Consider the following 72,089-nt stretch of genomic DNA (forward strand, 5'->3'; position numbering starts at 1 on the left):
GAAGGCTAAGTCTGTAAGCTGTGAATCTGTAAAGAAAGAATTGAGCTCCATAAAATCAAAAACTAAACCCATTTTTATCTCAAGAGTAAGGCAGTGAAAAGCAAAAGTTCATAGTATTGACAATGATGTGTTAGAAAACCAAATGCATTCAACAATACTCCCATTTTCCCTATTTACTTTCTCAGTAATTTTATGTGGAAAAAAACATCTGCCTCRTAGCTGAGACATTCAGCTCCTCAGAAAAAATATCCTGAGCCTGATTAAAACACAGTTGAACAGGATGGAAAGATGACTTCCATGGACTGTTATTCAGGTGCATAGAAAATGTTAATGGATGGTTAAAAAAGCAGCTGACATTCAGAGGAAGACAGACTCCTTAAAAGCATATCAGGACATCAGGTGCAGCAAAATTCCCAGAAGTGTGTAACCATTGTCGCATCCCACTTCCCAGTGCCCCAGMCTGAGTTTGCATTTTAACAGGAAGGTCATGGAAACTCTAAAAAAAAAAAAAAATCTTCTCTTATAATTCCATATGGAACAAAAGCACATTCAAGATATGCTTCAAGGTGCCTGCTTCCAATTTCAAATACCAAAGACTGTTTGCTCTGTTTCGTGTGTTGCAGACAAACTGTCAAGGCACAGAAAGATTGCTGAAGCCAGCTCTGAAATATCACTTTGYCCAGGTAAGGCAAACATCCCTTGTTTTCCAAAGTGAGGTTGATGAAATCATTTTGAAATCACAGGTCAGAGTGGCCAGTGCTATACATGAGTGTAGTTTCAGCCCTTGACATTGCAGGTGTGGCTTTGCCCCACAACAGAATTCACAGCTCAAGGAGTGGGTCACTTTTCAACCACAAAGACACTTTTTTTTGATACAGAGAATTTACCAAAAAATGTTTCCCCCTGCCAGGTGTTAAGACACTTGCTCCAAATTTGGACAAGGTATACTRAAGCCTGTACCTCAGCTCTCCTCCTATCATTCACACAACACAGGTGTTTATATGAAATGGATCATCACTTAATCTGTTAGCAAWGCTTTCAACAGCGAGAGAAAAGTGYGTRGGGACCTCACCATAAATTTCTTACGTGTAAATTGAAAAAAATGCATGGAGTAAAGTCATACACATCAACTCTTCAAGTGAAGCAAWTCTGTAATTGTTAATCTTCCATATAAATATAGGCCAGTATAACTGAATCTAACTGAAAGAGAAGGATCAATTGAAAGAACATTTTTTAAGGTGTTTTGCTCCCAAGGAAAAAGGATTCTCCCAGTAAACGGTGCTTCCCTCTGAAATATTTTTTCCCTGAATTGAACATTGCACTTAGAAAAAAAATCAAAATGAGATATCTAGCAGGAATTTTTACCTTCTCATCATGGGAGTTCCTAGATACACAATTTAAGACAGAACCATACTCCTCATGTAGAGGCATCTTTTCAGAAACAAGAACAACTTTCATATGGCCAATTCTCACTGGCTGTTCTGGTTCAAAACTCCTCCACTGTGGAAAGCCCCATCAGCAGACACCTGTTCTGATGGCTTTCACAATAGGGGGGGAAATTTGCTTTTTCACTAGAAATAACCCATATCCATAGCTTTCACTCTGCTTTTYATTGCATCAATACTAAAGAATGACTCAAAGGAGACATGTGGCTATGTGCAACAGCTGAGTATCTCTGGTGAGCAGCCCCAAAACTACAGGATGAGTCTGATGTCGAGACTGCTCACACTTTARAATCTGTGATTTTATGTAATCAAACCCCTAGCAGAGCAATTTTTTTTTTTTTTTCTGAACCACTTGAACCACAGACACTGTTGCTTCTTCCAGATACTGTTCAATCCATTAAGTTTTATGTGTTCTGCCTGATACTCCCAGGCTTTTCCTTTCCTACTGGCACTACTACATTCCTTAACCACCAGCATGTATGGAAGGACTCAATCATGCAGGTTTTGGTATTTACCCTGTCACCACAAAATGGTGCTGAGGTAGAGTTTTAGCATTAGTTTTATTCACCATCAATACTGYCTACATGAATTCCTTTTCCATGAGCAATATATCTTCTGTAAGTTCCCATTCAGCACATTATCCTGARAGTCATAAAACAGAAGGAAACGAATCAATAGCATTTAATCTGAATGTAGCTCAGGTCTGTGCTTTTGGTTAAAGGAAAATTAACYAATTACCATCAAGTTTTAGATACAGTACCAAACATTGTCAAATACAGTTTATCTTTCAGTACAGTAGTCCAAATCCAATATTTAAAAATACGATGGCAAAAAAAAAAATTAAAAATCCACTCATTAACTTCTATGGTCTAATTTGAAAATAAAGTAGTTCTGCAGATAATTGCCAAATTTCCATATTTATAAGAAGATGGCACATATGGGGATAATAGCAAAAATGGAAGTACCACTTTTCTATTAATATGGAAATCCAGAAATTATTGGAGCTATCTGTTGTAAATCAACTTTCCCATTTTTTGCTGATGGAAATGCCGTTTATGCACTACAATAAATTCCAGAACTACTAATGCAACTCCCCTTTCACTCTGATAAATCAGTGTAATGGTTGTCACGCTTATCCTCAAATTTGGCAGGAGTTCTGCTCTTAGATTAAAATGGGTCAAGCCAACACTCAGTGCAATACCACTACAGGTTTAGAAGTTAGAGCAAGGAGGGATTTGCTCACACAACCTTATGATTTGCTCAGTGCAGCTGCCCCAAACAAATGCTGCACAGCCACAAGGTAACTGCATTATTCCCTTAATCTGGTCAAAGCCAGCTGTGGGATTTCAAGGCAGTAATTCATGGGCTTGCATTGAGGGAATGACTTAGTGGAAACTCCCAAGAACAACAGATTTTTCAAGGATTTGGGTTTTATATCAATAATTGCATGTTATTTGATATCAGGGTGATGCTAGCCTATCATCTTGCATAAAGGAGGGCAGCAGTGGATGCCTTTTTGTGGAGCAAAAGTCATCTGTCATTATCTAGAAACCAGTCAGTTCCTGAAATTTCAATATTTGTTGAAAAGACATTGACATTGTTCCTCTTTCCCCAAAGTGGTTTCACAGCTCTCTAACACCTCTAGAAGGTGTGACAGTTGATGTGAGATAACAGCTTGTACCAGGGTATAACATGGGGTCCTTCTCCCTCTTAATGCAAAAGGTTCTATAGAACCAAAAGGGTAATCACTGACATTTAGTATTGTTCCCCAAGTTCCTTCATGTAAAGAGCTTTTCCTTTCTCAAAATGAACATCACAACCTGTGTTAGTCGTTTGCTGCTCTAAATTGAGGTGGGTGTTCAGCCTGTTGATGTTTTGTCTCCACAAGGTGAACCACAAACAGCGCAACGAAAAGCTCAAGAGTTCCCAGGCTTTGCAGTGGGATTTCATATACGTGAAATGACATCTCCCAAAATGATGCTACTTTAATAAAACCTTGAAAAATAATCAGGTCTTTTAAGGGAGCACCTGCTTGCTGCACAGCCTGTAAGGCAGTTGGCTGGACCAGCATTGCACAGGCACTGCACTGTTGGAAGCAGCAGTAACCAAATGTGAGCAGTAACACCCTTCCCTATTTTTCCATAGCACTAATTCACACATTAAAAAGGGGAAATGCTGAAGCTGCATCCATCACCAYCAGCTTCACAAAACTGGCTCTACAGGGGACTTTTTCAAGCTGAAAATGTCAAACAGTGGGCTGAATCACTACTACAGTAGGGTCACTGCAAGCCTGAGTGAGGAAAGATGGTTCTCACCTGCTAGGAGAATGAAATTATTACACATAGGGAAACATCTAGAAGAAAATTTGACTTTTATCCCATGTGTTATTAAGTTCTAATTGCATCCCAAGATCTTCACAGGGTCCTCAGTCTATCTGTTCAGAATTAAAAAGGCTCTTCCATCAATATTTCTATGCCCTGGCATAGCCCAAACAGCACAGAGGGGTAGCCGGGACAGAAGCCAGGGCTGGATAGATAACATTCTCCCAGCTAATCCAGTTCCACAGGCAAGGCTGCAAACAGCACCAAAGCCAACCAGTCACACACCTGTCACCACTCCAAACCTGGGGTCAATAARCCCATGAGTATCCTTCACACTCTTCCTTGTCACTATGGATGTGTTTTAACTGCGTGGCTTCCAGCTCAAGTGACCTTCTCCCAAAGTCATTTCCAATGGTTTTAAAGCAGTTTTATGTTCATGTTTGCAGAATGGAAGATTCAGAAATATCACTCATGCACAGGTTAATGAGGAGCTGTGTGTCCTGCTGGTACCTCCTGCCCACTGGGCTGCTCTGTGTTGTGGGAATCCACAGAAAACCCTCTGCCACAATCACCGTGGCTTCCCCTGCTACCACAGAGCTCTACACCCAAAGCATTATCCTGAGTTTAAAGGTCAAACAGAAAAAAACTGCAGGATGATGACATGAATAATTTGTTTCAGTAATTTAGCAGCATTGGTTTGTTGTGATTATTGCTACAAACTCCTTTCGTATTTACAACTGCGATCTTTTTAACATCTGAATAATTTATAGTTAGTGATCAGTGATGCGTGTGTCAGAGGATCAGGAAAATTAGCTCCTCTAGTGCTCCCTGACTCTAAGAGAATATATTTTCCCATCCAATTATATTGTTTCTCTGTGGTTTGCATTTTGAATAAAGAGAAGCACCATGCCAGGAGATTCTGAATGGGAGCCACAAGATGATCTGCACACAAGATGTGGCCATACAGACTCACCTGTTAAACACGCAAATAAATTTCTCCTTCCCTATAGAATCCAGAAAGTGTCAAGAAGATGGGAAGATTTGTATTTTTCACCAACTCACACTGTGCTGCTATGTAAAATCAAAACCAAACAACAGAAACTAACAAGCCCAAAGTAGGCACTGCTCTCCCCAGGACATTATGGAATAAACTGAACAAAGAGAAGGAGCTGAGGAAGAAAAAAATTCCACATTGTGATACTCACTGTAACTGAATGCAGCCCTTATGGGCAACAGGGATCCTATAGGACATTGAGGAAAATCCTGTAACTTCAAAGACCCAGAATAAGAGGTGTTCTATAAATACTGAAGTCAAACCAGGAGACAGGTGGGAGACTGGTAGCACTAAAACTGAAAAAAAAAGCTAGAAAATGTGGGAGGGAAACTTTTATAAAGAGGCTTTAAAGCCTGGGGCAGGTAACTTGCATTGGCCATCCCGTAGCCTGACATTCTCCTAGAAACCCTCTTGGGCAGGAATAAGTGTGCCCAATACTGCCAAGGAACAGCAATCAAGAAAAGCAATACAGATAAGACAACTTATAATAATAAAAATWAGTGATTTTGGTTTAACATGGGGCATGCCTGACAGACTCACTTTTGCACAGGAAAGGTGATTTACCAAAAGAGGGGCTGATGGAATCGARGAGCAGTCATGGCAAGTGAGCCTGGACAGGAACTTTCCTTGAGAAATGGCAATATGTAGAACAAGTGTGACAGTGACACACTCCAGGGACTCATCAAATATCCATTCCTGCCTAGAGCTGCAGTGCCAAGGCTTCCACCAAACAGCTCAAACACTGAGTGTGCACTGCRTTATAGTTCAGCTCCAGCAAGGTCAAGATAAGTGCAGAGACAGCCTGGCCTTCAGGAGACTCTTGCAGGCACAGTACMTCAAAGTATAATTCTCCAAGATACATCAAGGTGCTTAAAAAAAGAAGAAAAAAAAACAATTAAAAATCCCAGGTGTGCTTCCCTGTCTACCAACACCAAACATAAGCATAAAATTTATGAATCCCACCTCAGGAAATCACCACCTCAGCAAAAAGGTTGCACAGTATTTCCCACTCCCAACCAAGTGACMGGTGTGAGCCAGTGCTAATCCCTCCTTCCAGGAAAGGCAGAGACAGACAAAACAGCTGCACTGGCTGGGACCAGGCTTCACTCAAAAACGAGAGGAAGCATAAAACTGCCTTTTGACTTGGCCCTCACAGCTACTCCTAGAGTATCTTCCTCCCCAGTAGGCTTAGGTCAAAGCCCAGTTGTAGATTCTAGAAGTCACTTGCCCAGTTAACACTGGGTTGCTCTGGAACAGCAGTGCATAATGGAGAGGCCAGACTAGTTTCCCATAAGCACAGTTTCCAGAGACTAAAATGCTGGAGAAGGTGCTCTTAGAAATTTCTTATACAGAGATATTCTAGGAAGTATTAAGGTATGAGCCTGCTACATTTGCAAAGCAGGAGAGATTTAGCACATTGAAAAAAAAATGAAAAGCAGATTAAGATGCTTATGTTTAACAGATGAAAATAAGGAAAAAATACGCTGATTGTACACATTTTCCAATATAGCAAATAGAAGAGCAAAATACAAGATGTGTGGCCTAACAGCTGCAGTACTTTGAGCTGCCAGAGCCAAAACTTATAGAATATTCCTTTGGCTGATTGAAATCTGTAAGACACTTCAACATCTGTTAGAACAAGATGTTTGTTTACCACATTCCCCTACAAAATGGAATGATGTTTCTTACCTAATGTACTGAAGAATTTTTAGATGAAAGAGGGATGTTTATGAGATCCATGCAGGGTATAATTGAAAGAATATTTCYGGATAAAAATACCATATGTTTTGTATTTCCATCGAACCTATAAATATCTCTCTAACAGTTTGGGCCCATAAATACCAYGATTGGGAAGAGTTTTATGCATTTGCTTAAGGCTTTTATTACTTTCAATTATCAGTTTGCTAACTGCATCTCGTTTTCCTCCCGCTACATAGCWGTATTCCCAAGAATAAATTCTGAGATATCAATAAGATCACTGCAATGAGCAGGGAACTGAGCAGTGCTGGGACACAGGGAACAATCTGCCTTCCACRGGGCACAGATAGCAATTCCTCCCCCACCACAAATGCCATGTGCTCTCTACAGTATTTGTGACCTGCAAGATTTATTTGCTGCCTTGGTTGCAGGGTATGATGGGGAAAAGCTTAAAAATGCAAACCTCCAGGAAGTCCCAGCTGCACAGGAGAGCTATGTAATGTAATTCTTCCAGCACAGCACATTAGCARGAATGGTGGAATGTGAGCATAGAAAAAGAAATCTAAGCTCCTAGAGAGACAGAAATTACAATTACTTACTACTGACCACGTAAGAAATTCTTACTGTCTATTAAAAAAAAWAAAWAWATAAAAAYRTCWGTGTTTTSCAAATTCTACCATTGAAAAAATCCTTTCCCCCATATGAACAGGGGAAACTGCCAGCATTTTAGGGAAAGATGCCATTTTCACTATTTTTTTTTCACTGCGTTATGGTAGTACAAGAGCACTGTTTGTCCTTTTTTAAAGAAAAACTATTTTAGTAACAGTCTTGTTAAAATCTGATTTGTGCTCTACTTTTCCATTCCCTCAGAAAGATGCACTCCTAAGAAAAATTAACCTTTGCTTATTTCTTTTTCAGCTTAATTTACACAATGGTTTTATTCTTCTGATATTTCATGTAATAAAAAAATAGAGAATGTCTCTGTACAGTTTCTACAAGCCTTGCAATTCCATGTGCACTGTTCTGTGCTGCCAGTAATGTTATTCAGATGCATGAACATTTAAACAGAGTTTAAAAGTTCAAGAATTCAACAACATGCATCCACCAGTACAGAAGCTATTGAAGTCACCTGGAAGAATACACAGTTGCTGCACTGAAATGTTTCTAATATCACTGTAATTCGAAGTGYTTGAAGTTGTGTGGATCTCTCCATTTTGCACTCAAATCACCCTGTGCCCCTTTACCAGGGAAAGCCAAAGTCATTCTGTGGCACTCCATGAGCTGGGGGCTTGGAGGGATATCTGCCTCCACCAGTCAGGAAAACAATGTGTTGTTCCCAAACACTTCCATGATCAGACTTTCACAACTTTCTTTAAGCCATAAAGAAGAAAAAGAGGTAGGAAAAATATTACCTCTGGAATTGGAGCCCAAATTCAAATTCCTCAGCCAAATTCAATGGCAAGTGAGGAATTTAAATAGGACTCATAGTTGAATAATGATTTTTTCCATGCCTCACAATACCAGTTTAAGTCATCAGAAACTCAACAACTGAATATACAAGTTCATTTCCCAGACAGTGCCAAACTAAGTGCAAATTTTTTTTTCCCAAAACTGCATTTATTTCAGGTCAACAAGAGGGGTAACACAATTTATACATGTGTGCATTCCTGATATGACGGTTATTCAACAACTACTTGTTAAAGAAAAATGTTACCACCATTGCTCAGGCAAAACAGCAACTTGTAAGTAGTTCTTAATTTCCTACTGCTCAAAACACCTACTGATCATGAGGAACATCCTATTCCACCTCACCATTTTAATTATATATTTATCAAGTGTTTAGGCTCCATTGGAACAGAGCTCCCATCCAATGGGAGTTTTGCAGGGTGACGATGCCACTGACAAGCCACAATCAGTATCCTGGACTGGGCTGTCCATCTTTGTGGAGTCCACAGGACCTATCAAATCAGACAAATGTCAGAAGACTGTTTTGAAAAGCACACTCCAAGGGAGAAATAATATAGGGCAGAATAATTTAGGACAGACTTCTCACTGATTTACAAGAGATYTACAATTACTGCAGGAAAAGCCCTTTGGAATAGTGATTTTCCATGATAGTCAAARCTTCCTAGAAAAACAAACAAACAGATTAAACTGACCTAATGGTAGTGCATTAGAATTCAGCCAAGAGCTCCGTGTGCCTTGTGACTCACAGCTTCCCAGGGATGAGGAGATGCACAAGGTCTAGAAAACASTGCCATTATCAGAGCAGTGTGAGATCACCCCCCAGCAGAGCAGAGCCTGCAGCTTTCAGTGAGCCAGGAGCCTCGAAGCTCCAGGAGCCCAAATCACAATCATCTGTGTAAACCAGCACCTGCAGCACAGAGCCAGGGAGCTCAGTCATGTAAGGGTGAGGGACAGAGGCCAGAAGTGCAAATGGGCTGTGCTTTGTTGTGTAAGATGCAAACTGTGGTGCCACAGGCCATGTATCCACATGGATACATGCACAGGATTGATGTAATGTGAAAACTTCAAGAGACTGAAGTCAACACAGATGGCTGGACATCAGGCTCTCCACAGACCTTGGGCTCAGATGTGCTGTTCCTCCTGGACTCTTTCCACAGTCTGAAGACACTCCTGGAACTGCCTGCAAAGTTCCAAAAAAAAGCAGCAGCAAAGCAATGGGCTTTTCCCATTTTCTGACTGTTCACTTCTTGTGCCTACTACAGCAAAACCACCTGGACACTGTTTGCTCTCACAGGAATGAATGACTTCAACACRGAGACCCACACAAGCCCTCCCTAAATGAGGTGTTTGAGACATTTTCCCAGTGGTCTGGACAAAACTGCAGAGTTATRAGCACCACAAATGACAGCCCCAAATGCATTTCAGGGGACTGGAAACCACCAACACCAGCTAGATAATTCTGGACATGTGTGCAGCAGCTGTCCTGGCTAAATATCATTCCACTCAACACTCCCTGCACAAGCTTGCATACAGGCTAGAACTAGCAGGATGTCTTCAATTTACAGACAATTATGAAGAGACAACAAGTCCCCTGGACACCTACAACCAGGCAGAGCTCACACAAAGGGCAAAGTCTAAGGCAGCTCTCAGCCACTGATCTGATTTCCTGCATTTTGGTCTCTCACACATAACATTAAAGAACAGTTTTTATACTCTGTCRTATAAAGCCCCCTCAAGGAATTACTCTTTTGAAGTAAGCTCTTTCAGTGCAGTATTTTAGAACATTTTGTCTCAATGTTAGATCTACTTTATGTTACTCATCTGCCATATTTTCTTTGGGCATATTTTCGAAGCGCTTTCCCATCAGTTGTTATAAGCCACTGTTTTAGGACAGTTTGGGCTTTGGGGCAGCTCTGTTAGCTTACTCTGACTAGYTAGCACTAGTATTCTACTCAGAAATCTAGGGTTGAAGATAAATTGTATTCAAATATTAACTTGGAAAAGTAGTTGGAAGGAGGAGGACTCACTGGGAAGGCTGCAGATTACCAACCAACTCTGAGATTTGGAAYTCAGAACAAGGAATTTCAATATACAGCTACCACTGAGGAAAGTGCTCCAGTGCTGTTTGCCAGGATGGTGGATAGAACAGTTTACATGCCTTGTTTTAATCAGAAGATTGATTTACTGAGAATGCTTTGGTATTGTGTGGTTACAGTCTATTGGAATAATTACCCCTTCGTCTTAACTGACTCCCTCACATCCRTCCTTAGAAATAACACTGGAGAGAAGCCAAACAGGAAATAGCATTTCTAGATCTGCCAAAATATCATTTGATTAGATTGGATATTGAGTAAAACCACGAGTGTTGTTTTTCTTGCTTGAAGTTACAACAGCTCATGCACAAACACTTTTATACCCTTTGAAATAGGTGCAGAACTGCCAGCAACAGAAGAATGGCTGTTTCCAGACACATTYTTTGTGCTAAATCCAAAGTGCACACATTTTTCACAATATTATTGTTATTCATCACCTTGCAAAACTTGGCACTGTAACAACTCAGTATTGCAATTGCCTTGGTGTGATGTGGCCCAGGGTCCATTATTGTRTGCTGATCCCTCATGCCAGGTTAATAATCTGGAAGAAGCTTGTTCAGGTTAAAACATCAGGATAAAGATCCAACYCYAATGGTTATTTGTTGGAGTTAGACCACTGATGAAGAACGCCTGGAAAATTCTGAGGCCTGAGGTAGAAAAGAGGGTTTGAGAATTGTTTTGAATAGATGYTGGACAGCAATTTCGGCTGCAATGAGCTTCAGAAAGTTCTCCTTTCTGCACAGTGTTTCTGGAAGTTAAAAAAAGCACCAATCTAACAGTTCAGCTTCTAAGTACATCTCTGATCCYCTTGCAAGAGTTTTGCACAATTCATTTACTGTGGAAAAGAGCTTGATGAAATGACTCTTAATAGGTGAAAAAATGAGCTTAAAACTTAAGGCTCAAATATTAAATTTGGAATTTCTGTTTCTCTGCTTTCTTSTATGGATCATGATGCTTCATGAAAGCAGAGAGGATTTTTTAGCAGAATTTATTTGCCTTCCAACTGCTATCCTGAAATGACAATCAGTTGTACACTATGTCATGGTAATTACAGTGAGAGTACAATGGCCAATAGGTGGTCAGGATGGTAAAAGAGCTAGTAGAAGTTCTATAACTGTTTGAAAAAAAATTGCTTTCCATAATTACAGTGCTGTAAATAAAAAAGGAAGATCATCTACTCCCATTTAAATCAGGGGCTCCTCATACAACCTTTTCTAGTGCAGTATAATATTACTTTTTAATGGCCAATACATCTTACTGCCTCTGGTGAAGATCCTGTTCCAGAACTGAATATAAATTTAGGATGGTACTTGAGGGATARTACCCAGCTCAACTTATGCTCTAAAAATTTGGATCAACTGGTATGTGAAACTTCCCTTTGACCCGTTTTTTTCCAGATATTTTCTCAGTGCTCAGAGAAGAGACAAGTGGAAATTCCACCCTGAAAATARAATGCAGCCACAAAGAAGCACTGAGCAAGGARATGAGTGAGGGTTTGATTGCCTGTYCTTACAATAGCTCTGMAATCCTCTATGAAAGGTGGTAACAAAACTGAGCACAACCACATCATGTTCTTCACTTTCAGGGTCCAAGCCAATTCCTAGAGAAATCCTAGACAAGCACTAGGAAGAAAAACTACCAAGTACATTCTAAATGACATTTTTTACAGGTTTCCAATTGCATGAAAGCAATTTGCTAGAATTTTTTTGCAGCTTATTTGGTATTTAAGGTGAAACCAAGAAATGGCTAYAAATGTAAATATTCTTACTCTGGAGACAGAAAGATACCTTCATGTGCTTCAAACTCAGAAACAACAGAAGAATATCACTAAATGTGGGGGTTTCTCACATCAACATGAAAAACTCAGCACTTTAGGACGAAAATGACCAACTGCCAAATGCTGGGAAAGATGGTAAGAGCAGCCATGCCTTAGATGACATTGTGCATGACTGGCCTTAACGGATTTGCTTTGTTGATGCTGAAGGAAAGACCAGAACAGCATCTTCTCAACAACTGGAGGTCACCAACAGCTGGGGATTCAGCACTGAGTGAARAACATGCAAGCTGAAGAGTTTTTATTGGGTTAAGCAGAAGTTTAAATGATTGCTGGATAAATTGCAACCACAGCWCCATCTGTCATGTGTGTGTTGCAGGGCAGTGAAGCCCGGTATAAACACTGYGGTGATTAATGGAATTGAACATGAAGAGCTGAGGATGTTTGCCTTGCTTTGCAACACACYTCTGCATCTGAAAGTGCTGTTTAACCTGCTAAGCAGCTGCCTTGGGTGCAAAGGAGAAGAGTTTCTCTGTTCTTGGATGACACTCTACCTCCCACATCAGTGATTCATTCCTCTTAGCCTTGAGAGRAGCAGCCTTCTTGCCTGGCTTGTAAACACATTTGGGAAGAATCTGGCAATGCTGGTGATCTCTGCTCAGAATTCCTTCCCTTATCCTGYTTCCTCCTCAATTCAAGCAGGCCCTTAAAAATTCCAGCAAACATAAATATTTTTATTATTGTTTACGATTTCCTTAGAGAAAAAAAAAAAATTCGACCTTTAAAGGGTTTGGGAAGAGGTCACACATTTAAACTGCATCTACTCAAGAGMTAAATATGTTTCCTGTGTTTTCCACATTAACTGCCAGTCCAGGAATTCACTGGTACAAACATCTCACTAATGCCCATAAAAAAAACTCAGTCACAAGATTTTCCCCACAAATTATAGGAAAGTAGGATTTTAAGCACTATTTCTGGAAATTCAAATGCTAGACTGAAAGTGTTTCTTAATGGCATATTTACATGCTTGATACTAAAATCAGAACTAGCCCAAATGTCTAGAATTTTAATGCAAAAACATGACTGACCCAGTTTTTAATCACACAATCTGGTCAAAACTGTCATGTTTTTCAAAGAACATTGTGCTTTCTAAACTTATTTATAYAAATTTACATTCCATTTGGTTTGTTATTTTTTCTCTCCTTTTCTGAAGTCTTTCTTTACACTGTTTTCCTTTACCAGGGAGTAGTTGATGTGATAAATGCAAACACCCAAACAAAATTTCAACCTGAAATTCACTTCAAAGGTTTATCAAAAWTTTTGAACTAGATTTTTTATAACTAGTTTTAAAAGTTAATTTAAAAATTTTCTTCACCATATATTTATATACATAAAAAGACACTATACACAGTAAAGAACATGTGGTTGAAGGTACCTCATTGCTCCCTCTGTAATACCATCTTCACAGCTTCACTAGATCACTGACTCTGACACTATTCCAAGTGTCAGAGACATCAGTGCTCCCTTGGCCAGTCCTTCCATGTAATAATAAAGCTACTCTCATTCTGACGATCTGAATAAGTGGAAAATTTCCACTTTTAAATAAACAAAATTGAGAAAATTGTATCAGTTCATTTGCTCTAAAGGAAGTTTTTAATTTTAAAGAGCTTGGCAGAGATGAGTCAAGCTTCTACTTTGTTTGGATGACGCTCTTACCTTTCTCTGCAAAAAGAAGCACAACACCAACGAGAGGAATACAAATGGCACAGGTTCTTCCTTGAATCATATTAAGGGAGTATCTGGAGACACTGATATAGGCACAGATTGCACTATCAGGGACAAGACTTSTGCTGCTTTAAGAGCCCTCATTTCTGCTTTCTTTGTAAGAAGCAATATTTATCAAATGTTAAAGCCTCTTTTGACAGCTTCAGCTTTGCCACAGGTTGGTTGGTAGTCACAGCATTTTCAGCTGGTAAAAAGGAAACAAAGCTGGGAGCTGATCCAGAGTACAGGTTCTATAAAGATTGACTGAAATTGCCTCAAACTGATTTCATCAGGCAGGACACTAAAACATCACAACTGAAAGACAAAAAAAAACAGAAACAGGGACAGCAGAAAACAACAAGWTAGTTTTCCTAGGAAAGCAGTTTCAACAAGGGATTATAATTCCTGAGAGATGGGAATTGTAAAGTATCGATGTCTTTGCAGGTCTTCCAGGACAAACAGCATGATCACAAAGAACAGTCCCTCTGTAATGATAGATTACATTCTSATCTTAGTGACTGTCAACATTAAGATAAGTGAGTTTTGCTTCCAAGTCAACATCCAAGCTGCTGAAATGACAGRCCCTGTGCAGCCCTAATCAAACACAGCTCCAGCCCTCACCTTTGTGAGGTGGGAATGCTCTGCTCTCTGTTGAACCTCCCTCTATGTTTAGACCCATACAGAAACAGGCAAGTACCACAAGTCTGCTGTTCTGAGAAAAAAAGCATCTAAATAGGAGAGTGTAAACCTTCCTCAAGTGGCATCTATAGTCAACCCTTACACACATACAACACGTGGGGAGGCAAACACTTTAATATAAATACGAGATTCAAATGAGCTGAAGTGCCAGGTCCAGCCCTTGGGTCACAACAAGCCTTGGCAAAAATACAGGCTGGGGGCAGAGTGGTTTTCCAACCTAAACAATTCCAAAATTGTCCTTCCTTCATCTTGAATATTTTTCAGYTACTGGGGAAGCTGTAGAACCAAAGATGTGCAACGGCATGATCTGACCCTGATGTGCTAAATTTAAAAATACAAATACATTCAGACTATTTGCTGCAATCATTAAGGATGTTCCTGTTCTGACAGATGCTTGTTATGATTCAAATTGACCTCTCTTCTATCTTCTGTTGTTCTGGGGGTTGCAGAGCTTTTTTTACTGTATGTCATGGAGCCAAAATCCACAGAAAGCAGTCTCAGCTTTTGCCACCTTTGCACAGGYAGTGTTTAAGGGTATCACGCAATGGGGTTTGCTGGGATAGATTGACACACACKAAAGGATTGGTTGAATTGGGCATGCAGCTTAACAATGAATGAAAATCAAAACAGTCACAGCTGGATTTCAGTTCATGCTTCATTCAACACTAGTCAAGCACAAACTGCAGTAGGTTTTTATGCAGGCTATAAAAAATTCAAATTGTTTTTGTACTGTGACTTCATCATACTGAATTTTTAATACGTATAGACAGACTTTAGGTAAACAATCATAGAAGACACCTAAATCATCTATGACTGTTCAAGAACAGGAGAGGTTCTTACCAAAGCACCAGTATGTTTCTGAAAAATTAATCAAGCTGTTTGTAGCTAAACTAACCCTGAATTGAACCTATTTATCAATATTATTTTTGCAAGATGGAAATGGGCTTAATTTGAAATACTAAAAGCTGAATYATTTGGGTTGAAAAATCTGAAATATAGTATATTGCTTTTTCAGTTTGCAGCTTTTTATTTCCCTTTGCCTTTATACTCTAAAAAAGCAGAGACTCTTCTGACATTCTACAAAGGCTACTGACTGTGATCAAACATAACAAGAAAATAAAATGTAGATCTTATTTTAAATATTTGTCTGAATCTTTCTGACTTCCAAGATCCAGAAAGATGGATACCTTCACTGGCCTGGATATACTATACCTAATTTAATGGCTTCTCCATGGTAAAGCCATAGAATCTCCCAAGGACACAGGGTTTCCACATGTACTGGAAATATCAGTGCTGCAATATTTTTGCATTCAACAGATTGTAAATTTCTGAAGATTAACGACTGGCACTCATAATAAACTTTGTTATCAGTGTATGACAAATTAGACTTATAAATTAAATGTTGAAYCAACTCAAGTTTTGCTGCAGAACAGAGTAAGCTGTTTGGATATTTAAGTGTCCCTAGAGYTCCCCTCCATGCAGTTTTGTCTCTTGGTACTGGACAATGCAGACACATCTTTTGGATAGGCAGGTTTCTGGAATATAAAGAAGTTCTGCACTGCCCATTCAACAGGAGGCTGCATTAATAAGAAGCTCTTTTTAAATCCACATCAATCAGAAAAAGTAGCTGKCTCAGACTGTAATTATTCCCATGCATGTTCAAGAAAAAAAATATGAAAAGCTGCTCCAAACTCTCAGTTTGTATCTATCTCTCCCTCAGACCATCTGGGATGGCAGAGGGTGCCTGATGCAAAGCTCCAATCAGGTTATCTGTGTTGATTTGAGCTGGCTTTGAATCCTGCTCTAAAGGAGGGGATGGTACTTGCCTTTGAGGAGCACTCAGTCACAATACCTTGCAAAGATATTTAAGTGGCAGCCTAAGAACTGCAAGGAGGACTGGCTGTCAGCTCTCACAAAACATGCCAAAAACACCCCAGGTTTTGTTGTAAAGAGAGTAAGGATTAGTTTCTAGATCYTAAATTATGCTTGTCTTGTAAGTAAATAACAACAGGCTGCTAGTACACAAACAGCTGGGGAACTCATCAGCTCTTCAGGAGTTCTGACCTGCAAGGTGCAAGCACCCAGTTGGGAACTTGATGCTTGGTTTAAATCCCAAAATGATCTCCTACTGTAGTAAACATTTACTTCCTTCTGAGTGTTCTACTGAAGGTTTAATTTAGAGCACACTTTACCTGAGAAATTCAGGTTGCAGGCACCTCMCCTGAGTCTCCTTTTATATTGATGATGCAAGTTTGCCTTGAATATAYTGCTATTAAATCTACACTTGTTGCTATAACCTAAAAAAACCTGAATTTAATGGAGCACCTCATATCATGCTAGGCTAGGCCAGGGACCAGAACTTTGAAGCATGCAGCTTATTTCAGCCACTCAGCACCATTTAGACATTGGTCCTTCAGCTCATTCTCAGCCTCTTCTTGGCAGAGTCTGCTGTGAGTGGTGCCCAATATTATCCTCCACCCATAACCAGCATTTTGCTTTATTGGCTGTTATGGGTCTTGATTGCTGCACTGGACAGATCTGCCACAGGCCAAGCAAAGTGTGCTGCAAGTGTTCATGAGTTTTATAGACACTGGCCTTGTACAAGTCTGCAAAAATAAATTTCTCCTGAAGTCCTTTCAAGCTGCTCAGGCCCTCCTTGTTTGTTGCTTAGCRTGAGATCTTTCTGTCCCTAAAACACTTTGGCCACAGTATGTGAACACAGCATCTGAATTAAAGTACAGGTYCCTTTACATATCCTAACCTTGTCCTGGCAAAAATTAGCCCCTGCTAGGCCATCCCATGCAGTCTTCTCTGGACAATAAATTTACTTTAATTCAGTCATATTAATGAAAATAAATATTAAWATTAATGCCTGTTTGGATTGTCCTTTAGCTGCCTCCAAAGATAGGCTGTGACAAGGCCTCTATCAGATCACAGATGACTGAAAACACAGAATTGTTTGTGGTAGTTGTCTTATTAAAAAAATCAGCATTCACAGTTTGCACGACAATTTCATTAAGCATCATTTCATTAAGCAGGGTGATGAAGTTCAAGCTGTACAAAAGAAAGGAGCATCCTTCCTTGTGAAAGGGCTTTGTTGGCATCCTAGACTCTGATTCACATATTAGGTATTTAAAACAAAGTACCTTAAAATTACTTTTGGCACAGTGTCATGCAGCCCTGTGGGATCTGTAAACCTGAGAAGCAGAACGAAGAGTTATTTGCAGCTTGCAAGAACTTGCAATCTGATCACCAGTTTGAATTTTTCCTGTCCATTGTCCCGAAGACAGACAGTGACCTGGAGCACTCACAGCTGAGAACTCTGTTGTTGACAGCCTTGCCTAGAAGRTCTCTCAAAGGAAGCACCATTATAATAAGAGATCAGCTAAAAAAAGGTTAAAAAAAMCCCACTTGCTTTAAAATATTCTAAAATCTCCCTATACAGGTGAATGCTCATAAAACACTTCAATTTTAGTAGGTGGTTATAGCTGTTTAAGGCTGAAATCAAAAGTTCAGTTTTGCTTGAACATTATCCAGAGAAGTCATTGKCTCTTTAGCAAGATTTCAATGTACTTGAGAAAACAAAAGATTCAGCCTTAAATAGCTAATCCCTGTTCTTGCTATTTTATTTTGTGGTRTTATTTTCATACCAGTCACATTATTACAAGCACTGAAACACAAATGAATTTCTGCACACCAGGTCTGCATTGTTTGTGGGGGTGGTGGGAAGTTCTCAGGCCATCAGATGAGCTTGATATTAATCACMGTACATGCCACAAAGCTGTGTGACACGGACTTCAAACACGCTGACAAAGTACTCATTTTTGTAATTAACCACAGTCTTGGTGCCCTCTTGCTTCAAGGCTGAAAACTTGAGTAAGTCAAAATTGTTTCATTACATTGAACATGCTACAGCTCTTCCAATCTCCTGCACGACTATCAATTACTTCAATCACCGATTTGCCAYGTGTGATATTTGATGCCTGAGGCAGGCAAGGTAAATTACATGCACAGCACATCCTTTTTTTATGCTTGGGSTTTAAAGCCCTACATACAGCATGCACAGTAGAAGGYTCTGAAATGTTCTGCTTGCCCCTACAGAAAACCAGAGAAGCAGGAGTAGGTTGCTTTRCAAGGCAGAAGTTTATGTAACCACMATGGGATAAYCAAGCTGGAAGAGTCTAGAAGGGCTACTACACATCCCTTAATGGGGATACCCTCAGAAAGTAGGTAAATTAACCACTGYGCCAAACACGTAACTGTTTACATGTAAGCCAAGGGATTCAGTCTTAATTCCTACATTTTCTTTTCCAGAAAGCCRTTTTCAACTGGCATTATGGGGTGATCATGTGCTAGCTAAGTTTGAGACCAAGAGTAGACAGGTGGCTCTTGCAAATCCCCTGATCTGGCACCTCCAGCATACAAAGCCAACATCTGACAGCACATCTGCTCCACAGCCACACTGTGCTCTAAGAGYCACCCAGCTTCAGGTCAAATGGGCTGGAACTCCTGGTGTTTTATGCACTTGAGGCAGTTTCCAAGCCAGGATGAAAGCTCGCTCACATTAGAATGCCTTAGCAAAAGCTACCTTGGATTTAGTTCTATAGGAAGGAGTTACTCATGGCACTAATATCTTAATCTTTTCAGGTATAACACTATGTCCCTACATTTGCACCTACTTTTTCTGCTTAGKTATGCCAGAAGCCCTGGAAACCAGACCTTTACTGGAGCAGATAATTCCCTTGCATAATCTAGTATCCATCCCACTTCACACTCGTCAAGGCTGCTGTTCCACATCACAACTGTGCTCGGCAATCAGCTGAGGAGAAAGACAGCCRATGAATAATGGATGGCTGTTAGAGCTTCCGAATAACAGGACTGCTTAARGGAGATAATAAAAGATAAATGTGCACTCCTGCACATCCTTTCCGTATGTTTAGCACTTTGTTCCATGCAGTTTTCTTAGCCCATAAATAGGTATTTAGGGAGAATGCATGGAATGGCAGTGGAGTGGGGTCATTCAGTCTGACAAAGTCACTTAATGTATGTAGAAGTCATTTGAGGAGTCACCTTCAAAGAAACAAACTAAAGCCCTTTCTTGCATTCAAAAAGGAACATCTTCCCACATGAGAAGTAGTTGTAAGCCAGTGAGGAGCTCAGGCTCCTGAACTATTTTCAGAATGATAAATAGTTTCCCTATTCAAGGATCCAATCAACAGGTCTCCTTTAATCTTTTAGCTTATTTAGAATATGCTTAAAGTGAATTTTAATAGACTGTTTGATATGGGTCGGTTTTGATATGTGGCAACCTCAATAATTTGCAGTTTTTTGAACATCAGATACATGCTACTTCTAAGGCTTGGAAAGTAACTGCTGTCCAGACCTGAAATCTCCCCTTATCTCCAGGAACTCTTCTTTATAGTTCACCTTGTCCATTATTCCTCTAAACCCACTTACATACTGCAAATCTCAATTTCCTATCTGTTCCTAACTGCCAATTTTCCCTGCRATGTATGCATTTCTTTCTTCCCTGCAACTGTCCTTATCTCTTATCCCCCCCCACCAAGGGATGTTAAGTTCTCCCTAATCTTCTATCATTACTCTCAGCTGCATATTCATTCTTTTCCCAAAACTCCTTCCAGTGAAAGTGATATAATGGAGATCTATCTTCACATTGCTCCTCTGAAGCACATCTGTTCCTGTTTTGCTCTAATGATGTGTTTTCTACTAACTGGTTTTACATAGATTTGAAGGGGAATGGCACACTTGCCAGAAATACACTGATTTCTCTGAACAGTCAAATAAAATAAATCATCAAATAACTTCTTAGAAAAAGTATTATTAGTCACAAGAGTGTATAGCTGTTTTTAGGCATTGAAAAAATAAGTGGACAATTAAGGTCCCACAACATGATTTTTGTCTTGAAACGTGTTCTCCCTTGAATGCAACCATTTGTTCTCACAAATCAGCACTTGTGGACATAAATTTGGGTTCCATCCCAACACGTATTTGTACAGATTGTACTTGAAGCCCTTATTAACACAAACTTTTAACACTAAATTGGGATCATGCAGTTGGATCTGAGCAGCTAATTAGAGTACACTTTTTGAGGGAATATGACCTGGCAATAGAATGTAGAAGATGAAATCCAAGGCAAAGCTACTGCTGTTGAGAAACGTATCAAATCTCACTGTCTGTGAAGCTATTCTAGTTCAGAGTTTTTCTTTTTAAAATCCTGTTTGGGTCTTGAGTATTTATTTGGCTTCATGCACACCCATACTTAAGAAAATCCAATCTCAGACTGTTCTGCTGCTTCTTTTGGTTTTAATCAGGAAATGCTAGGCTCAGGTGACTCCATCATTCCAACAGCACTCCATGAATTGCTGTGTATTTACAAAGGCTGGCAAAGAACACTGCACAGTCAAAGGGATCCAACGGCAGTGACAGAAAGAGCACTCAAGTTCAGATTTTGAGAAACTTGCCTCACTTGCTGAAAAAGGTGTTGCCCTCCATTTGCAAGTATCTTCCATATATATCTACTTATAATTTTGATTACAGACCCAGATATTCTAATATTTCATTTTCCAAGTTCACCTTAGCTCAYTGTTCAAACGAGCCTCCTGTCTCCCTTCCAGGCTGCATGCTCCCCACCTCATGGCTTTATAAGCCAGAGTTATCAAGGGAATGTTACAGGTTCAGTCTTACTGTGTTTGCTGCCCACAGATGATTTTCTTCACCCTGCACAGCCGCTGAGGAGGTCAGTTCAGGCTCTGCCAGGCTCTTGTAAGATTTAAAATGGAGCCAGGCAATTGAACAGATGCTGGCCTGAGACTTTGGATGYTACAGCATGCTGATTCGCTTACGCAAAAACTATCACCATTCCCTCACCTCCCTGGCTTGGCTAAAGAGGATTTGCTAGTGCTCCTACTTGAGGGGAAAGAATACAGTGGGGAAAATGTGCCCTTTGTAGAGCCCAAGGGCAGGGATTTTTTTAGTTCGAGGCTTTGGAAATTACTTCCCAATTTCATTATTTGAAAATACAGCATTTTTTTTGAGAGGTATTGTTTTCTTTTCCCTATAAGACTACATAGGATAGTTGAAGGATAAAGTTTATTTCAGTGGCCCCGAAGCTGTTACATGACTGTGGACACAAGGATCYATGTCTTGACCATAGTCTCTGGTAAGCTTAAGCATCTCACTTAAGCTCCTAAGCTTAAACCCATGACTGAACACTCATTTGGGGCATTTCAATCTTGGTTCCTACATAATGAACTGAGCTTGCTGGGTGGTTTTCCCAATGCCAGCTTGTGGAGGGCAACGCTGACAGAGCAGGTTTGAGACTGTRCCCTAGTAATGGTTATGTGAGATCCATGAGTTTCAAACTGGCAATCCTGAAGCTGAAACCAGACCAGGRACACTGCTAAAATTGAGAGGACCAAGCCATTTTAGTAATTCCTGCCTTATGCAATATTGCTTTGCTAAAGCTGTGAGGATTTTTCAGAGCCAGAAAAATGGACTGAAATGGATGGCACACTGGATAAAAGAAGCCATCATGAACAGTACAGGACTGGACCCAAATGGCTATAGACCAATCTTCCTTTGATGTGACTAGAGCTGTGTAAATTCACACCTACAGAGAAGAGTTGTAGTCTAGTTTATACCACAAAMAGGCCTCATCAGGATGGCAGCACCRTGGTAACAGGACCTAGGTCCTTAGGACTGACCKTCCTGACCATGCAGCACAGGAATTTTCGCTTTATAGACATCTGTTGCATCCTGTCAACTAGAACTCATGAGCACTGGCAGCCTCAGCTGCCCTCTCTAGCCTCTCTAGACTTCAGATTCTTCTTATGACATCCAGCCTAGACTTTAATCCCTATCTGCTAAAGCAAAACAAACAGTAATCTTGGTTAATCTAAGCAATCTAAACAAGCAATTCTTGTTTCTGAATTGCTCAAGTTTCCTCTGTCTTTAAGGTATCYCCTCTAAGTGTGTTTTAAGACAGGTCCCTTATTCAGAATTATCTCTCCAACACAGGGATAATTTATACTATTCAATAAGCTTAAATATTCAGACTCAGAAAATCTGAATTGTTACTTTTCTTTTTAGTTTCCTGATTTKGGGAAATTGTCCTTCTCTTTCTTGCCATCAGATCAACTAATTTCTTCTTTTTCTTCTCAATAGCTGCTTTTTAATTTGTCCTTTCTTTTTGCAGCTATGTTTTGGCTTAGTTATATGCTATCGCTTAACAATAAAACCTCTTTTTTCTGTACTATTTCAGCTCCAAACCACATTTTTTTTTGTTTTTGCAGAAAATGAGAATATGAATGACAGGTAATAGTAATAGATTCTAGAACAGCCAGGACAAAGCCAACTAAACACAGCTGTAAATGACTCCTATTTGCTTCTCATACACGTTGCAAAAACAACTCTGTTCCTATTTCCAATTCCATATTAACTTCCACTTGCAAACAATAAAGGSAACAGGTATTGCTTGGCCCTACTACATCATACAAACAAACAGAAAAACTGAACACTAAAAACCCAGAAAATCAGAAAATTGAAAAGTTTCCACCAAAGAAACAAATTACATTGGAAAAGATTCAACCAATCYAATGTTTACCTTTCTCAAGACACACAAATCTGAGTTCTATGAATAGATTATGCAGCAGTTTTCCACATTCATTACCAGCCATGCAAAGCCATCTAGCCAGGCCCCACAGATAACTGCCAAAGCAAAGGGCCACTACAAACGGCCCCAAATGAGAAATCTGATCTTTGCCATATTAGCACCCACAGAGCTGCACCAYGAGGGCTATCAGCAGCTCACAGCATCCAGCCTGAAGGTTTCCAGGTGACAGCTGAACAATCTGCTAAACACACATTCCATGTAAYTGAACATTTACAGATAACCTAGAGCCTCCCACCCAGTGGGGTCTAAAAGCCATTAAAGCCAGCCTCTTATGAAGTATGGCCAGAACATATTTTACATGCAAATCTGCATCTAAGCTCCCTGTAACCAYTATGCATGCAAAATGACTCAGAGTTTTGCTTTCTGAAATACTTCTTTTTCTGATTTTTGTATCTACACAGCCATATACTGTATGTGAAACAGAATGATGTGCAATATTCTCTGCCTTTGGACATCCTACACACAGTGAGGTGCTTGCACCATGCACTGCCAACATTCCCATGTCATCTGYTCAACTCCAGGCACAGCATTCAGCATGAAAACATGGCACATGTACAAAGTTCAGCATTACAAGTATAACAATTTAAATAGAAATAATATCTTATACACAAAAAGAAGTWCTAGAGATGACATTTAAAATACCAGGTAAGCTGACTTCAAGGWATCAGGTCATAATTTAAAAATGCCTTTATGAGTAGCTTATTACATTCCAATAAAATGGAAAGCAGCTTTAAGCATATTATAAACCCAGGTAGCAGAGGTTAGAGGTGGTAGGCAGAGCAGGACTAAGAGATTACAAGGCRTGATTAAACTACTCTCTTTAAAAAAGCTGTTTTAAATGTAAGTAATAAGCACATTTTTTAATCCATTCTCATTAGCCATTACCATCAGTGTCCATAAATCWTAAAATGTGTCTTGTTGGGTGATGTGGACACGGATTAGCACAGTTCAGGTGGTGGGCATCACCACTCTGCAATGCCAGGCAGGGAAACTGGTTCCCCAAGGGTGCTATATATATATATTGCTGTGATTTCAGTGACATGTCCCATGACTGGTTGTGCTACAGCAATGGATTCTCACTCTGGAAAAATGAGAATGGAGTAATGAACTTCTCTTTTGAGCATATAAATAGACTRCAGAACTGAAAAAGACTGATCATTTGAGCTACAGAACGGATCTGTAAGGATCCTTTACATTTCCCAACAAAAGGACCACACCTAAGTCAGCAAGGTTTCGATTTACTGCATCCCTAATTCCTCAGGTTCAAGGGTAGCACCTCCCATAACTTCAGTCTGTAAAGATACAGAGAGCAATTCACRCATCAGGAGCACATTTCTGGCTGCAGACAGCTTGAGCAGGATGGCTGCAGCTCTACTACACTCTCACAGCCTGGAGCTAGGAGTATTGGTGTTAAAGTAAACGGAGACTAATGGATTTCTGATTACAGCAACAGAGGCTTAGAAAGACTCTGGTTATGCTTGAGCTGGTCCCTGGGATGTAGAAAGTGTTACTTTGATTCTTGGGACAGTGTATTTGCTTTTCAGCCAGGGCCTCACTGCAGTCAGACCTTTSACATCTCCCAAGAGCCAGCAGCTCCTGGAGGAGGAATGTGAGAAGCTTCAGGACTCATTAGCAAAGTTTCATGCCTGCTCATGGGAGGGCCTCGGCAGCAACAGTGCAGCCTTAGGGAACGTCTGCTGCAGTCACACATAAGGGTAATATGAAGATATCAAAGGTAAATTTAGATCCCAGTTGATWCCAGGTTACTCAGTTTAGCCACAAGAGCACCAGGCTCAGCACAAGCTGACTCGCCTGGCAGGCCTGTGGGTTAGGCTTTTATTAGCAGCTCTGAAGCTCTCCTCAAATACACTTCCTCAATTCTTCCAGTGTGGGAAGAATATTCCTCACAGTAACTCAACCCTTAAGTGGATTTGTATGCATTCCTCCCACACAAGTTGAACATTCAGGGGATTTCTCACCACACCCTGTCCTACATACACACATRGATCTTGCTGCATTACCTCAATCACTGGTTCAGAGTTTCCTCTTTCTCTGAGGCTCTACTAAATTAGGGTTACACAGTGCTGTCCCMTCASCCCCTACATTGACCAAGAAAGGGGWATTGATTCAGTGCTGGTATCRTGAGAAATCCAATACTAAAACAGTGGCTTTGAAATCCTCCACAAGTCAGAAAGGTTAAATGACACAAAGTATGCTGTAAAGCAACTGGAATACTCAAGCCATGGGAAAATAACTTAAATGTCACCAGGGCAGACCAGCTAGGATCAACTGAATTCCCCATCTACTGTGGCTCATGCACCTGTGAAAATGGATTTCTTGAGACACACTATTAAAGGGTAGACAGTCAGTCATTCTTTTGTTCTTTATTTATAARCAATGCATTTATTTAGCAAACTAATTTACATGATTAGATAGTAGATTTGAAGGTTTTCTCGATTTGCAGCTTACTGTTRCAGTTCTGGATCCTTGTTTTTCATAGCTTGTATGCTGCCAATACACATCTGGCATATAAACTGCAGATGAACATTCACAGATGGCAGAAAATACCTCAGCAAATGGTTTGCCCAGATATATATGTGGATGAAATTACTCTGAGTGCATTGCTGGCAAAGTTTTGCAAGTTATGTGAAGCTGTACATGAAATTTCTSTGCAAATAACTGTGAGGCTAAATGCCTATACCCAGTGCTTAAAGAAACCTGGCTAGATTAAATCTGGATGGCTTTAAATTTCATAATGATCTAAATATTAGCTGTTCAAAGACAGACTCCTGAAGGAAGTGCCCATGACTTAAGTGCTTTTTCTTGCTGTTACRCGTGTATTTACCATAATTACAGGGACAGAGTGACCAATTCTGTGCAGATGCCCAAAGGTGGCTCTGCATTTCACTACTGTACACAAATTGTAMACCCATTAGAATGCAGTTTTGAACAGTGTGCCGCAAGTGTTTTACCACACTTAAAACTAAGGCWATAGGTTAACACTAATTAAATATTTTCACTGTGCTAACATGTGAAATGGATGAGGAAAGCTGAAAGCAYGTGACTGAAACTGAATGTAAACATCACTACCTTTATCAAAAAATAATGTTTTGAGTTTACTATTCACCATATGCTAGATGCCCTTGATTTCTTCTGTGTCTTCTTTTCTTACAAGAATGAAAGAATTTTATCCCTCCTTTTAAATTAACTTTTTACTCTGCAGTGTCTCTAATCAAAATAGAGTGACACTCAACAAAACCCCAAAAAACAAAAATAACAAACAAAAAAAAACCCAAGCAAACAACAAAAACCCAAACGAAAACCATACAAATAAAAACCCCCCACCAAGCACAGTGGGAGAGCTGTGCCTGAGGTTCCAGGATTTTGTCCTTAATGAAAAGCTTTACTCAAAGGGTGGTTCGTTCTTCAGGAGAAATGGCATCACTCCCATCTGGTTGCCATGCTGCAGCAATTTGGCAGAAGGGATAACAGATGCTGAGACTCCAAACTGCTCCCACACTCTTTTCCCTSTCTCTAAAGGGAGTTGCACAGAGCCATCACTGAGCTGTTAATGGGTGCAAGATGTGTATTTCTGCAACACTGAAGATGGTGAGTGTGTGCAGGAAGTGAGGGGTGGTGAGGCTTTTACAGCTAAAGGAACCACTTAAAACTCTGTTAGTAGTCAACTAATGTGTATTTTCCTCCCTTCTCTCACTAGTAAGGCATCTGCCTTCCCTCTCATCCTCTCAATGYGGCCATGAAATGGCTTGAAACTCAAAACAGACTAGCAAGGCCTGTGGAGTGAACCATAATTGTTCCTGTACACTACTGGTCCCCTGGGAAAGRCTCCCAACAAAATATCCCAGCAAAACCAGCTAAATCACAGCTCAGAGCAATGCAGCAGCTTCATCACACAGGAACAGAAGAGTGTGTGTGAGCTGGGACACAAGTGTGTGGATTTCTCAGCCAACCAGATCTTCATTAGCTCTTCACCATAATCAAAGTTGGATCTCCTTCACAGCACCCTCTCATTGTTCCCAGCCCTGAGCTAAGGCTCACATTGAGGACACACACTGACATCTGCACAGAGAGCTCATGGACTTCCAGCACCAGGGTAAAAGATGCAGAAATAATGGGGGAAGAGCACAGCAGGTCTTAATATCTGCCTGCCAGGGAACAATTGGAACTCTTGGGTTATAAAAGGTATTGTTATCTGGATTTATGCAGGCAAAACAATTTAAAATCATTAATCCACCTATCCACAAAGAACATTCAGAAGTTACTCCACGAATTAATGTCCAATTGTGTTTTGCAAGAAAGAAAACCATTCAGATATCATTTCAGATATGAGATTTGGCAGATCTCATACAATTAAGAATTGCATCCAGCTTGAAACTAACGATTTTAAGGAGATCTGAAAAGACATCTAAAAAACAAATTAATTTCAGGGTGGAGGGAGACTTACTGGAGTCCTTCAAAGTGTAGACTAAGCTTAAATTCACCTGGCACAAAATGGTTTACTATGCAGAGCAATCCCATGTGAACGTTCCATACATTTTGGGTTTAAGGACTACACCAAATAGAAGCAGTTCACTGAGACATTTGTAAACTTTTGCTTCCAGTAATAATGACTTCTCCAAATCAAACTCTGTAGGTCCTAGGATAAAGCTATCCATAACACTTTCTCCAAGTAGYATTAAAAATCCCAGTAAACTTAGCTGTTATTTCTGGGTACAAGAAGAAAAACCCTCAGCTGTTTAGACACAGAAGAGAATAATCACATGAGTATGGGAAATTTTAGCGTTAATCTGGTTCATTCCCTGAAAGAAAATTAGAAATTAGTATTGGATAGAAAAAAACYTTTTCGCTCATTTTGCCAAATGTTCTGCAAAAGCTCATGTAAGGTACAAGTTGGTTCAACCATATAAAGCATCTTTTGGACTAACTTGACCTATATAGTTGCTTCCCTCTGGGTGGGGAAAGCCAAGAATAAATGTAGTATTGTGCTGAAAATAGTGATGAGCTGTATTCAAACTCAGCTCCCTTTGGTGATAAAATTAATGGTGGATTTCCTCTATTTTTCCCGGGGTTGTCTGTGATGCTACTAGAGTTAGAACAGGAAAAAGAGAGTTCTTGCAGAAGTGATCTCAACTTGAGTCATGCCTAAAATAACCTTGTGCACCTAAGGGTTCCTCAAGCTGCACACAGGGAATGACACAGTTAAAGCACTTCACAGTTCATGTCATACAGTTGCTCACCCGTGCTTCCTCCTCCCCGACGTGACAGCGTGGTGCATAATTCAGGCTCTACTGTGTGTTCTCAGCAAACAGATGGTGGTAAAGAATCCTGYAGGATTTGGTGCTATTTCAGTCTGGGGAATTGCATTTTTATTCCATGAACTCGACTTTCTTGGCTCCAGCCAGACAGTTCTGGCTCTTACTTGCTTTCCAGTGTAGAGCACTTTGCATGACCCCCTTGAAACCTGTGCTGCCTTACTGAGCCCCATCTGCTGGGAGGGGCTTTTCTCAGTAGAGTCTATGCTGGGATAAACCAAATCCACTGATTCTGTGATGCCATTTTTGTGGAGAACAGGAAGATGGTCAGTCTTCCTCAGGCACTGCCTCATCAAGAAAGAAAGCTCTGCTCATCCCAGGAACCACTTCAGTGTCACAGTTCAGCCACTGCTATGAGTGTCCTGAGAGGTCAGCTCTGGAAAAAGACTCAGCATTTAACAGGGACRTGGTGCAGCTTCTCTGCCAAAATGCCTCTTGCCATTCTCCAGCACCATTTCTAACAACGCAATGCTCTTCTGCAGACACCATTCAGTCACCAACATTTTCAATAAGTGTGATATTTCAGCCAAACCTACCACATTAATGATTTTCTGCATTTCTGCCAGCACATGTTCATCTAATAAGGCTCCAATGATTAGTAGAAGAACAAGAATTTTGTGTGTGAAGAAATGAAGATGAACATTCATCCTCTGGGACGTGAGACAACCATAGCAGATTTCTACYGTGCAACTAACTTGTCTCAATTTTTGCATTACAAGCTGATTATAAAGCCAGGACTTCAACAGGTGAGAAACACCGTTCCAAACCAGCAGACATCATCTTTTCAGACAGAAGTCCATCTTGAGATTTTTAAGCTTTTACTGAATTACTGGAAAACTCTTCATATACATGCACAGTAATATTTCCCAATGCCTTCATGCTTCTAGCACACTTTGAACTTAAGGAACACTTAGCATATAAAGAAGAAATCCAGTCCTATTCCCCAGCTATCCTAGTTGTCTGAAARTCTTAGTCACAGAAAAGGCTTTCTGTCCGGGAGTGAATGACGTATTGCATTTCTTTGAAAGTAGCACATAATCACATTCTCCTCAGCAGCTGCAAATCCATTTCTGCTGAAACAACCAACTTTCCCTCTAGATTTTTTCACTATAAATTTCCCAGGAGAAGAGTAGATCACTGATACTCTGACTCTTTGTAAAACAGCAGGAAAAATTTGACCAATTAATTACATTGGCTGCTCTGTACTGCTGGAATCTATTCCAAATGAAGAGATGCAGTCAGATTTCCCAGGAGTCAGAAGTATCCATGTTCAGGTTAATTCCTCATAATCCTCCAAGTATTACTCTCTGGCTTGCCCAAGTTCTTCCACCAAAAGCATAGAAGCTGGAAAATTCTGTCCACTACCTCCATCAAATCATCAGATTGATTCACTGACATCTGCCAGTAATGTGCTTTAAGTGCTGCTGCTTAATTCCCTACTGCTCCAAACATTAAGCCTGAAATGAATAAACTTTACAAAAAGGTGTTAATGGACATTGCAAAGGAATTTATCCCATTAGGTCACTTCTTCCATTGCTATATTCCTGCAAAAGAGCATTTAGAAATTTAATCCCAGAGAATTCCTTCAACACTGAAGAAACCCTGCAAGAAATACTGTGTAATACAATGCATGGAAAAAACGTCCTGTTGGGACACTGGGAAAGACAAGTCTGGTGATGTGACTTGGCACTGGTTTTGGAACAATAATTAACAGTGAGAACTGAGATGGAGTCAAAACAGTCCTTCCCAGCTTTCACCAGGAATGTTTTCGTCCAGGAGGCACAAAGGAGTCCCTGAGGAGTTCCCTCAGTGTGATCCAGAGGGCAGGGTGGAGGTTTCCACAGGGATTGCAGGGACTCACATTTGGGCTGGTTGGGAAAAGTGAGTTTTACAGTGATCTCCTTCTCATGGAAATGCAGGGAAGACAACTAAAACCACTGGTAAAAGATAGAGATTCCTGAAGTGTTCTGCAGTCCGGGGCATTTTCAATGGAGCTAAACATTATCGTCTCTCCATGCTAATGTGATCTTCTCACTAAGGGAGAGGAGCCACGTTGAACCATACATGCCATATATGAACACATATCTACACAGAGTCCAAAAACCCCAATATATTTTGTACACAAAGCTTTCCAGCACTGTTGGTGTATTTACATGTATAAATTAAAAATAACACATTTGGAACACTCAAAATTAAGGTTTTAAATCCTGACATACTTGTTTTGCAGGTAAGATTCCAGTGTCTTAGCAACTTACACTAGCTGCAGTTTATTGACTGCACCTTTTCTTCCCCATTCCTGAAAATCTGTATCATTATGGGTTTTCATTACACTATGAATCCTATTTCCTGAACCTGTAGGTTTTGCCATGAAATAGTTCCTATCAATCTTCCAACCTCTTCATTACAGCACCATTTCAAAAAACAAAGTTAGGAGTAGGAACATAGGTCTACTCAATTTTATTTTTGGAATGCAAAAAAAATGAGTGTTTGGAAAACATGAAGGGAGGCAAGCAGATGGAGAAAAATGAAAAATGAGCTCCAAAGAATGCATCATTTTCCAAAGTAGWTCTTATATTGGTTCCACGAAAATTATAGATCTATCTTGGGGTTTGCCTTATGTGCCTTGTTACGTTACTTTATCACCAAGAGCACTCACATCCCTTTTCTGAAATATTCAGGGAAAATCATTACTGCAGTCTACAACTGGAAGCTCCAAAATTTCTTAATGCAACAAGGAATATTGCAGTCATCTCAATAATTGTAACCTCAATTAGCATGTTAATACAGCTAACTGTATTAACAAAACGAGTCCAGGTTGAGGGAACCGTGAGCAATTTGGCTCTACTAGCAGAAGTGCTGCAGTGCAGCCTGAAGGTCATGCAGCAGGGAAGAGCTACAGAATTGTGGAGCACCGCAACTTCTTCCAGCTCTGTTGTGAAAATGCTGTACCAAACGATTGCTGCTTACAGTTGTATTTGTTTTGTTTGCTTCCTGTCTTAATAGCTGTTGTCACCATATTAATTTTCAGCCCAGAACTCCAGGAAACATCTCCAAGTTCACATGTTTTCACAGAAATAATGTCCTCTAGAATTACCACTCTTTTGTGCAAAAAGTTGTGTGGTATCAGTGCTGAAGATCTTAGACTATAAGAAATCTCTAAAAGCAAATGAGCTCCAAATACATAAGACCTTTGAACTCAGCTACTAATTGAAAAAAAGTGTGAATGCAGACTTCACTTTTTGCTTTTCACAAATTTTGACATGTGGCTAAGCTGGTTTAGCAAGTGCTCCTCAATATYCTGAATTTAGATTACAAGGACAAGATGCAGAAGTTAATGACATCACCCACAGCAAGTGCAATCTTCCCACCTGAATCTTCCCATGCTGCCAGCTGGCTCCATAGGARGTTGGATGGAAGGATCTCTTGGATTCAGAGCTATCACAATGTATTTTTACTCCTGAGGATAACCAAGTTTAACAGGGCTCTGTCTTTTCTTTCACTGYTTCATCTKAGTGCACACAGSTTTCAGCTCAGTGATGAAACACTTWTAAAATTACTGCARTGGCTGAATTTTGCCCACAAAAACCTTTAGTCTAGRTCAGCAAGGCAGAATAAACACCTGACCCTTGCAACTGGTGCATGAAAGCTTTAACACCGTATCAACCAACATTTTGTAAAACTCCCCTTAGTGCCAGTTTTAAAAAGGAAGCTGATGCTGCTAATTTTGGGAAGGGCAYGCAGAAAGATCCAGCAGTTGTAGAAATCAAGCCACGACCACCTGTATCTCAGTTYCCTGCCTTCACCTCAACACTGCAATAAGATTTCTGGACAGGACTCCAGCTGTGTGCAGCACATYGAGGAACAATGGATAAATGTGTACCAAGTGACATTGCCAGCCAGCAAGGCTTTGGCACTCAGTGATACCTTGGCTTTGTCAACAGCCCTGCTCATTTCAGCACTGAACCAGTAAAATAAGAGAATAAGCACAGGATTCACCATCTGGCCCTCTGTGTGGWTATCCAAAAAGCCATAAAGCTTCTGTTCCTGAGGAAAATTTTTTTATGACTTGTTAAGACATCAGATCTCAAACTTACCATTTGCACTAACGCTCATTAAATTTAATAYTTTACCTGGCTGGCTAGTGGTAATGCCACTACCTTTTTTTGTCAGAAATGAATCCAATCCCCTTTGTAGATTGCCCAGTCCCCATCCCCTGAGCTAAACAGTCTTACTAACAGACATTATTACCTTAGAGGAGAGCAAGCATGAACCTGGCTGTGGAAATATGTTTCAGATAAGAGCCCTACAAAAACCATGAGGGGAGCAGCTTTAATGCAAGGGGCCAGGGAGGCAGTGAACTTTCTGTATAAAAATCTGATAAAAGGGTTTGCAAGTTCAATACCTGCAGCATAGCTGGAGTTTAACCTCACTTCAGCTGACTAGACAATTAAGAACCAGAAAACACCTTTATAGAGGTGGCTGAAAGGCCAACAAAGCTTTTTGAATGGCTGTATATCCCACATCTCCTTTTTAATTACCTATCCCTTAGAGGCTGGTAATTAATTGTTGGTTTCATCGATCCAGTCTCTGCTGGCCACCCTGCCTGACAGGCTGCTATAGCAATGCCAGCATTCCCTGTGTTCCCAGTGATACTCCCTTGCCCAATTTCCATTCTGAATGGGCTAGTCTGCAACTACCACATTCATTTGCTGCTTCAATTTCCACTGAAAAGGGATGACTAAGCCAGGAAGATGCTGCCTTTACAGTTGGGCTTTTTCCTTCTTGTACCTGTCCTTTGAACACAGTTCTATTATCTTCAGCTATAAAAGTCATTGTGTTTATCTGCACCAGGAGCGTTGTGCCAGACCCCCTTTTTGAAGCAAATGGATGACTGTTTCCCTGCTACATGAAACCTCAAGAAAGCACAGGGTAAAAGTTTTCTCAGGGAAATAACCTGCTAATAATTTTCATTATTCATTTACTAATTTCCATTTAATAGGAGCTCTTTCAAAACTGAGTACAAATGCAACAGGGGCTTTCCCATCTCTCACTRCAGTTGGCACACACAAGTGTACAGYCAAGTTTTAGATAARCCTCAGCAGAAGMAGCTAATTCCTTGATCCTTCCAAGGACAGGCATGATCCCGTGGGATCTGAACCTAAATAAACTTTCAACCAATTTCCATGTCCTTTGAACTGGAGGCAAAAAAAAAACCCCATATTGTCACATGATTTTCCAGCTCCAAGAGCTCTACTCAACTTTCCCTTAACTTGCTTTCAAGTCAGTCAATCTGCCACAGCATTCTGCTGTCTGGCTTAGTAAAAGTAAGAAATTAATACCTCTCATTGGGTTTTCTAAGCACTTGGTCTTCACTGAATCTTTAGCAGTCAGTGATTATGAATGGCTCAATAAGGTTATCTTGATCTAGCCTAGATTTCAAAGTGAGTCCATGAGAAGGGAAACATCAGAAAATCAAGGTATCAACTTCAATTTCATCACATCACCAATTTGTCCCTATCACCATAGGCATACCAAGAACAAGAGCATTACATTATTTGGCAAGGGTAMTGTGGAAACAATCAGCAAGGTTGAACCCCATAAATACCTCAAGAAAACAAAAGAAATTAACTTCATTACTACACTTACACATCATTACTAGACTTATTACATCATACATCTTCAACAGCTCAAAAATTGCTATYTACCAGTAGTCAGTGAGATTGTTCTTAAGAATATTTTCAGTGTCTGAGGAGAAAAGGCTAGTGACAGCACAAGGAATGTCTGAGTGTGTAATGTTCATTGTGAAGTTTTGCCTAGGGTGTTACAGTCTAAAAAATGAAAGACCCAAAGGCCAGACTCCTTCACAATTTATTTTTAAAACTCAGTTTCTGCCCCAGTCCTTCAGCTTCCTCTGCACAAAAGGAGTCATTAAAAAATGAATCATTTGAGCAATTCCCACAGGAATATTAGAAATACTGAAATTTGTTCCCTCTGTTTGACATGAACATGCACCAGAGCTGTGACCTAACCTAGCCTTCTTGCTTCAGTAAGTGCAAACAGACTAAAGAACACAAACTTTTCTCTCCATCATATTCTCCCAGAGAGCACAGTCCATTGGAGAGGGTAAGTTAATTTTGTTAGGTCTTCATGACAATAGAGTGAAGGTCATTTCATCCTGCACAGATGCTGCAGAAAATGCTTGGCCRTCCATGATTTCTGACATTTGAAGCAGCACTCTGATTCTTCTAATGTGAACAGTTGTACTGCATTTTTGCCAAGGCCTGAATTTGGCTCTGCATGGACAAAGAACCAGCAGCCAGCATGGGAGATACAGCAGTAGAGCTCCTTTCATCTCCTGACATCTGCCTTGCCCACTCTTAGCAGCCCTTCCACACCTGATCCTTTGCCTGGAAACATTCTCCAGTTGTTCAACACATCATCTGTTAAAGCACCACCCCACTCCTTGAGAATTTTCTGGCAGAGCTGAGCCAAGGAAAGGCCACATGAGCCAAAACCAAGTCCCTCCTTTTACTCTGCTCCCCCCTGCAAGCCACTGGTACTGAATTCCGAGTCACTTCATTTAGATCAACTTATTTATATCAGCCTTTAACTAACTCTACATTAAACTTATACAAAAAAATCCATCCATATCCCACAGGTCATTACATGTAAAAGCAAAGGATGGTTTACAATTCACAGACTATGAACTATATTCAGCATTGGGCATCATGTTTTACTATAGGGTGGCAACTGAAGTCTTGTTTCAAATGCTGAGTTTTCCTTTAGTAAGAATACAGCCAGTGAAGAAAGGTTATTATGATTTCATCCTGTCAGCAGCAGAAATCTTTATATTCAACTGATGGCAGTTACACACAAGAAGGTAAAAATTATGTCTATACTAGTAACACAGGGGAATCACTTTTTTGCCAATATGCCTAAGTCTACCCAAGAGATTTTAATTTCTAGTTGCAACTTGATGGTAAGCTCACAYCTGATTTTAAATATATCTGATTTTAAGAAGTAAAAGCACTCAAATGAAGCCTGAAGTCAAGAAATGCTGCATTTTAAACCTTCAGTACCACAAAAAAACATACAACACCAGCTTTCATTCCAGTAAATGCCAATTTGTAGCTCCCCTTTCTTCTTCCATCAACTGGAAACAATCTCAGAGAAAAAAAGACTATTTAAAAGATATGAAATACTATTTTTGTAAGTGTTTTCATGGAGACATGGTGACATAGAAAGGCTGTAGAGAAACCCCTGTTTTCAGAACAGGGAAGTAAGAAAACTACACACTGCGTATTTTGATAGTTATCCATTTCAAATTGCTAAGTCAGTAAGCAACATTTGACTGAAGCAAACCCCTCTAAAGGAATTTTTTTTTTCTGTAGAATAACATTCATCTCTTAAAACTTAGTCCTCATACTCAACAACACAAACAAATGTCCCCTAACAACACAAATGTCCCCTACTCTCATTCCAATGTACCTAACTCCAAAGGCAGCCTATGACAACCTGTCAGCTTCCTTTACAGAAAAGAAGKATCATCCCTATTTCACTGTTCTTCAATGCTGATTGAGCAAGAACATAAAATTCCACTTGCACATAAGCTTGTATTAAGTGTCCTTCTGGTTTCCATGCCTGGATATTATCAAAATGCAGTTCAGGGCAACGTAATTAATTATACTCTAATACAAAGAAGAAAAAAAAAAAAAAAAAAAAAGGAAGGTAGGAAGAGACGTGGTTTCATTTTATCAGTCAACCAGGCATGCTGAAAGACATAATGCATTCTGTGTCTAAAAACCACTTCTCTCTCTGGGTGGCCTCTGCCCTAAGGWATAAAGGGACATTGACTCTGTGTAATAGTTTGCACAGGTACACTATCAAATCCAAGAATGGACATTAAACGGTTCCCTTAGCAACGACCCTTATCAGCATTCCTTGAATATAAAGAGAAGAGTTTTTTATCCTCCAGAAATTTCTTTTCTGCTTAACAACAGCAGACAGAATAATGTTTTGAAATCCCTGCTTTACATAGWGTTCTTTTTTTTTTTTTTTGTTCCAGGCTACATATTGGGAAAGTAATGGTACAGTTTAAGTCCTCTGAAAGCAAAGAGAGAAACTCAGCTACAGGTTACCAGACMCTTGGTGCACTCCTGTACCCACCTGTGGGGATGTCTCAGGCCACAGCATTTCACTCACCACTGTCCAGCACAAACTCACAACAGCCTGCTGGGGTCACCCACACAGATAAAGAACAGAAGAGCAGAGGCAGGAATGACTTTGTGGAAAGGAGGGAACCTTTCATGGCTGGCTTGTTGTTGAGACATTACAATGTCAAACTTAATTGGTTCTGCCTGGTGAAGAAAAGCTTTGCATTGGACAAAGCCTAGAATTCACATCAAACAAAAATGTAGATTTTAAATCAAGACAACATGCATACTTTCAGCATCAACCATATCTTTAAAAAATATGGGTTCTTCCCAAATGATACTGCACAGGTGCCATTCATCTTTAAATTCTTGGCACATTCCATCCTTGGKTAGGATTTGATCAAATAGCTCTCATCAGCAAGCCACTGAAGTGCCTTGTAATTATACCTACTTCTATTTCTAGAACTTAACTGTAATTGTGTCTTTTAGTTCCTAATGCACCACAGCCAAGCRTATGGACATGTCCTTTAAGCAGCTGGGTTAATGTTGTTTTCACATCTGTTTCACGCTTCTAAAACATCTCCCATTTTGAACTTATGGAAATGCACCAAGATGCTCTCTGAACACAAAGCCCCATTCAAAGTTCACTACCTAATGTTGTATTGCTAAGTAGAAACTATTTGTGATAAAATAGTCTCTGAACTCCTCCTGAACGCTAGGCCTCATGCTGGGCAGAAACACTCTGTGCATCTGTCAGCATGGGTRCTTCTGGCACATTTTCATTCCAGAGCACTTCAGGTGCAAACCAGGCTCACAACTTCCCTGTCTCAGTGCACAGAGCCCCCAGGCCAGAGGTCACACCTGAAGCTGGGAGAGTGAACAAACCCATCCCCTGGCATCAGCACATCATTGCTGTGCCTCCCTCTGGAGACATTTGCTCCTTTCTCTCTCATAAAGGATGACAACTGCTGCAAAGACTGGAAACAGCATTCTCCTGGACAGGTAGACAAGAAGCYTGTTGTCTGACACTGGGAAATACTTTTTCCTCTTACATTTAGTAGTTTTGCTGCTGACAAGAATAAAATGTACTGGCAGAATAGAGTAGGAKCTGTATGAACTCATCATTGCCCAGAAACCAAAATACAGCTGGCAGGTCTAATTACAGTCCACCAGCCCTGACAGTGTCCTGTTAAACCACCCAACTCTTGTGCCAAGGAAAGTAATGCAGAAAGGGCTTTTGCTAGAATCTGGTAAGAGTTTTATATTGGAATAAAAAAGGATGTAAAATGGCAGAAAGTTGGTTAAGYAGCTGGGGCTAACCTTGACAGTGTTTAGTTACCAAATACATAAACTTTTCTTGACTAGCTGGCCCCCACCCATGAGAGTGTTCACAGACCCTTTGTTTCTACTGTGGGACACTGGAAGTGAGATTTCCCTTCAAGACTCATTCATGAACTTTAGCATACAGCTACAATACATAGCACACTTCTTTAAAGCCTTACTCCAGTATCGTAGCTACACAGAAAAACAGGACAGAAAACTGAATGTACAAATTAAGAGTAGTGCCCAACTTCCTGTTTGATCCTTTGACACGAATTGTTTCAATTCCCCWCTACACATGTGCAGGACAGCAATCGGGCACAGAGATCCAGAGCTCAGAAAGCAGTACCAGTCTCCTAACTGTATAAAAAGGCTGGTTTTGGCAAAAGGCATGAAAAAGAGGGTCTTGTATTACAACAGAGTTCCTCAGAAATGGGAACACGCGCAAGTACCAGAGGAATTTTTTTCTACCAGCTCAAACAGAATTAAGTGCACATAAACAAGGGCAGCCAGTCCTTTCATTCCATCACATAACCACTAGAATCAGGACATTCCTCATGGTCTAACTTGTCCTCAAAAACACCCGTGATAGATCCTACAGCTTTCTTGAGCAAGAGACTTTCTTGTGTCTTTCTTCTAGCATGAGGGATCATCTTCCATAAAGTTTTAAGCTCCCCATAAATTAATCCTGTACAGGACAACYATTTGACCTATCTACCACAGATTAATTCTTCATAAATTTGGTAGCATATATCTATGCTAATAATAATTAATAATTAAGCTAGCTTCAGAACCTGGGCTTTCCCACATTAAAAAGAGGTCTGAGTTACATGATTAAACAAATCTGAAAATACACTCACTGCAAACATGACCAAGAGAAACATCCCTAACTTCCCAACCTCAGCTACTTCCAAGACCACARGCATGGCCAATTATTGTCTCTTTCAACTGATGTAAWATAAACACATTCAGTTAGGGCTTGYTTGATTATTGTATTTGCATACAAATCTAATGGATTTTAGGGAAGTCTGTATTATATTTATCATCAAGAAAAAAAATCTTAGAGTACAGTCTGATTTTAAGAAAAATTCCTTGCAGWGTAGTGTATAAGATGCATTATTGGTGTTTATCAAGTTTGCATTGAAGTTCAATTAGAATAGTGWGGATAAACATGTCTACTCACCAACTGTTCGTCTATGGGCAAAACTAATGCAATTATAAAATAGTGAATCCTTTTCCTTTTTATRGCAGTCTAATCCAACATATCTGCTTTAAGAATTATATTTTTCATTAGGAAAACMTAACACTAAAAAAGATGTTATTTCTGCACAGGCATGTAAACAAGACAAAATTCCCTGTAAAACTTGGTGCTTCTTTATATATATTGATTTTATTAGACCCATTGGCTTTAGGAAAAATGCATCAGTAGGAATTAAATTTGCTTCACTTTTAGTATAATTGATTTTAGGAAGCTATTGAATTTTGTTTGATATGCTCTGGCTTGTAGATATATCAGTTCAGACTTCCAAAAAATGTGTAAAACACCACTCTGGCAGTAGTGGGGGCTCAACAAAACACAGCGGCAGGTCAATACAGAATTGCACTACTTAAATGAAAATCAAAACCCATGAAGCCCTATTTCCTTCAGATCTCAGCAGAGCAGATTTCTTTATAAATTAGATAYATCATCCTACATCCAGGTTGAAGAGTTTCTCACCCTGGCCAAACATATTGATTCTAAAGCTGTCGGTAAGTGACTTGAACAAAGGGAACCTTGTTTTCTCAGGGTGAAATGCACAGAATAAGTGCCTTTAGGAAACCTGTTCATTTGTTTCACTGTGAAGGGTAATATCACTGTATGTGGGCACCTCAAAAGTGAAGCTACACAAGTAGTGTGTCTTGTACATTCTTGCACCTTCTACATATATTTTAATTGCCTCTTAATTTGCTCCAAATATTAAAGGCTGGTAACTTACTGTAAAAAAAAATTACTGCATATACAAGATTTCAACTCTAATTTGCCCAATAATTTAATAGCAATTGGAAACAGAAATTAAAATTTTAAATTTGCTATAGTAGTTCAGTTGTAATATACAACTGCACAAGAAAAACCACTCAGATTTCCATAACTRCTTGCCAATGTTCCAGTCAGTAATATCATATTCCAATGAATGGGAGCTACAAAACCTCCATAAGCGAGCTTCAGATGCATGCAGCATGCCATGTCCTATAGGCTGATATTTAATTTCTTTAGTGTGAAATTTGGAACCCACAACTAATAGTGGCTGTCATTCAGTGATCACTTCTTAAACAAAAAATGCATCCCATTCAGTCCCACAAACCTCAGAYYTTCAAGTTATCTTTAAAACTAAGCACTTTTCTAATTTCTAATAAAAGTCTCCCAGCACAACCCCTGCATTTCTCAATTTCTGTGAAACATTAAAAAAAAAAAAAATGATTAACCTACTGTGCTGCTTGCCATCAGCTAATTGTTTTCTATTTATTTTTAATTGTTTTCATTCAAGACCTGCAACCCAGAGAAATTTCTTTTTCAGTTTATATAATATGCCAAACAAATAATTCTTGTTTTTTTATATACTCAATTTTCAATCAAAATTGACCTGGTAGAACTATTTCAGTTAATCAGTTCTTAGCATGGACTAAAAATGAAATTTTAACCGAATTTTTCTTTACCTAAGGCATTTTTTACCATATGTTGTTGCAGAAAATCCTGAGATACATAACAGTCTTGCCCACATGCAAAAAGCATACTTAGGCTTAAATTAGTAGTTATTCTAAAGAATCAAAAAGTTGTCACCCCATCAGAGGTTTGAAGTGTAAATTCTTTAATTTAGGGTCAGTAAGCCTAAACCTCGTTTGAGATACAGAAGCATCAATGTGCTTTCCTGGAAAGCACTACACTATGAATTTATTTGCATATACATGAAATCACTTCAGAATTTAGGAAAAAAAAAAAAAAAAAAAAAAAAAGCCACATACCAAAACATTCGTTCCCCCACGCCCAACACTTAGAGATGGGATCTCTGTTTTCCTTACTTTCACAGAATAATTGCATTATTAGCTCTATCCTCATGAAGGGACACCACAGGACAGGTGGCCTGGCAGCCTGTGCCTCTGAGAGCTCACAGGAGGGGAGGTACCACGTCAACAACTCTGCTCCAACACTGCTTTTACAAAGAATTGATCACAGGGAGTTTACAGCATTAATTCTAATGCCCTCTGGTTAGCAGCAGAAGGACATCCCAGCTATCATGCCTATTCTGTTTCTCCAAATATTTCACTCTCCCAGWGATATTTATGCATTGGAAAACAATCACTTCATTGAGTAAACTCCATTACTGTTGCAAGCAATATGCAGTGTGTTCCAACCATCACATTTATATGGAAATGAGACTCAGTTTCAGAAAAGCATGTTTCCATAAACTCCAGTCACTGTCCACTGAACCTAGGCACTTCCCTTCAAATCAATGCATTTAAATTTGAGATCATATTTTTGGCTTTTGTTTTCCCTCACAAGTTGTTTTACAAAAACCAGGGCTGGTTAGTGGTTACAGACTGACCTTTTCTCTTCAAGCAAATTGAAGCAAATGCAGGATTCTTCAATTTTACACCRGACAACATTCTGCAATGACAGAAGCTGATCAGAGCACGAGTGAGAGTTTTACAGGCAGCTGCCTGGCAGAGACTCTTAGCCAAGTGTCTCAGTAGGTGTGAGCATAAACTATTGCTCTGGTCAACAGCTTCCTGCTTTTGGGACCTATAGCACCATGTAGGGAATGTTCTGACAGATGTAGGAAGTATTCTGATATTCACTACAGAAATGAAAAAACAATGAATCACTTMTATTAACAGTGTTTTACTATTACAAAATACTTTGTGTGTCACATTGAGGGAAATTTTAATGTTCAAGTAGGAATTATATTGTGCTTTGAGCCTCACTGAAACAAATTCCAGGATTCCTGCCATCTTYGTCATCCCTTTCACAATGTCCCAGTGTGTCAGCATTTTCTATATTCAYGGAGCCACCACCCATACTGGAGACAAACTCATTTTTTAAATTGAGTTTAAAATTTCAATTAATTTGCTACATTTTCCAACATGCTAAACCTCACAGCACATATCCTGGACATGGCAGGGCTACCTGACTCGTATACCAATACATGACATAAAACTTGCCTCAATGCATATGCAAATTACAATAATGACATTGATGTRCTTAGGTTGGAGAGGAACAATGGGAGAACATTATCACAGACATTTACAAACAGATTTAAATTATACCAAGACACACAAGCACATGCAGCAGTAATAAAGGCTCTTAAGCAATGGGACAGCCCTTCCCAATGGAGAGCCATAACTTCCATTTCAGTGATTCCCTATGCAGCAAGAATCTCCAGAAAAGGAGATTGTGCTCACTCAGTAAAATGGAAATCAAAGGGAAGGACAAAAATCAAAGGAATCRGAATTTAGAGATGTGCACCCAACAGACAGAGCTGAAGTCAACTGCAAGAATGGCTCTGGCAGGAGAGCATGACAAGATACTCAAGGTGAAACCAGAAAAAAAAACTGACTTCTTCTAGAAAAAGCTAAAAAGGTAGGGAAAACCTAGGACAAAGCCAAAGAAACTGTTGAGTGGGGCTGAGAGCAGATATATAGACTCAGGATGGAGCMTAAGGCAGGAGACTAGGTTAACACTCAAAACAAAAGGGAAGAGGTAGCACTGACTGCAAAAATAAAGGCTTAGGCCCTGACCTGACTGAAATAGGAGTTAAACCTGAAATACATCACCACAGCTCAGTGGTAGCTGTTCCAAAATTCTGCTTATCCACCAAGGAAAGTTTAGCCATCACACACAACTAATCCTCATGTGTGGAYATTACGCAGCCAGTCTGAAAACAACAGGTTCATCTCCTGTAATTTTCAACCACTGACTTCTTGTGAAAACAGGGGGGAATGAGCAGCAGGGAGAGAAATCAATGAACGCTTTTTCTTGTGATAATACATGAGTCTTCCGTGTCTTCAGTGTAGTGCAGCTACTACCTGAGTTTCTGGCTTTGTTAAACTACTCAGATTCCATACAMCTAATTTGCATCAAAATACCCCAAAATCTGGATGTTATGAAGGGCTGCATAAAATCTAGCTAAAGCAAACTTGTTAAGACTWGGGAGATTGTTTCTGTTGTCAGGTCAGTGCCATTAGGCTGCTGGTTTTAACAAGAAAACACACTACAAATCATAAGCAAAACATCAGAGAATAATCAAATGGTGGGGAACACACTTTATACTTCTTTCATATGCTTTTCATTATGCCTAAGTACTTTTTGTAACTTCAAGTGACCTTTCCTGAAGACAGCAGCTACTGGCCAGTGACCCAACACTATCAAGCACATAAATACTAATAAATATGAACATTCAGATAATTCTACCTAGCAAGAAGACACCTTATCTTTTTAGAAGCAGAAAGCTCATAACTGCCAGAACATAAACCCTTCAAGATACATTATTCTAGCAACTGATGCTTCATTTTGGTAGATTTGTTTAGTGCTTTAATCCTTTAAAAAATATTTTATTAAAGGGTAAAGTATGCATATGATAGTTTTAAACACTTCAACAATCCTAATCCATAGGATAGAAACAATAAATTTATCTTCAAGGTGACTCAGGCTTTTAAGAGAAAGATATGAATCTTACTTKTGTCCTTATCAGAGCATGGCTGGCCAATCACCCGTGTCCAGGTATGTGCATTTGGCACTCTCTGACACACAAGAYCTCACTGCCCCTGCAGCCCTCCACTGGTGCAGTTTTGTTTCCCACACCCCAAAATGAGACACTTTAAAGCAGTAACTTTTGGAAATGCCTTCCTCCTAGCAGGGCATGATGACACCTCTCCTCATGTCAAGCTTCTCCTTAGATATTTAGAGCTAAATTTGCAGGTKGGTTCTGCTATTGCAGAGCTCAGTATTTTTATACATTACACAAGCCCTCAGGCTAGTTTCTCAGCCTGTTTTGCTGAAACCTGTGCCCTCTTAGACTCAAAGAAAAATACTTTCTTTAAGCTAAGAGTAAATGCATACTTCTTAACTTTTCTGCTCTTTGGCAATAGCAGCAGTAAACAGTGAAGTCTTTGAAGAAGTTAACTGAATYAGGAGAAAAAAAGTGTTGCAAAAACCCTGAGCCTTACATAAACACYTAAGAAATCACTATTTTACTCCAGGGTCCAAGTGGTCACCTAAATAATCCTTACTGTTTCATTCATTGGAGGACATTTTACAGAACAGCAAAACACAGGGAATAAAATATTCTTGCCATGTCAAGACTATCTTGATGCACACCCAGAAGAAAGGGTTCAAAATATCTCTCATGAATCAGTACTGGTTTAATATTTAATAATTCAAAGAAAGAACTCTTGAGCCTTGTATACATTGCTAAATAATTTGATGGTAAATGAGGCAGCAGTAACTCTGGGCAGAAAATTCTTTTTCATGTTACTTGRATTATTGTTAATGGAGTACACACAACTGAGAATGTCACATTTGATTTCCATCTGAAAAGCCACAATGACCTGTTCCAGTACTGATTAAAGGTCAAATAATCCACATGGGATAATGCTCCCAAACAAAATCAAGGATACATTCCCCCCAAAAAATCCCCCAATATGATTTCCAAATATAAATCCTAGATAAACAATTTTTGTAGTCTGAAAAGTACAGAATACTGTGCATTTAGCTGAATTATGGCTAAAAAGCGGGGCTCTGCACAATTACTTGCATTCAAACAAGAAATGCACAATATATGGATTTAGGTAAAACAAAAATAACATTAATGTAATTCATTTTTCTGCTTATATCTTGGGTATAAATTAAGCCTACCCCTAGCAAAGAAATTACTACAAATATGGTGATATACTGAAACAGGAGCCCAAGGATCTACTCACTAGATCCTCACATGATTCAAAGGTTACTGAAAAAATGATTTCCTGAATTGTAGAACAGAAATGAGGATCAGTCAGTAAAATGTTAATATCACCAGCTTGATCAGATGAGTGTCACGTGAACAAAGGCAAGTTTCTAAGACAAAATTAATACAAGAAACTTAACAACTTTCATGTCACTAAAGGACAGTGAAGTAAGACACAGTGAACACTCAAGTTTGGGGGTAGTTCAGTATGAACCAAGAGTAAGCATTCCAAGGTATTTGCCCCCCAGCTCAATGCTTTAATTTATAACCTGTCTTACATGGTTTTCATATTTCATTTGGGAGYTGTGAAGCTTTAAAGGAACCATCAAATCACTTCTGTGTTTAGAGAGCAGATATGCCRCAATTCAGATTTCAGACAAGGTGTGAAGTTTCAATAGTAAGCAGAGGTGTTTCTTTCCACCATCCTCATCCAGAAACTGTCTACAGCCTTGTTCACTTCTTACCAATCAATTTATGTTGCATGACTTATTAAAAGAATCCAGTTAGCAGACACAGAAAGAAAATTCCTTTTGGTTGTCCCTAATATTTCRTTTGTCTCTTCATTGTTTCTTACTCTCAAGTACTTGGCAACAGCTACTACTAATACTGATTTGAAAAAATCACTTTTCTTGGGCAGCTGTTGAGAGGGGATTGAAATTGCCGTCATGGTACATCAAAGCTTTGATGTGGATAGTAGGGTTGAATGAAACTCAAGATGTGATYATGATAGATCTTAAAGCATCTGTTATCTGAACTATAATGTTCACTATAAGGTGGCATTGTTCTGCAGTAACCTTTTTTTTCTTTTGTTTTTGGAGGGAGTAGATGTTCATAAAGGAGGGGGAGGGTTTTTGGTTGTTTAGACAAAAAATCTATATGATTCATGGAATTTTTTGCCTAATCCTGTTACTATTTTTCTGGCATCAACTTGTCYATGGGACATGTCTGTTAACTCACCATCTTAATATACTATCAGTGCTAACTTTGGACATCTACAAAACATTTTGCAATATTCTAGTTTATATAGATAACAACATCATCTCCTAATTAGTGTTTCAGAAGCCTTCTGACAATATAGGACAGAACAGGAGTTGCACTAGAAGGGAACACTTCTCACTGACCTCTGCAACACTGAGTGCATTATTTTCTTTCTTCCTTTTCTTCCTCTGACATTTTGATGGCAAGTTCTTCCAAACAAGCACCAAACCTTCAAAAAACTGCTACATTCATGTTAGCTGAGAATTCTAGGWTTGCAAAAAATTCCATTCATCTAAAAACTCTCTCTACTGCAACTGATAGGCCTTAAATGCCAGGAACTAATACAGCATTCACATGGACTTCATTAAAGCCAAAATGTCTCTTGGTGGGGATAATTAAGACAGTGTTAAAGGCCAATCAGCCAGTGACCAGTTGCTGAATTTTCAGGGGAACAGATATTTGTAACAGAATTATTGTGAAAAAACCAACTAAGTCAACAACTCAAAGCTTCCACAGCAGAACAGGATTACATCATGGTTCAGTACAGAAGGGGCAGTTTCACCAATAATTTGATAAGGACAAGAAAGAACATCACATCTCAGCATATCTTCAGGAAGCCCTTATCTCTCTGCTCAGAACTTAAAACCATTAATTTCCTGCACTCTCAGTAATCAGCTTATAGCTCTCTCTTTGCTGTATAGTAGCTGAAATGTCCCAGTGATTAGTCAACTCTAGGGTAAATGAAGTAGCAGGGACTGCATTTTGCCTGAAATATCTTGATACAGCCAACTTCACTCAAAAAAAAAACCTTAAAAGAAAAACAATTGTGGCTGTTTTATTATCAGAGCAATAATTAAATGCAAGCTGGATTTAGCACTACAACTGAGAAATCAATCGGATCTTCTCATTTTCTCTCAATTTACTTTATTACATGAGTGTTCCTGACTCCAAGACATCAAGGTGAAGAATTAAAGGGCAATAAGCCTTCATTAGAGTAGTTTAGGTTAAATTCTTAATTTTAACATAAAAGAAAGAAAAATCAGACATGAGGCTTTCATTTGTTCTCTCTCACCTTGTTGTGAGAGTAACAAACAGAAGTACAACAAACAGAAGAACAAGGCAGACATGATGAGTACCCCTCACAACTATTTCATCTTAAACTGTAAAAAAAGACAAGTAGAGATGTTAAGGATGCTTCCAGAAGTATCCCAGTCTACTTGACCTTGGTGTAGCACTTAAGTCTCTCCTCCTTYCAGGAGGAACTGACAATTTTGAAAGGTTTTAGAGCACTTTAGTCACAGCACCACAACAACAGATCTTGATAAAAAGATGACAGTAAGAAAGGGAGCAACAGCAATCCCACTGCTTGGGTAYGAAGGTAGGACATGTCTGTCCATACCACAATTCTTGGAGAATGGGGGAAGGTAGAAAAGGAGAAAAATATTTCCCTATCTCTGCTGTTTTACACTCCTTAATTCCTCCTGAGCTTCAACACTGTATCATTCCATAGCCACTAGTTTCCCTGTTGCTAATCTGATTTTGTCCGCTACACTTTGCAGATCTACTCCCTAGATCTGCTTCTTTTCTTCCTTCTCATAGAGTTGTGAAAATTTCACCCTGCCTATGCCATGTTCTGAGTACCTCCAAATGTGTACTGCTCAGTACAGCCAGCTAAGCTCAGCCCCAGGCTTGTCTGCCCTCTGCTAAAGACCTGACATTGCACTTGGAGAAGAACTGAAAAATCTGGACTCTAGTAGCCCCTGCCAAAAATCTGYCCAGTAGAGCAGTTGCACAAGGAACCAGATGTGATAGCTTTTAGAGTATTTTTTTATACTTTTTCCTCTCTTTGAGTCAGATTGAAGCTGTTAGGCACAAGCAAGCTTTATTTTTAAGGAAAGAATGACTTTTATGCAGATGTAAACTAAATTCTATGGAGTTTTGAACAAAAATACTAATTTGGAATGCATGCAACTTCAAATCTCCCCCTTCCAGGTCAGGCTGTGTCAACAAAAGCATCTAAATGCTCATCTCAGATGGCCAGTTTCTATTTGCCTCAGCATTCTCTACAGACATTTTTTTTTGTTGAAATTTTACACTATTTGCATTGTGTAACTCAAAATCAGCKTTACTTTCCCCTCTAACCTTAGATTTTGCTGCTTTTCCATCTTCCAGTATTGCAAAAGAAACTTGGTTTCCCATGGGAACAAAAATTTCCTGTAGCTTTTTGCATACTTACACAAAGGTTCATTTCATAAACTATATAGGACAGGTCCCCAGAGAGAAAATGTCGCCTTTGGTACCATGCATATGGCTCTGTCTTTACTTGRAGGCACGAGAATACACACAGAGGCAAAGCTTGTCATGCACTGCATGTGAATTTTCTTTACCMAGTTTAGACAATTAGTCCACTTCTAGCTGAGGAGAAAGAAAGGTAGGAACAAAGCTGATTCCTCTCACACAGCATGCYCTTTCAGCAGAGTTAACAGGCTGAACAATAAGAGCTGCAGAATATTMGACTCATGTCACTGAAAAACAGACCCAAATTCTGAAAAGGGCTTCTTACCCAGAAGATCCTGTGCCTGCACAGAGCAGTTGGATAAGCTTTGTCCAGGTTRGTGCTCATATTTGTGCTAGAAAGCCTGCATGAGTTTTCCTAAGGAAACAAACAGTGCAGGGGAAAAGCGAAAAGATAGCTCCACTAACAGAGGCATGAAGTGTCCTCTCTGGGGTCMAGAGCAGGCACCCTGCTGCTGCACAAAGCTTAAGAAAATAACTATTTCTTAACTTCATGCAAGACTAAATAAAATAGGGCTTAAGTGCGCTCTGCTCCCTGGGCTATGCTTTGCTCAAGGGGTGGTCACATGAAGCATGGCATGAACTTCACTTGGTGCTCCCTGTCATGTGGCAATATTTCCTTCTGCGGTGTCCCTCAATACTGCTGCAAAGAGATTTCCAAGCCATGTCCAAGTGCAAGCTCAAAGGTACAGCAGCAATCCACTTGCAGGTAAGATAGATACACACACCAAATCCAGAGCACCTTTCAACATCTCAACTAGCTAAAGCAGTGGAAGGTAGTTAATCTCCTCTTACTGGCAATGACAAATATTTTCACACCTAAATGGAAGATTCAGCTCATTCATTGTCTGATCACAGGTGATCATGGACAGTGTGCTAGAAAAATCATTTAGCTGATAAAAAATACTGGGTTTAATTGACTTGCAAGCCCTTACAATGCATCTGAGCTGTGCTTTGGTAATTGGATGATGGGCATTTAAGGACTCCAGTAAAATGTGATTTAGGAACTAAATTCACCATGAGATGCACAATTCTTCAATGGTTAGAATGATGTRCAAGTAAAATCGTACCTTACTTTCCCCAACATGTTTAGACAGCATTGTCAGAAGAGTTGTGTAGTCACATAACTCACAGGTTAATAACCACACCAAGGAGGGGTGAGGTTGATAAAGCCAGTGATGCCTTTRCATTTTTGGTAAAGCTACACTGAAAACAAAACCCCCGGTTTTTGAGGTCTTTCTTGCTGCTTCATTTTAACTAGGGCTGGGGGTGTTATTTCATGCTTCAGTAGCTGCACTAATAGAGCTGCTCTGTGCTGGCTGAATGAGATTTTCCTGGTTGTGAACACCAATGGCTTGAACAGTTGGGCTAATCTGAATTAACCTATACAGCATAAATACACTGGAGTCCACAAATACAAGATGACATTAGCATAGATTCCTAGCGTGCTAACTCAAATTTAGACACTGTAAACGCCTGGGGGGAGTAGGGAAGAGAGTTAATTCAAAAAATTCAAATGGGAAAACCACCAAACCTACATTYATATTGAGAGACAGTTGTAATTTGTGTGCATGAATGCTAATTCTCTGGTAAAATTCTCACAGRGAAAATAAAAATCCAAAACAAGGAAAAAAAGTTACCAACATAAGGATGCCAGCCTTCTTCAGGTGTAGTTCTAGGTGAGGGCTAAAATTTGCCAGAAGGAATTGAACAAAGTTTGCAGTAGGGTCTAAATTAGTTCATGCAATTGCTCAATATCCTAACCTTGAACCTGAGGCAGAAACAAGGACACTGCACTTGCTGAAAAGARCAGCAACAATCCCTTTACTTGCAGTGAATAAGAAAAACAACAAAATCCTGCTTTTACAATGCCTTCAGTAGAGTCTATTATTGTTTCCCAACGTATAAAACAAGGTAGATCATGGTGGTGTAATTAACTACATTCTCAAAAAAAMMCATAAAAACCCCAACTCTGAGCGAGCTGACCATAAGCTGTATTCTTTGCTTCTTCCTTCAGAGCCTGTCTTACTGAGATTTGTGACACAGCAGCTGACACATTACTGCTCCCAAAACTGCACCTCTCTGGGAAAAGTGCAGGAGTAAAAGCACTCCTCTGAGCTATATATTTTGAACAAAAGCAATCACTTCTTTAAACTCAGACCTTTTACCTCCTCTTAAGAAGAAATTCATTTTTGTTGCTCTGTGATGACCAAAATAAGAGTCTAGGATCTTCAGAGTGATATTCTACCAAAACTCTGCACAYTGATCTCTTAACCCCTTAAAGAGCCTTCCCTTCCATCCTCCTTTTGAGGAATGAACTTTCATTTACTCAGCTCTCAGGCAACCTCTTTCCTTAGAGCTCCACTTAAAATAATCTAAACCACTATTTTGGTGATTATATGCCTCTAAGATTAATTGATCTTTGAAAGATGCTTCCTCCTGTTGTGAAAAAGCAAGTCTGGAGTGTTCACCTTGTTGAAGGGGAGCATTTGAACACTCAGCTCTAAGCTGTCACTTAAATTTTCACGGCAGAGTACAGAGTAGAAACTGCAGAAGTTACTATCCACAGTCCTGACATTAATGCACACTTAAAACATCATTAACAGAGCCAAGCAACTTGTGTATTAGATACTCCACAAATATTCATTCAAATGGGTGCCCATATGAGAGATAGCTACAGATACCTATATATCTATATCATAGCCTGATATATCTATTTCAGGCTATGAATGTTTAAGTTTCAGTTGCAACTGTTCCTATTGCTAGCTATGACCCATGTGGCTTTTTAAAAAATTCTGCATTACTTACAGCAAATATTATTCTAGCCTTTCTGGATGACTCCTGAATTTTTTAGGATGATTCTTAAACTGTGATAACACAGTTCAGCATAAATCCATGTAAACACAGTTGAAGCAATGCTGTGTTCATTYCAGCTGGTATGAAAATGTGGTTTCKTTGCTTCAGGGCAGTAACYAAGAGTTTGTAGAGCCTGAGTTGATCAGAACACCCAGAAACTTGATCATWCCCCTGATATTAAACACATAAGAATAACAAAAGAGGAAGGAGAAAGGTAGCAGAGATGCTACAATGTCCTTTAGACACCTTTCAATATCAAAATGACTTTACACAGATGACATGAGCTTGGCAGCTTTACTGCAAGGAAGAACCTTCGTGTACATCTTTTTGTCTTGCTTTAAATTCAAGTCAGATCAWCTGATAAACATCATGTAAACAGAAAAGTTTAGATATCCGTAAGTTGGAAACAAGCTACAAGAAAGGGTTACAAGAGGTTGCTTGCAGCAATTATAAAAATATTTGCTCTTAACTAAAAAGATTTCCTGAAAAGGAAGAACTTGATCATGTGTAAGATACAAAGTAGGAAACTGATTAGAATTTGACATTTACTTGCTTAGCCCAAGGTCRCCAATTAGATTAAACAACAATGAAGAAAAGAACAAAGGGAAATTAAATGGAGCTATGAAAGAGCAAAAATGTACAAACTGTAGAAATATGCAAATACATTACTGAAAAATGTATTTAGATAACATTAAATCTATGCTACAGTATTAGATCTTAGAGCCAAGAAAAGTCTGAAAATATACAGGCTGCATTAAAACTACAAATTATCCCTTGTCTRTTTGTACTCAACAAGCTATTCCTTAATTACATAATCAGTTTAGGCCTTTTCCCCTTGAGTGATCAACAGGTAAGAGTCTTAGTGTTCCATCCTACTTTTGCATGACTTTGAACTTACTGAACAATAACTACACTCAGTTCCATCCCTTTCAATACACAAATCCTCCCTACCTTAGCACTTGGCTAATCAGGGTGGGTGGGATAGTTTGGCTTTTCCTGTGTCACTGGGCAATGCTKTGCTGTGCAGAGAACAAAAACTGCCTGCAACTCGATTTGTGCAATGGACAGTCAAAACCCCCACAACTTCTGTGCTCATAATCAGCTGAAATTGAATTCAGGATTTTCTGCTACTGCCATGAACAGGGGATTAAATTGCAGGCGGTGCAGCGGGGTTTCTCATCCACTTCCAGTGAAGAGGGAAGATTTACATGATGTATCAGGAAAGTGTGAACTTCGAGGTCATCTCAACCTTCCTCCATCATTAGCAATTAAATATTCAGCATCTTCCAGAAGAAAGACTTATAACATTAATTACACAGGCTAGAGAACAGAAGGGATACACTTGTTTCTGACTGTAAACTGAGCCACTATTAGCACAAAAGCCATCAAATACACAGGAATCCTGCATTTATCAACCTAAAAAGATTACTACTGTTCTATTTTGTTGCAAAGCAATTACCCTCAAATTTTCATCTGTACTTTCAAGAAAAGTTAAAACTTATGTTTATGAGAAGAGTGGGAAGAGGTACGGTTGGAAATGTGATTATGCATGGATTGAGAAATACATTTACTGATACTTAGGCTTCCCAGCTTTCTGTAGAATCTCAATTACTCTCTACTTAAAGAGCTTCTGCACATAAACAAAGGGCACTCACCCTGATTTATTTACCTTATTCTTATACACCTTGTTTAAACCACAACTCTTCAAAGCAAGGGCCGTAATGCATCTCAGCAACACTGAAATTTGAACTGTAATTCAACTTGAAGTCAAGGTATTATAGCCAAGCACGTTAATGTCTCCTACCTTGCACAGATGGAACTCCACAGTAAATCTCACTCTTGTTTGTACCAGAAAGATGGGAAACTAGAAAGATGGCAAATCTTTGGCTTACTAACAAGATGYTGAGAGGGGAACTAATAAAATCTTGTCAAGACTTTCAGCAATATGGAAGTAAAAATAGTTTTAACAGCTAAAAGACAGAGTGCTCAGGAAGACTGCCAGCACAGGTATTTAATCTTTTCTCTAACACTTTTACTAAATTACTGAGTGATCACATGAGCCTTATCTCACAAATCTAGGGCCATTTATAGAAAAGGAAGAAAGAATGAATTAAAAGCAGATAACTTRTGATGCCTTCTCTGTTGATTCTTCCAGCACCTCAAGACTGACATCTTGAACAATGCCTGGATCAAGAGGCCATGAATCAGGCTCAGAGTAATTGAGATGTTGACCTTTTGTTCCTGACCATATAGATCCACACAGAATTTTCAATACTGTATTAATTTGATATGGGCTCTTTACAAACTGTTGATTTAATCTGTGTGAATCGGGGGGACCCAAACATAAAATTCCTAATCAGTATTCTCCAGGAGAGTTAAAAGAACTTTTAGCCAAAATAAATTGTTTGGCAATTGAGTCACAATCCCTCTTCAAAACAGATTGTCTAGAAAGTTTAGGACAACAGATCCCACAGATGGAATCATGTCACCTTATAAGTAAATGAARAGGAGCCATCTTCCTTCAATAAATACACATTTAAATTATGAAAGAAAATCTCGTTATATTTGATATCAAAACAGAGAAGCTCCTGGTATCAAAAGAACATTCCTTTTCTTTCATGCAAAGTACAGTACACACCAAGAAATTAATTTTTTCAAAGACTGCATGCAGAAAGAACTTCTGAAGTGCTTGCYATGTCAACAGGCAGGTTTGAGACTGGAGTGTTCTGGCTTGAGTTGGCAATCGTGAGCTATACACATGTTCAAGAACTAATGTCAAAATGAGACATCCAACCACGGTTTGTATTCCAGTCAATGCTCAAGTGCCACCATTTACCTGTCCCAGCTTTTCATACAGACACCTTTTGAGCCTTGGCTTGTACAACATCAAGTGTTTTATACTCACAGGTACAGTGTTCAAGCCTTGATTTATATCTCAGTATCTTATACTCTCTAGTACACTACTCAAGCCTTGATTTATAGCTGGGTTGAGGGAATCAATTCAGATRAAATACTATTTGGCCAAACCTTCACCCTTTCCCATGAGCCAGTACAAAAACTAACCTTTTCTATATCATCTCAGAGCTATGCCCAGCTTTTTGCTCCACTTTTGTGGAAGCTCTTTCATTCAGCAAAATCCCAGTTTTTCTCTAGTCTCCTCCCAAGAATCTACATAAAATAGTTGATTCARCTCCCTAAAGTTTCAGCAAGTTCACTGAACATAAGTTGTTTGCTTTCTTCTTCTAACAAAAAGGAGATCAGATAAAGTGTCATCTCTGCAATTCCCTATTTCCTTAGGCTGTCTTAAGAAACATAATTACAGACMATGTCTTCCAACACCAATAGTACAACTATGGTAACAACTTATGGTAAGACCATCTGGGTTTGCAAGAAAAGTTCGAAGCTTTTCAACATTATGGTATTTAAATAAAAAAAAAAAGTAATTAATGAAAAAGTTAATTTTGTCATTAAGCCTTTGAAGCGGAAATTTTACTTTCAGCCAAAAGTAGAGAATCAGATGAAAACATGAAAAGTTGCTACCCAAATTTATTGGATTTGTCAAACCATGAAACCCTAACCATATAACCATTAGACCTAGAAGGAATTCACTTTGATTACCAGGAGAGCATTGACACAGATACCAAAACTCTCAAAGCCCCACGGCCACTCACACAACCTAGACTTATTTCCAGCACAGTTTCACACTTCAAACTCAGGTAAGGCAGGCTTCCAAGGCTCTGCAGTAGGTACCTGACGATCTAAAATTGTGAAGGATTGAGTTTCACAGGACACCACCTTCTATTTATAGAAACTGCTAATCTGAAGCCTCAAAATGCTTATTTTAAATGATGGGGGACCAAGGGAAGTAGTGTTAGCCAACAAGGCCAATTGTTTTTGTTTTTTAAACCACTCTTCTCCACATAGAGAACCTTTGCTTAAGAGATTCTTTCTGTATTAAGATAATTGCAGCATCCTGAAACCTTGAAGCTACTTCTGCCCTTTCTGTTGCTTTGACTAAAAAGTTCCATATCCTGTGCACAGCCTCATATAAACAAATGAGGGCAAAAAAATAAACTCCTGGAAAAATTAAGAGGGACTGGAGTCTGAGGAGAGGAAGGTCTAGCATAAACTTCCTTAGATCTAAAWTACAGCAGAAAACCATCCCAGCAATCCTGAAACCATGGAGAGGCAACGGAATTGCAGATATATCTCTTTAATTTCTCCATTTTTCAGGCAAACTCGTCTTACACAACCATTCCATTTCAGCTCCTCCTTGCTGACTTCTGTCCCCATTGAGGAATTTCAGTTTGACAGAAGAGGAAAGCACCAAGAGATTCTTTTCCTGCAAGCCTAAAGCCTCATGTACATAAGTAGCAACAGGGCAGATATTCTTGCAGAAGGGAAATGTGCAGCCTCAGCCAACTCTGCTCTGCACCAAATGTCTGCTTCAGGACAATAAAAAAACACCCAACAACTTTCATTTAGCAGTATTTGATCATGAGAACAAAGCCACAGGAAAGATTTTACTAGATTTTCTCTTCAGAGAATTGCTTAAACAAAGCAGGTCTTAAAATGAGCTCCAGAAGTCTGGGGCTGAGGGTGAAAGGTGTGGTGCCCATGGGGAAGCCAGAGGAATTCTCTTCCAAATATTATTTCCACACCAAGTACAAAGTTGACTCAGCCTTGGTACAACTGAGAAGTTAGAAATCATCTTACATCAACTGACCCCAGTAAAACATCCACTTTATCTCAGACCTGTTTTCAGAGCCTTCCATCCCTGTCCTTTCCCACGCATTACATATCAAAACAAAATTGCACTCATCTGTACCAGAAAGGGAAGAATGACAGTAGAGACACTGACTGTGTTGCCCAAGTCACAAGAGCTTGCCAGCCTGGGACATGAACTATGCCCTCATAAATCCCAGTACAAAATCTTAACTGTAAGGCCATTTCATTGCTTTTCTGATTCCTCTCTAGCAGCTTAGTTCCCCAGTTATAAAAGCACCTTTTAATGTTACAGCCTCCTCATCTCTTTCTCCTGAAAGTGCTTCTGAAGTTATTTAAGCCCATATTCCATAAAAATAYCTCTGAATGAATTCCAGGTTATCACCATAGAATAGCACTCCACTCAGATAGCACTGTTTCCTCCAAGGTAATTTTCATACTTTAATTATCTCATTGCTTGAATCATCTTCTATAAGGAGCCCACAACAGAAGCACAACTCAAAGCAATGCACTTAAATAAAACAGAGAGCAACACAAACTTTGCAGGACTGTCCTTCACAAAACCTCATTTACACAGACTCAGAGGATGAAAAAAAATTTTATTTTTCTCTTCCCTTGTCATGTTGGCTCCTTTTAGACATAAACTATTCATAATAACACATTTGCMAGATCCCTGCAGACCATTTTATCTCAGTTTAAACATCATTAAATACTTTCACTTACTGAGGTTCTCAAATTCTCACATTGTCGGGGACAATTGTTGCAAAATGTATGGTCTGTTGTGCTCACACATTTGTCTTCTTGGAGCATACATTAACAGGGCCAGAGAAGGATGCTAAGARCACAAGCCAGGAGTTAGACAGTCTACACGGGGTAATAAAAATTAAAACACTTGAAAATCTACTTTCAGGGAGTTGACTGTGACTCACTGAAGATAATTTACAAGTTGATGCAGAATCAGCAAATAGAAAGGAAAGAAGTGCATTTTCTTCCAACATGTCTGTTTCAGCTGCCAGGTAATTAATAAGGAAGAGTATAAGCTTAATCCCCTCCACCCTTTGCAACTGATATAGTACAATATGAAAATGTGTATACCCTGTTTTGAGCAATAACCTAGAGACTCACAGCATGTTAAAAGCACTACAAAATACAGACACTGAAGATCACACCCACTAGCTCTAAGAACTATTTTCTGTAAGACAACTGTTGCAGGCCAGAACCCCTCTGCCTTTGCATTCCTACATATTTTCCACGGAGCTGCATGCACCTGCCAGACAGCACAATCCTGCATCCTCCTGGTCACCTCTTGTTATCCCATTCCACCCTTCCCTGCCATTTTGAAAGTCTGCCTCCATTTATCTAAGACTTTAGTGCCTTACAGTATAAGTGACACAGTGGCTTCCAGGCCATTGGGAGGAATTGGAACTGGCAATCTGGAAATTCAAAAGCCATTTGCAAAGATCTAACTAAGCACCAAGCTGTAAAGTGGAAGTGCCAAGGTGCTCTGTGTCTGGGGCACTGCAGGGACCTTCTGCAATTTCAGCATCCCAGACGGGAAAATGGTTACATACCTGAAAAATGTTTCTAAATGTAATTTGCTAAGTCCAACGCTTCTCTTCCCTAGAGACAACCCTACAGCTGCTGGGAAATGCACAGCTGTCACTGTCACTGGCTTCAGCAGGGCTRGGACACTGCAGCAGCTGCTGCAGAGCTGCCCCAAGGGAGGAGTAGGGGGACAAGAGAGGGAGGTGACATCCACAGTGAGACTGCATTTTTTTTTTTCCTCCAACTTACACCATAATATGTTCCAAAGCTCCTTGGGCCTAGGGCTCTTCAGGAGCTTATTTCAATGCTGCAAGTAAGAGCACTGGAGGTGATCTCAGTATTTGACAGGTAACYACATTAATTTTTCACTGATGCTGCAGTTCACCACCAGGTACAAAAGGGCTCAGCCAAAGACTTTTGTGACAACGTAATGCACACAAGGGCCAGAACATGGCAGTTATATGGCACAGAGAAACATGCAAAAGTATGAATAGCAGTCGTTTTGGTTTTCAAAACTCATTTTTCAGAATTGCACAGAATGCCTGGATTTTCTAGATTCTAGTATTTTGACATGTCTTTGCTACAGACCATTTCAAAACTCCAGAGACCAAGCAATCAACAAGTTGTAAGATCTACAGAAAGGACTGAACATTGCTAACACCAATTTTAATGTTAGTAAAGTGCTTTCAACTTCCCTGCCATAAAAGTAGAAAAGTTTACCATATAGCACTTCATAAAATATTTTAGGTGGAAAAACTAATTTTCTAGGCATTCATGAGAAGCAGAGGCATGAAAGCATATGCAGACAGAATTCAATATCAAGAAAGTTATTAATCTATTTTTTTCTTTACTTTGATGTTAGCAAACAGACCATTTAAACTTTGGTTTGCACATAGATCTCTGAGAACAATGATTTTCATGACAATGAATAAACACATCTGCAGAAAAAACTGAAAATTGAAGATAAACAAAAACACAGCATCATATAAWATGCTGTAATGCATGATTTAATAGCAGGAAACTATTTCACCCTGTGGCTTATCTTTAGTTTTTCTGTATAAATTGACCAGATACTGAAACATCAGAAAGCAAGCCCCAGGGCCAAAAATTTCCAGATCAAAGATGCAATAGAATACTCCAGGGATTCTATCTTGCTAAGAACAATGGAATTTGAAAGGGCAGCTAATAGCATGGGTTTAAAGAGGCTGATAGCTGAATATTTATCCATATGAAAGCATACAGTGAAACTACCTTGCCTGCAATCTGTGCCATATCAGAAGTGCAAGGCAATAGTGATAATCTTCACAATGCTGAACCCAAGGCAAGGTTTAGCCTACTTGCCCTATTTAGGTTGCTTACAGGACATCAGATTATACATGGTGCAAGTGGTTGAAGCTAGACTTTCGTATGTGTGTTTGTGCATGGGGWAAAGTATTGTACAAACTGGTCCAACGTTGAAAAAAACAAGGCTTGTATGGATTCACATCCATTTATTCTCCCATCTGCACCAAATTTCATCTTGAAACTTCCTGCTCCTCTTCTAGGCTAGGGGAGAAGCCAGTAACAACACACAGATGTCACCATTAAGAAGTAACAGGTTTCAACTCCAATCTTAGTGTTCTTCTGCTGTCTTAGATTTCTGATCAGTGCTAGATCATGTCCCATATTCTAACAGCAGCTCTTTCTTGTCATGCTTTCATTACAGCCCCTTCCAAAACAATCCCCACAAATACTGTTCAAGCTGCTGTTCAACAGGCAGCTTCTAATTAACCCTTAACCTTCATCAAGTAAGGAGGCATTTTGTCTGTACCTGGTGCATCTCTGCAAGCAGAATGTGAATGCACCCCACTGTACAGCCACTGTACCTCCTGGGGGCTCAGTTACAAATCCTACAAACCTAGCTCATCTACATCAKCTTTTACTGCTGCAGGAACCTCTTGCAGAAAAAGGCAGAGTAGAATGTGATGGCAAACTTCAGTCTCACTTGTTTCTCAGTCTTTCTTTAGACAACTCCCTCTAATACAGAGCTGATGCCATGCATGGATGGAGAGCCAAGTATCCAAGTCAYGGCCAAAGCAGGCTGGTTGGAAAATCACATTTGGCAGCCAGCAAGACACAGAGATACAAGTCCTTGCCCCACCAGGTTCCCTATGCTACATGCCTATCACAGCCCAAACTGCCAGCACTAATAGGCAAAGCAACCTAACATTTTCTGTGTTTAAGACCTCATTTAATCGCTTTCCCCTGTCCCAAGTCATTTCGGGTGACATTTCCCACAAAGACTCTCTCAGACTTGAGATTTTTCTTCCAACCACACAGAAAGTTTATTTGCTCAATGCAAAAACACTGTTTTGTCAAYATTTTTAAACAACTGTTAAGTCTAAAAGCTCTTATATCCATCTGCTTTTGAGCACAGAGTGAAAATTATCAAGCTGTCAGAAATGTTTCTTATTTAGCCCTATAAAATCTTTCAAATTTGGCAGTGTTAAGCCTCTATAAAGCTGCAGTTTGCCCATGCTCTGAACTGACAGGTTAGAATCTGGCAGCTCAATTTCCTGAAGTTACCATCTGCCCTGATCGTTCTACAATCCAAGACTGAGTAGCACTTCCTTCACAGTTGCTGCTTTCTGTGCCTATCAAGCTGGACAAAGAAAAGCAGATTGGATTGATGTATTTTTATACTCATATCGAAGTTCTGGCTGTTTCTGCATAGGAGAAAAAGTKCAAGTCCATTCAAACCCAGACTTCATGAACCATAAATCAGAGACCGAGTACAAAGTTTTCTCAATTGCATCTCCCTATTCTTTTGTATATTCAAATCACTTGAAATTCCTCCAACGACCAACTGTTACTTGCAACTTCACTGCTGCTTGCTCTCCTGCTCTATGGAATGGACACTGACTTACAAGGCTGGAAATCAGCAAGTAAATTCTAAAATATCTTTTATAAGTGTCCTCAGTACACAGACACCARAGCTTTGAAAGCATGATAGAATTCTGCAATAAAAAGAGCAATAGCCAGTCTTTTTATTTCAAAGCATGCAATTAAACCCAGTTACAGACACACATAGTTTCATGCACAGAAYTGCTGATGAAAATAACATGCACTCCTAATTACACAATTGACTCTTGTCAGGTTATGTTTGTATTGCTCAGCAAGTCTGACAGCTTAGTATAWTTTTAAAATAACTACCTATATCAGTATATATAGATATATCAGATATTTCTATATCCTAACTGGAGAGAAAAGGAAGGTATAGGCCACATATTCAAACTCCTGTACTTGACAGGARTTGGGAAAGCATCATTTGCTAGTTATTCACCTGACTTCAAATGTGAAAGTGTGAAACTTTCAGCTTCCTGGAAAGAAGAAGTATTGTGACAGCCAATGAGTACAAGAAACATTCATATTGCATATGTGTAAGATGAAGAAAAAAATACCAACCTATATCCATCATGATGAGCATCAGACACTGTAGAGAATTCTCAGTAAAACAGGTTCCCCAGAGCAAGGCTCCATTACCTGCAAGCAGCAGAGTGTAAACAGCACAAACTGCTACCAGCACAGGGTATCAGAGTCAGCAGGTGAGTTAGCAAACACTTCTCCACAATCCCACTTCCTGGGGGGCTCTCTGATCATTTGCTCAGGAACAACCTGGCCACTTCAGGAGCAGGACCTGTGGGCARACAAARGGGAGATATCMCAAACAGCCAGACCTCTCCTTTCTSCCAGRGTTGTTTTGTGTCCAAGACTCACTGCACTGTGGTGTGACCAGATAGCTTCACTTCTASGTTCAGTAAATTCAATAATAGTTTGGGGGGTGTTCCCCTCAAAACTTTCAACTGAGTTTTTAGGATGAATAATTTGCAAGTTCCTTTTTGTTTAACCATGTATACTGACAAAATCAGCAAGGTCTCATTGTGTAAAATGGAAGACAACACTTCACCATTCCAGAGCRAATCTTCAGAAAATGCAGTATTTTAAAAGAGTTCAGTTATTTTAGCTCAAGTCTCAAATGTGTCTTCTTTACACTGTTAACATGGGTAGCCACATCTTGCCCTCTGTTACTTCAGAGAACATGGTTTGCAGTTTCAGAAAGAAAAAGGCAGCAGAGACTAATAATAAAAAGTACATCTTAATCTACTAGAAAGAAAGGACAAGACCTAAAATGAAAGCSTGGATTTCAGATGCTAGAATCTATTGATTTTTAATAGAGGCCATAAATGAGTGCCCTCATTCCTTTTTACTGTTATAGCATTCCCCTGTAGTCAATAGTGAATCCAGGTGGAACACACCAAAAAAAMCCCAAAAGTAATTTTTCAACTCAGCTGTTCTTGTGACTTTACTGCTAGAACTCACGCCTTCAGCTCCTTTGAAAGGAGAGCTCAGTGGTCCCACCTCAGCCCCTTTGAGGCAGCAGTTATCTGCCACCATGAAAACATTGCACATAATTGAGCAGAGTTTGCAGAACATCTGCTCATGAAAGAAACATCTACCTCAGCTAATCAAAACGCTTCAATAAAATGTTTCAAGGTTATCATCTTTTGGCTCTGAATAAATTGGATTTTCTATCATACGTCTTCCCTCTCCCACATGGATTCAGGGACACAAAATGCACATGAAATCTACACAACATACAGCTGGGGTCGGCATTCAGAATGGAAAGGTTCTCTTTGCATCATTCTGTGTGTACAATTTAATGTGTAYCTTTGTCTTGACAGAAGATCTAGAGATTTAACACCACTTACTCATATCTGTTCAGAACAGGAAAGAACTCAGAGAATGTATAAGGTTTAACAATCAAAATGAAGCATTTTCAGCCTTTGCTTATGACCAGACCAGGGAACAGTTCAAGTTCAGTGGTCTCCACTGAAGACAAATCCCCTGTTTTACCTTGGAACTCGGAAATTAAATCCATGGTCCCATACCCGTAATATTTATGGTTAATCTAAGAGCCCTTCTTTCCTTCCCCATGACAATTTACCAAAAACTAACCAGAACTGAASATTTAATGTTCCTCCACCACTAAGGGCCATAGCAAATCTTGGAAGCTGCAGACRAATGAACCCAAATGCAAGCACAGATTCCTACAACATGCCTGGCTGGAGTGCTAGCACTGTTAGTAAGAGCAGTTAGTTGACCCATCCATATGGAGAAGCTTCACACTTCTGATTTGTCTTTTCTGAAAATAAAAAAAGCGATAAAAGGCCAAACCCTCAAATTTTTCTGAACATGTCTCAGCTTGATCTTTTCTGGATTGGAGYTCAGGAAATACCAAGTTTGGCATGGCAACCGACAAGTTCTGTGACCTYTGGCAAGTCAATCCACTTTTACAGCTTCATCTCCCTCACACACCCTTTTTTAACTGTTGTGTTYTTCAGATAGAACTTGTCTTTTAATATGCCTGTATACAGTGTCCCAATAAAATCAAGCCATCATCAAGCTCTAGCATTAGCTTGAGCCTTAAGGCATTCTGACACTATTTTTATTGAGACAAATTCATTTTTACTTTGAGAKTACTGGAAGACTGTTGAGACCTATTGAACTGCAAGAAAATGCAAACTTGCTATAGTGAGAAACACCTGAAGTTTTATGAGCTGAGTATAGAGCAGTAAGAAATCCCCCGGCTACAGTGAGTTGTAAAATTAAATGTTTCTTTCATTTGTACATATGCTTAAGTGTGTTGTCTGCTAGTTGTTGCAGTTTAAACTGTTTCATAAAATAACAAATTATTTTTATTATCCCTTTGGAATGTTCCATAATTATTCTATAAAGGCAAAAGCATTTATCAATCATATGTAATTACTTTTAGTGCAAAGATGTATTGGTGAAAATTAARATCTACTTATAACTATTCAGAGAATATTTTTCTTTTATTCCCTCACTATCACACTTACAGAGCAATCATACCCAGAATAAACAAACAAACACATTTGAACAACAGGTACTTGGATAGGTTATCATAGCAACCTCATGTTTTCATGCCAAAAATCCTTAAGCTTTTACTGGATCTCTGTCCAAAATCTTTTTGAAAGAAAGAATTGTTTTGCCAGTTTTTAATGTCAGAATTTGAGGCAAATAAACTAAATTRGCACGTCCTACCCTGGTCATTCCAGTCTGATGCCCTGAACAGATTGAAAAATCCCCCTCTGCTTTTTAGCCAGCACATTCACACRGAATTCACACAATTCTCCTTGTAAATTTGTAAATCAGGGCTTCAGCTGTCATGAAAAAAAACCCATATATTCATATATGGATACATATATACACACAGTCTTCCTACAGYTGTAATTTCTACTCCTGCTTCCATCTGATTGAATACCCAAAGATCAAAGTATTCCATTACACTCTTTCTCTGGGTTTTCTATTAATTATTTTATTACTTCATAAGTTCAGGGTGAACCCTGAGAATGTTTGAGATGAAAGAAGAAACGATATAGCAAGAATATTGGGGAAATACATGACACAAATTCCTGCTAATATCTGTTTATCAGAAAGTCTGCAGGAACCATGACTTACTRAGGTAGTTGCTCTTGATATCACAGTGTGTCCCCAACAGCTCATTATGGCATTTCAAAGAGCTGGCTGTTCATTAATTCCACAGTGTGCAACATAAGGCAACATGTGGAGGACTGGCCTTAAGATACATACTCAAGGTCAAACAAGGCTTCTAAGAAATCAACTCTGATTCCCTCTGATTCCAGCRTCACAGGTCTTAAGATGGCACTTCTAGAAAATTTGACTATCAAGGAATATCTTCTCAACTAGTTGGAAGACATCTAATTAAAACTCTTGAAATATTTTAGAAACACCTTGAGCAGGGAGCCTTTCCACCATAACCCAGGACATGCAGTCAGGAGAAAAAAGATATTGCAGAGAACTAATTAAGGAGTTGAAAACCATTCTCTGAGGGGTCTCTCACTGAGGTCTTCAGACAGCCCAGGGCAGGAATCTCATTTCAGCTGTCCCTTCGTGCAACTAGGAGAATAAATGCACACAGAGATCATGCCTGCAGTCTGCAGCAAATACAGGGGGAACAAGCAGCCTAATCAGTCTCACACATTCAGTGCCAGGAATATTCAATTTCATTTTGCTTAACTGGCAAAAATCAGCACTGAATCAAAAACGTTGATTTAAGCATTAAGTTTGATTTTCACTGAAAGGGGCAAGGTGGTAATGAATGAAGAAACTGAGAAGCAACACAGAAGGAAAATACACAAATAGGGAAGTATTTTGTCTCTGTGTCTCCACACTGCCTTCAAATACCATTGTGCAGAGCACCTCAAAGTGTTAGTCATGGTCACATGTGACCTGGAGTATGTGGAGGAGGGTRAGACATTTTTGCTTTGTCTTCTACCAGATAATACTGTCCCAGTGAGGTATGAAGCTGTTTCAAATTAGATAAATGAATCTATGCAACAGAAGCATGTGCTGAAAGTCACCAATTCACTGAGGACTTGCTCTATCACGCTGACATTTATTCCCTGATTTTTTGTAAAAAGCAAGAACAGTGTTGCACTGGCAGAGAGACACAGGAATTTTGCATTGCTGCTCAAACCCCCAAAAGAAACAAAGAGAAGGAGCAGGACAAATGATTAGGATCCCAATGAATTCTAAACCTTAGGGGAAAAGAAGATCAATGGTGTCTGATGAAATTTCTTCACTTGTGTAACCAGAATCCTGATGTTGTTCCTCTGATGCATTACAACGCTGTAGAAACTGTGTATCAAAATCTCCACACATGCAAACACTCCACATCGTCCTGCTGGCCTGCAAGCCCTCAGCTGTGCCACAMAAGCCACAGCAGGGCACTAAGCACAAACAGAAGGCTGAGACTCCCTCCCTTGCTGCCACTTCCACATGACTGATCACTCTAACTGGCTCTGTATCAATGAAGAACATTCACAGCAGTGAGTAGCACCATGATGCTGGCTTGCCAAGATTTGCTCAAGTATTGGTAATGATAATTTTCATTCCAGAACAAAACCCTACAGTTCTCAATTCCTATGGAAAATCTATTTGTTTTCCTTGAAATTGTACACATAAAATCAACCAATAGRTACTAAAACAAAGCAAGAGATCAAATCCCTTTTTTTATCCCTTTGCCACCACTTTCCTAGAAAATCAAAAGAGAATCTTMAACTCCACACTAACCCAATTAGTTGAAAAGCATTTAAAAAAAACCCACTTCTCTGCCAGCAAAGATCAATTTTTAACTGGTTTTGACTTCTAAATCTTATGGAAGCAGAAGGCTAAAATTAGTATTAGACTCAAGAATGTGTGTGTCACGTTCCTTTGTTACCAAAACTCTGCAATCCTACAGCCAGCCAGGTTACCCTCACGACAATATGGTTTCCTTGGGGGAGTCAAGACCAACAGATACAGTAACAGCTACATTCCACATTGAAACAACTATTCCTCCCAATCCCTGTCTAGCTGCAGAAAGGACTACTGCCTTCGGAAGATTTTCCTATAAAGGAATAATGTGTTCTAATATACAGGWAAAATATTCTAAAATTGTGATTACAGTGGCAGAACCGTGTCAGATTCCAGATCACTGAGCTTGTCCAAGTAGTCTGCGCTTTTCACATCCCCTCTTTACTCTGCACAGTAACACCTAAACCTACTTTCTGTGGAATAACAKTCCTGATTCAGCACAATTACATCTCACATACGTAAAGAATAACACTCTTGATGCAAGTAGATTTTTACAAGATACTTCATTTTTTTCAAAACTGATTAGGTCCACTGCATCCAAAAGAGTTTGCCTCACACAATTACCACAGCACAGCATGCTTCTCAAATCACCCCTCAAATCACAAATATTTTCTGAAAAAGGAGGTTTGGACCTAGTCCTRTGAAGCCAGCCTAATTTGTTTAATCAGAAATAGCACTGTAAATATGCTTTCTGATTTGCCACAGAACTGTTTCTAATAATTTGAGAGCTAAGAACAGAACCATGCACATACTTAAATGCAATTTGAGCTTCGCTCCAACTGCTGCCAAAAACAAAGTTAATGTATCTGAATCCAGCTCATATTAGYAGCAGCACAGAGGGAACTAACAAGTTTCATTAGTTATGTATAGCCCAGATTGTTGTGAATAACACCCTCCCTAGATATCTGCTGAAGATTTGATCTCTGGGCCTAGGAGAGAACTCCGAGGTTAGAGCAGCAAGCATTACACTTCTGAATCACAAGATATTTCAAGTGTTCAGGTTTTACAGATGCTTTCCTATAACCTGTGTGCAAACTGAGAAATGCACCTGGTAAATGTACTGAGGCTCTCTTGACAAGGGGATGGGTAGAAATGGCCTGGACCTTAATGATATTTGCTATGGTCACAAAACAGTACAAAGTCTGATGTAAAAGTGAGAATCTTGCATTCATTAAGATGCAATCCTCATTCCTTGATTATTACATGGTGAGAGATGGTCCCATCCCAATAATTGATCAGATAACTTGGATCATTTAGCAAAATGCTCCACATTTATGCCTATGGATCTCCAGCTCATGCAGGTCTTTTCTAGCTCAGAGTATAGCCATATATAGTGATAGTAACCCTGGAGTTCTTCTCATCCACAGCACAGGTGTCCCAGGCTCACTACATGGCCARCTGGCATTTTCAGTGGGCTGTCTGAAGACAATTTGGTGCTGTGAGACAGGAGGATGTGCTGGCTCAAGTGGTACAATATGAGAACTGGACATAAAGAGAGAAAAATACTCAGCTTTCTTTCCTACACAGGCAGTGCTAGATAATTATTCAGAATGAAGATAATGGGCCAGTGACACAGCAGTAATTTCTGCCTGTGATCAAGACTCTGTCCTGAAAATAATCATCATTGCTCTCCAGCAACAGGGGAAGTGCTTGTTTAATTAATGTAAAAACAGTAACTTATCACAATCAATAAGCTTTTTCTACAAGTGAAAGAGATAAATGTGACTCCATGCCTACAGCCAATTCTACTGTTCTTACTACATTTTTTGCATGTTTCCACTTGGCTTCATAGAGGGGAAAAAATCCCACCATATTACCAGACCTTCTTTCTATCCCACGTAGATGTGCCACAATTAAGTGTCCTGAGTTTGTTCAGGGTAGAATTAGGGTTTTCTTAGTAGCTGGTGCAATGTCTGTAAAGACAAAATTGCTTTTTCCCTGTGAAGTTTTTATGCAAGCAGTTTAGAGTAAAATATTTCTGCACAGATGTCTGTTAATCATTTGGTTAAGTTCCCAGCTGGTGCAAAGTAGAAGGGCACCAAACAAGCAAGCTGCAGACACTGCTCATCTGCCACTTGGTGTACCAAGTGAAACTCTAAAATCCAAGAATTTTACTGAGAAGTTCTAAACTTCAACAGGAGGGGGGTTTCTCTTCTAAATTTACAAGAGTGCACATTCAACAAAGCAGCAGCAAATATAGTTTAGGAGATACAGTGAATAAGAGTTCTGACAGATTGACTAGCTGTTCACTCCTGCAAGCACAGACTCTGCTTTGGTACTGATCCAGACAGGAAGAGACCAGGATGGATTGACTTTGACAAATGTAAGCTATTCAACATATGCTGGCAGGAAATGTTTACATCAGTCAACCACAATTCTGCCAGGACTGCTAAACATCTTGTCAGTCTACACCGTGAATGTACTTAACACAAGGCAAAATAGAATACTGAGGAACAAATTTGAATAGATGGCTCTAATTGGAACTAACAGTATTTTCAAAATCTAGACAACAAATGTTCAGGCAGTTGATGTTCCCTCACCACACACACCTTCCTGTCTGTACCACCATCCTCTCTTGCAGTGAGTCAGTAATGTGGATGTCAGCCTCTAAGCAAATCGTTCTAAATAAAAGTGACCCAAGYTTTTCTACCTTAAAAAACTATTCAGCCAGTTACATTTAGCCTATTAGCCTCACACAGCAGGACAGACAGAAGGCCTCAACCTAGATCTCGCCTAGCCTGCAGGGATGATTGTGCTACGAGAATGCTTCCATTGTCCAGTGCAAATACACAACATTAGTTGGGAGCACTGTGACCCCTCTGCCAAGGGTGCTCTGCCTGAGGGGTGCAAAGCTATTCCCATTGCCACTTGATCTACCACTTGATCACTGTTTTTCATAAGCTCAGAGAAGGGGAGTAACAGCTGGGGAAATATCCACCACCTTGTCTTTGTCTCAGGAGTAACCACATGTCAATGCCAGGCTGCAGGAACCATCTTACCTTTGTCTCATCAGCCATGCAGAACTGGGTTGGGGTGCTGAGCACTTTCTTGTGTGCAAATCGCCCTCTATTTTCTATATTTTCATTATTATTATTATTATTATGTTGTTGTTGTTGTTGTTGTTGTTGTTGTTGTTGTTGTTTTCTATGTCTTTGCTGTTTGTTTTCAATAAATTATTATCTCAACCCACAGCCTCTGCCTTTGTCCCCCTCTCACCAGAGGGGTGGGGATAAAAGGGAGCAGTTTTTTCAGTGTTCAATTCCCAGCTGATTTTAAACCTCCACACTGACCAAAGCAGATTCCAGRCATATGGAGCTGTAATCTCCCAAACAGGACAGGATGCAAAATGCTGACATACCATTTCAGCATCAGGTCTCTGCCATCATCAGCAAGTGACCTAAGGCCTCTGTCCCACACAATTGAATGAACTGACTACAGGTGCTGTCTTTAAATAGGAAGTACTTGAGGTTAATGGCTGGCTGTATTTGCTGACAGCATTTTCAAAAAAAACATGCATAATGCATGATAAGCAGTGTTCAGAGGAAGACAAAAATAGCTCTGTATCAAAGAGGCTGGTTCCTTATTTGCCTCCAAGGGCAAAGGAACATGCTGGTCTTGCATGTAAGCAAATCACTTTTTCTTCTGAAAAGATGTTTCATCAATTCTCCTACAGATAAACATCTGCCAACATCAATATTCACTGCACAACAAGAAAACCTCCTTAACCATAAGGTAYAATATAACTTACTTCCTATTAAAGGTCTGTCTTTAAAAGAATAATATATTTCCTGGGCAGGTGTGACTATTTGCTGAGACTCCAAAAGATCTTAAATACTGACATCCAGCTGTTCTACATTTGATGAAGTGTATGTGACAAGGTGATGCCACCATGTGATATGAGTAAGGAAAGTCATCACAGTTCTGGCCAGTTATATGACAGAAAATTCAAGAAATATAGCAAGCAAGATCAACACTCTGAACACCATCTCTTAGGGAAGAATGCTTAAAAGCAGGATCTGAAGGTGTTCTGGAAATTAAGACAAACAGTAGTCAGAATCTGACCAGAAAACAAATCTAAAGCAGACAAGGACAGAGCCAGCTTYTGGAGTCTTCAGGGAAATGGCTCATTATGTCAAAAATATAAAGACATGATCGGTGTGGCAAGTCTGATAACTAACTACATATAGTACTAGGCCAGTGCCACCAGGAAGTGATGAAGACATAAAAATCCACAGAGCAATAAATCTGAGCTACAATCATTTGAAAATGAGCCTCAAATACCTTGCTTTCTGCATCCGATTGTCTTAACCAGCCAGATATTTAGATGAATTTAAACCTCGAACTGAAGCCTGATGCTATCGTGAGTCAGATCCCTTCTTCAAAAGCCAGCTTATAATGACAAGCTGTACAAGGTTAGGTACCCAACTAGGTACTGCTTCTGAGAGTGACCAGYTTCCAGGTCTTGGGATTCTGTTGGTCTGAGTATGTCACTTAAGAAAGGCAGTGATTTTTATTAGGGCTAAGTAGAACCACTACTCATGACTTCACGTTCCAATAACAGCACCCAAGACAAGACTTTACCAGCCTTGAATTAACTCTGGTTATTTATTCCGTTTGCACAGAACATATCACTATGAAAGCACGTGTTTCTCCAGCATTACAACATTTCTCAAAAGCTCTTTGGGGGCTACCCCAGAAACTTTACAGCAAGGCAGCTGATAAATGACAAGAACTTGGGTAACTATAGGGAAGCCCCCCAAAAAAAATCCTTCCTTGAATGACTCAGCTGCCTCACAGATGAAAGGAAAAAGCTCATGATATGACTWGCAAGATGTCCCAAGTAAAGGTGTTAGCACAACCACAGCTGCAAATTCTAATGGTAAGGCATAAAAGGAAAGAGGATCAGCTGTGTTCTGGTTGCTTTTGTACAGGCTTTTACCAGATATGTAGCTCTACAGGTGACACTCCCCACCCTACCACCTACTCCAAATGATGACATAACACTATAAACCTTTATTTAGTAATTCTGCATTATGTCAGATATCTTGGCTAAAACAACTTTGGAAAAAAAGGCCATCTCTGCCAAAGGAAGAAAACAAAGTTCATCAGGATTTTTTGAGGGAGTAGGACAGCAGTGGACAAGGGTAAAAGCAAATTCCACTTCTCAAAGGGTGRTGTCAAGATACCTCAAAGGCTCTTAAAGCAGTATAACTGTTGCAAATAAAAGGCATCAGCCTTCAAGCACTAATAACCCACTAAAAGACAAACAACAAAGTAGGAAGGAAAGCAGTTTTTCATGATAAAAGAAGTTCACTAGTGTGGTCCCAGATGGACCTGTGCTGGAACATACATTATTCAAAGTATTCAGAAGTGATCYGAAAAATGCTGCGAGGAATAAAGARCARCTGAGAATAGAGTGTAATAYTTTTTGTATAAATTCATGGARCAAATCTTATCTTGRGCCTTTCCAGCTCTSCTTATTTCAAAATGAGTRTAATGGWACTAAGCCAGAACAGGAAAGGCAACAAGAATGAAAGATATGTATCAATTATTGTATGAGAATAGATTATAGACTAGAAACATATCATCTAGAGAGAAAAGGATATGAGGATTTTACACCATCAACAGCTTCAACAAGGCACAAGTAGTTTTTTCTTCTAATTTTACTGTATACATTTTATCTATTATCACAGAAGGCTTAAAAATTCAGAAAGTGCTTTTTGATACTATTTATAACGTCACTAAAATATATTGTCATAAAAGGCTTTGAATATCAAAGACTTACTTTTTTTTCTCTTTTACAACTGCCTAAATACCATCTCTGCATGTTCAGTGCTACCAAGCAGCTTAAAGAAGCTAGTTTTGTACCATGCTCCTATACAGCTTAGTCTAAATCACCAAAATTAGTTAACATCTATAAATTTATATCTCTGGAAGCTTTTTAGTTCCTACATTAAATCTAAACCCTCCCTCAAGAGATCAGCACAAATGCACCAGAACCTTACAGCTCTGAATTTCCCTAAGAAGTGGTTATGGATGGCTGCTTGCAAAGTCACCTTGGCTCTGACTTTGACACAACACACAACTTTCCAAGGCTCACTGAGCAGAAGAGAGGCCTATATCTAACACTTGTTTCTCCCTTTTCCCCCCAGAATTTAACACCACTTCAGGCTCCTGCTGCCAGTTACATGAGAGATTACATGAGGAGACACAGGTGATTACTACAGAAAAGAATGTAATCACCCTCGCCACAGGTGATTAACATTAAAAAAATCTATTTACCCTCACCACAACTTCACCTAAAAATCCTCCAGGAATGCTACACTGTTCCAAAATATACTTGCTTCTGCTGCTGCAAATATTAATAATCTAGGAAYCAAAAAGTATTTTCATTACTTCTTTCATGGAGCATGATAGAGGTATGATAAATGCAACAGGAGGRATAGTGCTTTTATCTCTTTTTGCTAAGCAGGATACAGTAACTCTATTCAGCCTAATAGAAAACTGGGATTGGTGCAGATGAGCCTCTTATCTCAAGAGCTTTTCTCCAGAAGGGAGATAGTCCAAGCAGAAAAGTCTCCTCTATTCTGTTCTCCAAGACAGGAAGGAGGTAAAAAAGTCTGTTCCTAGGTCAACAACAAGCTACTTGAATACCACCACTTACCTCTTGAACGAGAAACATG

This window comes from Malurus melanocephalus, unplaced genomic scaffold (assembly GCF_030028575.1).
Source record: "Malurus melanocephalus ecotype Western Australia unplaced genomic scaffold, MMel_1.1 scaffold_343, whole genome shotgun sequence".
Lineage (NCBI taxonomy): Eukaryota > Metazoa > Chordata > Aves > Passeriformes > Maluridae > Malurus > Malurus melanocephalus.